The sequence below is a fragment of the Dipodomys spectabilis genome, unplaced genomic scaffold (assembly GCF_019054845.1).
Source record: "Dipodomys spectabilis isolate Male_0828 unplaced genomic scaffold, ASM1905484v1 ptg000094l, whole genome shotgun sequence".
Lineage (NCBI taxonomy): Eukaryota > Metazoa > Chordata > Mammalia > Rodentia > Heteromyidae > Dipodomys > Dipodomys spectabilis.
In genome coordinates this window covers 7,550,619-7,622,707 of record NW_024870771.1, presented here as the reverse complement: position 1 = coordinate 7,622,707, position 72,089 = coordinate 7,550,619, and the positions used below count along the sequence as shown (strand labels likewise).

The 72,089-nt window shown below is 42.6% G+C and overlaps 2 protein-coding genes across 2 annotated transcripts; both read right to left on the bottom strand.

The window, feature by feature from the left end:
- Positions 1 to 21,480: 21,480 nt before the first annotated feature.
- Positions 21,481 to 22,687, bottom strand: LOC122112388 (ubiquitin-conjugating enzyme E2 N-like). Its single transcript, XM_042685170.1, has one exon. The coding sequence runs from the start codon at positions 22,635 to 22,637 to the stop codon at positions 22,179 to 22,181; it is 459 nt and encodes a 152-aa protein (XP_042541104.1). The 5' UTR covers positions 22,638 to 22,687; the 3' UTR covers positions 21,481 to 22,178.
- A 5,381-nt stretch (positions 22,688 to 28,068) lies between these two features.
- On the bottom strand, positions 28,069 to 31,384 carry LOC122112389 (small integral membrane protein 39-like). Its single transcript, XM_042685171.1, has 2 exons — positions 31,187 to 31,384; positions 28,069 to 28,135 (listed from the first exon to the last, which is right to left on the bottom strand). The coding sequence occupies exon 1, from the start codon at positions 31,382 to 31,384 to the stop codon at positions 31,214 to 31,216; it is 171 nt and encodes a 56-aa protein (XP_042541105.1). The 3' UTR covers positions 28,069 to 28,135; positions 31,187 to 31,213.
- Between the last annotated feature and the right edge of the window lie 40,705 nt (positions 31,385 to 72,089).

The following is a 72,089-nucleotide window of genomic DNA, read 5'->3' as shown; positions in this document are numbered from 1 at the left end:
AACAAAGGAGGAGGCAGCAATGCTTGATAAGACATGTACTCATTACCTTGCTCATGCAACTGTAAACCCTCTGTACAATATTTTCACAATAAAAACTTATTAAAAAATAAAAAAGGAGGAGGCATCAATGCTTGATAAGACATGTACTCCTTACCTTGCTCATGCAACTATAACCCCTCTGTACAATATTTTCACAATAAAAACTCATTAAAAAATAAAAAAGGAGGAGGCAGCAATGCTCCATAGGACATGTAATCATTACCTGGCTCATGTAACTGTAACCCATCTGTACACTATTTTTATAAAAAAAAATGTAAAAAAAATTTTTAAACAACTAGCATAAAAATATATATGATGGTCTTTTTTTAGCTCAACAATAAGAAAAAGAACAACTGTACTAGAAACTGAATGAAAGACTTGAACACACACTTCACCGAAGAGGATATAGAGATGTAGGGTAGACTAGCAGAATTGCCCATATCTACCAGATGGAAATGCTAGCACGAAAAATGCTAGCAGGAACACAGAGGAGCAGAACTCTTATTTATTACTGGTATAAGTGCAAAATAAGAGCCTTTAGGAGACGTTTATATAGTGTCTGTGTGAATATACTCTTCACATACACTTTAGCAGCCAGGTGTTTACATTTTTAAATCTTCCAGTAATTGTACATAGAGCTTTCAACTCAGCAGCTCACTTTGTGAGCACAGTCCATCTTGACCAATGTTACCCCTTTCATTGTGCTCACCCATCTCTTCTAAATCCACCCATCCCTTCAATTAACCTCAGTACATTATCATTGCCTTGAATGTTACCACTACCTTTCCCTCATCATTCTCCTCTCCATTTTTCTGTAACCCCACCTGAATCTCTCCTCTCCCACTTGACATAATATGCTCCTGCTTCCTAATATTAATTTCATTAAACTGTAATTCACCTGTCCACAGGGATCACACCATGGAATCTTCCCTTGCCTATACCATACCTTAACTAATATGCCTGTGCATAGATACGTATTACCCTGTAAACACGTAAGTATATGTTTACCATAGAATGTTTCTATGAGCCTTTCAGTTATGATTTAAAACTTTCTTTGGTAGAATAATCTGTGTTGGTAGTTTTTAACTTTTTGTATTTGAAATACAACATAAAAGCAACCCCTGCTTGCTGTTACAGTTTCTGTTGATAAATCTGTTTTTATTTTGATAGATGTAAGAGACCAGTCTTCTCTCACACACAACATTAATTTACACTTTATTATCTTTGCTTAATATTATACGTATAATATATTGTGGAGAGTTCTTTTCTGTTCTGTTCTGGTGTTCTTGTAGTCACTGGTACCAGAATAGGCTATTATTTTTCAAGAGTATTGAATTTTTCTCTTTTCTATTCAATATAATTCCTATGTCTTTAACTATCCATTCTTCAATGGCCTCAACACTCAACACATGTAACTTTTTTTCTTTTGAGTCTTGAAGTTGTTGCCAACTCATTTCATAATTCTTAGATTTATTTTATATGTTTACTTAGCCTCTTTTTAAATTATTCAGTCCTTCATACCATCCACTCTTAGAGTTAAGCTATCAGCAGAATTGTTTAATCTCTCAGCTTTCAGCTTGATCATTTTTTCAGGTATTCTATGTCTATATTAAGGTCCTTTTTTCAACGTTGCATGGAAGTCCTTTCTTCATTAATTTATCTGTGCCTTCTTAGATCTCTCTCTTTTAGGGATCTAGCAGTATTTTCTTTAAATTCACTGGAATTCACTGGAATTCATGGCATTTTTTGAGCTGTGTCCTCTTTGACATTTTTCATTTCTCTGTTAGTATCCTCACTGTCCTCAAGAAATTTCTCCTATGTCCTTTTCCATTTCATTGAATGTTTTGTTGATAATATTTTTGAGCCCAGTATGAAAGGTTTGTACTGCCTTATCATTGTTCTACTCCTTTGTTGTATGATTGTGTCCTCTGAGGAGTGTTTATTTTCCCTATTTGTTATATTCCTTTCACTTCTATGTTGAGCTTTACTCATGTGAACACCTTTTGTTGTTGGTGTTTACATTCATAAAGTCTTCCTAATGGGCTGCTCGCTGTAGTCTCTGTGAACTAGATATTAGATGATTTGATGAGCTACTTCCCCCACTGGTGTGGGGAGATATCTCAACTATGTTTCTACAAATAAGGATGCAGTTAAGTCTTTTCATACACTGTGTTATCACTGATATATTTATGTATACATGCAGTCTTTCATACATACTGGTGCTAGATTTCTGTATATTTACAAAACCATTGATACCAAGCTATTCCAGGCAGGCAAGGTGAGGGCTTAGGTGTGGAATAAAGATGATAAGATGAGAATGGAATATTCTCATTGTAGCTAAAAGTACACTTGTGAAGGAAGTAGTGGTTATAAGATGTTGGGTATTTTGTAGAGAAAGTGGGAGTACTAGAGTTAGGGAAATGGGAGGAGAAATTTACTAAAAAGAGCAATGGGGGAAAAAATGAATGAAAGGAAAAGATTAAAAAATAGTGAAAAAGAAAAAAATCAAGCAATTTACTGAAACAAGAAGTAGCCTTTAGGGTCAAGAAAATGTGGTATATATACACAATGGAATTCTATGCCTCCATCAGAAAGAATGACATTGCCCCATTTGTTAGGAAATGGAAAAACTTGGAAAAAATTATATTAAGTGAGGCAAGCCAGGCCCAAAGAAACGTAGGTCCCATGGTTTCCCTTATTTGTAATATCTAGTATATGTATGAGTCAAGCGGAAAAGGTCAGATAATGTGATGTCAGGAAAATGAACCCTTAGATGTGTATTTTAATGTTTTTTTCTTTCATGCATGTGTTTCTAACACATTTATAAGATTATCTCTTTGTTGCTTTGTATGTCCCTCCCCCACAGTATAACCCCTGCTTTCACTATATTTGATGTCAGTATAACTTGTGGAGGAGATTGGGAAAAACCAGTTGTTTAAGGATACAGGTGGACCTGTTGCAACAATGAGAAGTACAAGTTGTCATGTCCAAAACGAGCTTTACAACGTTAGTGCAGGGGGGGGGGTAGGGGGGGAAGAGGGGGAAGGAGAAGGATTGGGATTATGGGGGGGAAGGGGTAGGCTGGGAAGGGATGTGAAGGGTAAACAAAGGAGGAGGCTGCAATGCTTGGTAAGAAATGTACGCATTTTCCTGCCCATGTAACTGTAACTCCTCTGTACAGTATGTTCACAAATAAAATTAAATTAAATTTAAAAAAAAAAAAAAAGACGTAGCCTTTAACCTCAGAACAAAATGAAAACAAATCCTAACAGACCAAAGTCATCGCACGCGAGCACACACACACACACACACACACACACACACACGCACGCACGCACGCACATGCACACACATTTCAGTCAGTATTGTATCTTTGTAGCATTATAAATTGTTGCCCGCTGACTTCTCTCTGCAAGATGATTTGTACTTTGAGTGGCAGTTCCCATTCTGGTGGGAGAGTGAGCTGTCTCTCTTCAGAGATCGTCCCCTGGATGTGCAGGATGTCCTGGCAAAGACCCAGGGTAAAGTTTAGTACAGAAGTTCTCTAAAGCTGCTGATTGTGTTCAGGCATACCAGTGCTTCTGTTTTGTTGTCTGTTTCCAATGAGCGCCAGCATATTAAGGCCTGCCCAAGTATCAGTTGACCCTTCTCTCAGGGTGAGTGGCTTATACCACTGTCTGTAATTGCCCAATGTACTTGTCCACTAGAACCTTTTGGGACGTGTGGGCAGAATTCATGGGCATGTGATACAACTAGCTTGGGAAGTGATTTCCACCCAGACCCACTTGTTCAGTATGCACTGGTTCCCTAGGAGATGGGTTATAACCACACCTGGCACTGATGGGCACTGGGACCCACTGAGTCTGTCATGTCCTGAGACCTGGCATGGAATATTCAGGTGCTTTTCTCCTTGTTCATGAGGAGCTTGGCCACCATGGATGGCAGCAGGGTGTCTTTTCTAGATTTCTCTGGTGTGATGGCTACTGCATGGTATGGAATAACTCGTGTGGCCAGTGTGAGGCTCCTGTATACTGTTTCTCTGGTGCACTAGCAAAATGATTGTCACTGTTGTACCACTGAGTAAGCACTGGTTTTGTCTTGTTTTGAAGGGGATTGATTGTTTTGTTATTCTTATTCCCCATCCTATAAACCTTCAATTCCATCATTTATTTCAGTAGGTTTGATGGTAAGGTCTTATCAGTGAGTTAAGAAGAAAGAATAAAGGATTGCCGAGGTTCCTCAACTGATAAAGCACAAATCTAACTTTGGCAGCACCATTTTGGGGTTTTTAAGTTCAACTTTTCTCTTACTCTTAGTCACCCTCCTCCCTGTATTCCTTCCTCCCTATCTCTTTTCTTTCTCCCTCCCTCCTTCCCTCCCCTCCCTCTCTCTCTGTCCCTTTTCCTCTTGCTCTGTCTCTCTCTTGCTCTCTGTCTCAAACACACAAATTTACTTGTTTCTTGCAACTATTGTACAGATACTTTAAATGTGATAAATACTTTCTTCCTTGTTTGTTTTACTATTTCTGTCGTGTTTGGGATTGAATTCAGCACCCTTTAGATGCTAGGTAAGGTTTTGTTCAGTTGACACACAATCTTGATGATATTGTTAAGCTTCTCAGATAGGCCCAGGGAAAAACCCATGTAGCTGGGATTCTACAAACGAAACATTGTGGCTGACTTGTTGCCACAGTCTTCTGGATAACTTCATTTTGCCTAGTTAGTATTACCATTAGCTCTGTGCATGGCTACTTAGCCTTAAAAGACTCGAATTGAAAAGGGCAAACCTCTAAAGTTCTTCACATAGTAAATTAAAAACTTGGAATAAAAATGACACAATTTAGCATCAACTGGCTTGATTTAGACTGGATGATAAGCGGTTTGTTCTCTGGAAATGTAGTATGCTGTTAGCAGCAATGCTTCTGTGCTGAAGTGCCTAGCTTTTAGCCTAGAATAGATTCCTCTGATATTTGCATGCTAAAGAACCTACATTTTTCAACTTCTTTTTCCAAATTGAATGTGGGGGTCAAAACTAGACCCCAAAGTATTGTGACTATATTAAGGTGTTTATTGTCTTATTAAATCATTATTCTAAGATACTGCTGTATTAAGGTGACATTTTCATTTTCCAGTCCTTGCTGAATATGACAGAGAATAAAAGGATACCTGTTCCTTAGCCATGTGAATTCTGCAGTGCATTTTGAACACACAGCCTCATTCACACAGAGCCTTTCAGACCCCACCCTACTCCATTAAGTCTCAGCTCCAATAGTCACACAGGATTGTGGTGCCCAGGAAACAGCACAACTGAGCAAATGTGTCTTTCATGCTTAGAATCAAGGTTATCTAATACTTTATAATTTTCCACCCCCTCTTTGGACTTTAGATTTTCTTCTTCAACTATGTTAGATGAAAGGTTTATGTTACCTATTTAAAGACTTGTGCTTTACTTAAAAATATAAAATTGCCAAATAGCCATCAAATTGTGGAGGCTAATTCAAATATTGAAAGCAGGAAATGTTCTTAGAGACACATTCACATCACACCAACCTTCATTAGAATTTACGCAACATGTAGTGTGGTACATTGGCTACCTTAGGGTTTGATCTTCTTTTTTTTTGTGAGTCTTGGTGCTTGAAATCTTGGATTGGGCACTGTCTCTGTGCTCTTCAGCTCAAGGCTAATGCTCTACCACTTGATCCACAGTGGTTTTTTGGAGATAAGAGTCTCATGGACTTTCCTGCCTGGGCTGGCTTTGAACCTCGATCCTTAGATCTCAGCCTCCACAGTAACTAGGATTACAGGCGTGAGCCACCAATGCCCACCTGGGGGTGTACTTCTTTTGTTTCTTTTTCCTCAATGTTTTTAGGATTTTGTAACCGGACTAGGGGTTTTCATGTGAAAATCCACAGATGAGTAGACTCAATTCACATACTGATCCACTCCACACTATGGCCTGCCCTTCCCTCTTAGTACCCTCTTCTTAAAACAATACTTGATGCCTTTATTTTGTAATTGATCACTGAAAGATTGGCTGAGAAAGAAAAAAGAGTGAGTTGACTTGTCCCATTTTTGGCTTTATAAAGAACATATGATTTTTTGTTACACTTATTGTTTTCTCACCTCAGCAGCCAAACTGTGGTCCTTTATGTTACAAGCACTAAAAGCTGCCACTGCTGGATAAAATCCTGTGCAGCTTCAAAAATGCTGACTACTGACACTATCATCATGCAATGCAGTATAACTCTCTAAGAATGTAACACAATGTATAATAAAAACATATATTATGGTATAAAAAATTAAAACTGTCATAAAGCCCAAGGTAATGTGTAAGCATTGGCTCCTCTAACAGCCCTTCCCTCAGTCCCCCTATGCCAAGTCATTTCTCCCATGTTCTAATTGCATATCACATCCACCTCTTCTCTGTAGGTCCTTCATTTGCATCTCCATTTTTCACTGGACCTGAATGAATGCTGCCTGCTGTGGTCCTCTGAGATGCCTGGAATAGAATGAGAGGATGGCCTGCTCTGCCAACTGATCCTGGAGCACAAAGAAGATAGGAGCTCATCTGGGCAAGTTCCCACCTTCAGTGTCATCCCCATCAAAAATTCAGTCCCCAAAATATATGCACACTATTGAGCGCAGGACTGCCCTGCCCAACAAAACTCCTACCTAGCAAGTGAGCCCATCTGTCTGTGCAAAGGCCATGACAAAATGTTGCCAAATGGCCTAGCCAGATTTCAGAGCTGAGGAAGGATCCCCTGTGACTCAGGAGAGGCAGTGTACTCACTGTTCAATAACTGTGAGATCCTAGCTCTTCCCATTGAGCAGGAGTGCATCAAGTCTGTTTTGCCAACATGGCACAGGACCTGTAGGTGTCATAACACCTACAGGGGTCAGACCTTACTAGGGTACTGCTTAATGGGAGAGGGGGAAGGAATAATAGGAATAGGGGGCATCCATAGAGTGAAGGGTAAGGGGTGTAGAGTGCTGGGGTGACAGAATCTGGCGAACAGGTTGTTAGCCCCATTTCTGTAGGCTTGAGAAATGATGCATTTAGGAGACAAAGATGTCTAGCAGGTCAGTTTTAGCAGGCTGGTAGTGAAAAGGGATGAACTGGCTGCCCAGGCCTGCTGCTGCTTCCTCCTCCTTCCACAGTTGCTCAAAGTCAGGCAGCAGTGGCACTATGCGCTGCACACTGGGCTTCTCCAGGAGAGAAACTTCCCATGTCCCTCCTCTTGCAGTCTCCTCATCCTTATTGAGGTCTACTTCTTCATTGTGGGCACAGGCTGATTCAGCTTCTTGGGGGCCTCTGGGGGCTGAGGTGGGCTTCCCAGGTGGGTTCTGAGAGGCTCCTGGGACTTGCCCTGCTCAATCTACAAAAGTATAACCTGCAACCCCAGTGCCGTTCTTTGTGTGTCCCAGTCCAGCTAAGCGATGTATTGCTCCTTCTCCCTCTGTTGCTTCTCCAGCACCACCATATGTTTTCCATAGAAATCGGCAGCATCTGCCATGTTGTCCACCTTTACCTTGAGCTGCATGAGGAGGAGTGCAAGGTCTTTCACTCGCTCTTTCACAAAAATTTTGAACTAAATGTCTTCCTTGAAGGACCATGTCAGCTTTTCTTCATAATGCTTTTTATTTCATGAGAAATACAGTCCCCAAGCGATCTTGCATTGGGGCCAGCTGTTTCCTGAAGTGCTGGTTCTCCCCCAGAGCACCTTCTATGGCTCTTTGATTATGGGTCAGGGTCTCTAATATTTGATCCAGGTGAGCTTCTGCCTGCTCATTGCACATCTTGGAGGCCAGCTCTAGGGCCAGCAGCTGCTCTTCCTGCTGGAGGTTTTCAAGGTCTGATTGACTTCCAGCTGTGCTTGCAGCTGTCCCGCCATGTTCTCCAGCTCCTCCTTCAGTGACCCTACTTGGGTCTCCAGTTGTGCTTTCTCTTTAGTAGCCTGTTAAAAATCCTGAAGACTGACTTTGTGTGCCAACAGGCCCGAACACTGCAACGGGAGTATGGTTGATTTTGCAGGCTCTTTTTGGAACTCCTCTATTCCGACCTCTCTGGGTATATTCTCAAGCGGTAAAATTCAAAGGTGTTCTTCCCATGTGCAGTTGTAGTTCTTCCATGCTCTTGTTTGTTTTTCCCAACTCCACTCTGAGGCTGCCTCTCTGTCTCCTGAGCACGCTAGAGTGCTCCTTTTCCTACTCCTGCTGGGTACACATAGCAGAAAGGACAGCCTCTAGCTCTGCCACTCAGACTTGGGAAGACTGCAGGCTAATGGCAAGACCCTGCATTTCCCCTGCTCAGGTATGAGCAGCCACCTGCTGCATCTGGGCCAGGTGTGTGTGGCAGTTATTGTTTTCTGATTCTAGAATTTCATTGGTTTGCTTATGGATCTGCAGGTGTTTTCTTTGCTCTTTGTTTTCTTCCAATAACTTCTGCTGGTTTGCTTTCTCTTTCTGTAATTGATTAAGAATATCTCTGTTTTATTTGTCCAATAGCCTCACCTTGTTGGTAAGTTCCAAGTTGGTTTTACAGCAGGTGTTCAGGGCTTTTGCCAGCCCTTCATATATATCCTCAAAATCCTCCATCATTTCAGACCATGGGAGATTCTCTCTGTCTTCCTCAAGTGTGCTGTCAGACACAAAGTTAGTGAGCTTTTCAGAAAGGCGATTGAGATTCTCAAGCCTGGCCATAGTGTTCAGGCCGAGGTCAGCATCATGGTCTTGAACTCTTCGGGGGCCTCTTCAGGTGACTTACCTCCAGGGTTGGACTCAGATGCACTGTGGTTTTGAGGCTGTTTCTTCTTGGCTCCCGCAGGACCCGCGAGGCTGCTTCTCTCAAGGTATTGCCTGAGTTTGTCCTGGCAACACCCAATTGTTTTTGTCTCTGTTTCACTGACATGGCAAGGGTGGGACAGGAAGGTGTGGGGAGCACTTGACAAGGATTCTAGCAAATAGAGTTTCTGATCATCAATCAGTAACACTACCACCTCCAACAACTCCTAGCTGTGGTGTGAGCAAGAGGGAGAATTCCAGGGCAGTGCTAAGTAGCATAGAATGTATGTTTGGCCAAGGTCTCTCACCTCATTTGTGAGTGTTTACAGTGGCTTGGCCTGCTTCCCTCTGCTAGAGACAGGAGGAACTGCTGCAGTCCCAGTGAGGGCTGTGGGCAAGACTTGCCCCAACCTTGCTCCTCTGTGGGGGATGGGGACATATATTGGTGCTGTGGCAGCAGCTTTGTATTCAATGTGTCATTCTTCAGCACAGAAGTGTGATTACCTGGTGGGCCTAAGAGCCTTCTCTCCAGAAGGTGCCTTTGACCCTTCTGTTCTACTGATGCCCTCCCATTGTCCTAGAGGTCCTTAAGCTCATGGTTTAGGAGTGGTGGGGGAATGGGCAGTAGTGGACAGCTCTGCCTTGTATTTTCAAGTATTAGAAATCACTTGTATATCATAACTATGGTTAATAATACCACAATACACATAGTTAAAATTGAAATCATTTCAGAAAATTGAATAACCTGTGTTAGTTGACTTAGTTCTCTTTGATCCAAGAAAAAAAAAATGTCAAAGATAAATAATCTTATAAGAAACATTTCTTCTGGCTCAAAGTTCTGGAAGTTGAAAACCATGGTTATATGCCTTAAAGTCTGTGGTAAGACAGTGCACCATGGCAGAGACCCTGTGGAAACCAATATCGCTCACCTCTTGGCATTAGTAAAGCAAAAGTAGAGGAAAGATTAAGGTTTTAATAGCTCTTTAGGTCATGCCCCTATGACCTAAGTTCCTTCACTTGGCCCAACCTCTTAAAGGTTGCATGACCTCCCATTAGTGCCATAGGCTGGTGACCATTGTAGGAACAAACAATAGTATTGTCCACATTAAGTTTTATTTCCTGTCTAGGACTAAGAATTAACCTTTGTCAATGAGTCAGGATTTTCCTATTTTATTTTACAAAGCATCTGTTTGATTAAAACTTTGGAGGGAGGATGAAGAAGCCCATAGTTGTAATCAGCCCAGTACTTTTGGCTTAATGAGTGTAATTCTCACCCATGTATCAATCTTGGAATCTTCAGAGCTTCAATCAGGAAACAGAAAAAAGCTTTACACCCACTTGAACTGAGCTTTGTCAAGATCTTGTGCAGCCATATTCTGTCCCCAATGCTTTCTGTTGTTCAGCTTCTGCATGTCAAATTGAGCTGAATCCTGTGGTAAACAGAACAGCTATGGTGTGTTGACCATGAAAAGGAAGACAGAGGAATAGGTTGTTACTTTGTTTCAATTCTTTTTTAACAAAATGCTCCACTAAGCCATTTAGTTGGAGGAACAAATAACCCCTCAGTAAACAAAAGGTCAGAGCAAATAAATTAAATTTTTTGTGAGTTTCCTTGAATGTCTCTTTCTTTTTAAAATATATATTTTGTATTGCAAAGATACTGTAGAGAAGAATTCCAGTTATATGAGTAAGATAATGAGTACATTTCCTATGGAGTATTGTTTCCCCCTCCTTTGTTTTTTCCTTACCATCCCTTCCCTCCCCACCTCTCCAACTCCTCCCTCCCTGCCCCAAAGTTGGAAAGTTCATTTGCAACATAGTGTTGTACATCTCATTGTTACAATGTGTCCACCTGTGTCCTTATTTCAGCTGTTTTTTTTTTAATTGTGAAAATACTGTACAGAGGGGTTACAATTACAGGGGAAAGATAATGAGTACATTTCTTATCATGCATTCTAGCCTCCTCCTTTGTTTCCCCTTCCCATCCCTTTCCATCCTCCTCCCCGCCCCCCCCCCCCCACCAATGTTGTAAAGTTGGTTTTTCCACATAAGGACTTCTACATCTCATTGTTGCAATGAATCCATCTGTATCCTTATTTAAACTATTTGTTTTTTCCCTTCCCCTCCACAAATTATACCAACCTCCAATACAGTGAAAGCAGGGGTTATACCATGGGGGAGGGACATACAAAGCAACAAAGAAATAATCTTATAGAGATGCCCCTCAGTAGATGAATGGATCAAGAAAATGTGGTATATATACACAATGCAAGTCTTATTTCAGCTTTTTGTTCTTTCCTTTCCCCATCTCAAATTAGAAAAAGGTGTTTACAAGATGCAGGGCATGGAATCAAATGCAATGAAACTGGGGGTTGTACCTTGGGGGAAGAACAAACAAGAGAAACAAAACAATCACATAGTACATTATTAGTACATGAAAAGTAACAGAAACAAGGTAAAACCTCTTGTGTCTCTATCTAGGTGTTCATTTCACTTAGCATCATCTTATATGGTCAGATGTACATAGCTTTTGACCTTTTCTGCTTGTCCTAGACATACACAAGTTATTGCAGATAAGGGAAAACCTTGGGACCTATATTTCTTTGGGCCTGGCTTAATATATATATATATATTTTTTTTTCCAAACCTTTCCCTTACCTAACACATGGGGCATTGACATTCTTTCCGATGGAGGAATAGAATTCCTATCAATAACCCAACCTCATTCTTCAAAGAAGTATAAGAAGCAACCCCAACATTTGTATGGAACAATAAAAGACCCAGTAGCAAAAACAATCCTCAGTAGAAAGAACAGTGTGGGAAGAATATCAATATCAAACTTCAAGCTCTACTACAAAGCCATAGTAATCAAAACAGCTCAGTACTGACACACAAACAGACCTGAGGACCAACAGAATAGAATGGAGACCCAGGAATGAACCCACAGACCTATAGCCACCTAATCTTCAATAAGGGAGCTAAAAAATAGACTGGAAGAAAGACAGCCTCTTCAGTAAATAGTGCTGGCAAATTTGGTTAAACACCTTTAGAACATTAAAATTAGATTCTTATCTATCACCCTTCAGCAGAATCAACTCCAAATGGATGAAAGACCTCGATGTCAAAGCAGACACCCTGAATACATTACAGAAAGGAATAGGAGAAACACTAGGGCTCCTTGGCACAGGCTGAAATTTTCTTAATAAAGACCCAGAATTACAACAAATCAAGGAAAGGTTGGACAAATGAGATTAGATGAAATAAACTAAATTTAATGTACAAGAAAAATCATATCTTTTGAAAAGTCCAGAAAGATGACATGAAGTCCAGACACTGAATCGAACAAAAGTTAGATAAGAGCGGCAAAAACCAAAGTCAAGAAAAGAGGAAGAGCGCCTTCCCACCCCCACAAAAAAAAAAAGTTCCGAGTGGAAGGAACTCATATTCAATGATAATCAGGCTGGCACCTAATCGTGAAGACTTTGTGTTACTAAAATATTTTATCTCCTATGAAATAAGGCCAAGAACTAGAACAGAATACGATGTTTGGTGGTAGATAGAACATACCATAGAGATTTTAATAGGTTTTAGTGCTCTGGTGAGGAAGCCAAGGAGACTGATAGATGTGAAGACATTCACAGCCTAAAACCATTAAGTATTTTAGCATCTTTGACTGATAACCTACCAAATTATTTCTCAAAATGTGTTTGAATAATGACACCTTCTTGAGAATCTCCTTGCTGGCCGCCGACACTTCCAAAGTCTAGTGACTTAAGAATATAACTCATTTTCTTATTAGATGCTATGATTGTGGAAGTTCATAGAGCTCAGCTGAGAAGGTTCCTTGTTGTTATCACAGATATGGCTAGGGATGGAGTTATTTGAAGGCTTCTTCACCCATATTATCTGGTCTCTGAGTTGAGATGGCTAGATTGGCTGGGTCTGGATGAGCATCATTCCCACACAACTGCTCCATGATGGCAGGTCTTAGCTTCCTTACAGGCTGTTGGTTTCAGGGTCATTAGACTTTGGTGATAGGTAAACTTCATCTGGAATAAGAATGCCAAAGAAATCAGAATGCCAAAACCATAGTGTATAGAATCAGGCCAGCCTGATTCACAGATATGTGAACATGAGCCTGCCTCTTGACAGGAGACTAGATTGCCCATGTCATGAGGGAAGGAAGTGATGGAAGATACCTTGGAGATGAACTAGCACACATCTGAGTAAGAATTCACTTGCTGTCAGCATTTCCTGGGTCAGGGCAGACTACCTTTTAAATAAACGTCCCTAGAAATTTTCAAGTGTGCTAAATTGTTAGTGATTGAAGCTCTCATTAAAGATTTTTGGTCATGCACTTAAACAAGGAAGAGATAATTTCACTCCTGGGTTTGGAGTCAAAAGGCTGGTGCAACAGGTGGTGGAGATAGGCATTGCTGAAAGAGAAGTCTAACCAGTCACTACTAAAATCATTAGCTTCTCAGGCTATTTACAATAACTTTGGGTGATGAGTATAGTGACATATACCTCTACTTCCCTGTCAGCAAAGTTTATAAAGCATAAGGAACAAAGAAGGCATATTTTTAGGAAATGACACAAAAGAGCAGACTTCCAATCTCCTAGTTCTCCTTTTTCAAGTTTGGAGATGGGGGAAGATGGGATATGAAGAGTCCAACACTCATGGAATGAGGAAATTTGTTCTCCCACTGGAAGTCAGATTGCTCCCAGAAGGCGCCCTGAGTTCTGACCAGATGTTCATATTTGTCCATCTCCGACAGATTAATGACAGAAGACTAACCAAACATCTCTTCTAGGACATAATAAATCAGAAACTCATCCAATGGACCATCAAGCATCTGGGATTAATCCATTCCACACCTATGTGTAATAACAGGCTCAGTGTACACTGTCTGTATGCATGGTTGTCTAATGACTGAGAGGGTGCTGTGTCAACTCAATTCACCATTTTCTCCTCTTGCTATGGATTCAAAGTTTTTGAAAGAGAAAGGAAATTATAATCTAATTGCATATACTTGCAAATAAAAAAATTAACCTCAGGAGTGTAATGCAGTGCTCAGTGAGGGCACAGAAAAAAAGCAGCTGTGAACAAATTCTTCATAAAAGCACATAACAAAAGAACATGGCTTATATCTTCTACTACCTGAGCAGGATCTTTATGGCCCAATCATATATGCTTGAAAGTAAAGAATTTTAAGCCATATAAATTAAGATGTGACATTCTCCCTCAAATGATGCAATTTCCAAAGGATTCAAACATAGGAGATAACTTGGCTATTTTAAAAATAGAGTCTGTGCCTTTAGGTGATATAATATATTATGATTTAGGGCCACGATAAATCCTGGAATTTCTTTCTGTAAGCAACAATACATGAAATAAATGTGAATATGCAATGCACTGCACAAAACCAGAAGATTCTTTTATCCTGCTATTATCATTAATATATGGACTGAAATGTGCATAATTTGAAGTCAACAAAAAGATATATCCATTTTTACCTTGCAAGGTAAGATTCTTTCCCTCTGAATTTAATAACAAATCTGTTTGTTGCAAAAAGAGTCCTTTGAGAATGGTATATACCTAGATAGCAGTGTGAATTCATCAAGACCCAGACTTCTGTCTCTGGTCAAGAAGAGTCATTCCTTTCTCACCTTTACATTTATCTTTATAGTTCCTCTGTATTTTCAACTTAATATTACTTATTATTCAGGAAATCTTGGTAAAGCAAGTCAGTATTATTCAACTGAAGGTTCATGTCATTTTTGAGCAGTGAACATACTGCCTCTCCAGAGGTACAGGGCATCTTTCTCCAACTCATATTCTTTGGATAAGGACCACTTGGCCACATTTTGTCGTGGCCTTTTCACAGATGGACAGGCTCTCTTGCAGGTCAGGAGTTTGGTCGAGCAGGGCAGTCTTGCCTTCAATAGGGCACATCTATTTTGTGCCTGAAATTTTGATGGGGATGACACTGAAGGGAGGAACTTGCCTAGATCAGCTCCTACCTTCTTTTTGCCCCAGGATCAATTGGCAGAGCAAGCCAGCCTATTGGGGCTCCATCTTGTTTCAGGCATCTCAGGGCATGCACCTGGCAGCATTCTTTCAAGGCCAATGAGAAATGCAGAAGCAAATGAAGGACTTACAGGGAAGAGGTTCATGTGGTATGCAGTATAGAACATGGGAGAAATGACTTAGCATAGAAGGGACAGACGGAATGGTTATTGGAGGAGCAAATGCTCACTAATTAAGTTGGGCATCTTGAAAGTTTTTTATGTCAGGACCTTTTGTAAATTGTAGAAGGTCTTACATTCTTATAGGGTTACACTACGTTGCATAATAAGAAAGTCATGGATCAGCATTTTTCAAACCCCACTGGATTTTATCTAGCAGTGGGAGGTTTTAGTGCTTGAGTCATAAATGCCCACAGTTTGGCTGCTGTGGTGAGAAAATATTTAAGCGTAATAAGAAATCAAGCTTTCTTGGAAAAAATTATATTAAGTGAAGTAAGCCAGGCCCAAAGAAACAGGTCCCATGGTTTCCTTTATTTGCAATATCTAGTATATGTCTGAGTCAAGGAGAAAAGGTCAGATAAGGTGATGTTAGGGAAATGAACCGTAAAATATGTATTCAAATGTTTTTTTCTTTCATGAGATGGTTTCTAACATATTTATAAGATGATTTCTTTGTTGCTTTGAATGTCCCTCCCCCACAGTTTAACCCCTGCTTTCACTGTATTTGATGTCGGTATAATTTGTGGAGGGGAAGGGGAAAACAAATCGTTTAAATAGGGATACAGGTGGGCCCATTGCAACAATGAGATGTACAAGTCGTTATGTCAAAAACGAACTTTACAACTTTGTGCAGGGTGGGGGGGGGGCGCAGGATGAGGATGGGAAGGGGAAACAAAGGAGGAGGCTACAATGCTGGGTAAGAAATGTACTCATTATCTTGCCAATGTACTTGTAACCCCTCTGTACAGTATTTTCACAATAAAAAAAAATCAAAGAAAGTTTAACCAGAAGAGTAGACGGTATGAATGACTAAATAATTGAAATGAAAAGTAAGAAAACATGTAAAATAAATCCAAGTATCATGAAACAAGGTTGCCAGAACTTAAAGACTCAATAGAAAAAGGTTATATGACAAGTATTGAAGATATAGATGAATGGATAACAAAGACACAGGAAATACATTGAATAATAGAAAAATGTGCTGGGTGCCAGCAGCTCATTCCTGTAATCCTACTGCTCAGGAGGCTGAGATCTGAGAATTGTGGTTCAAAGCCAGCCCAGGCAGGAAATGCCATGAAACTCTTTTTTTTTTAATAAGGTTTTTTTTTTATTGGAAAATACCATACAGAGGGGTTACAATTACATGAGCAAGGTAATGAGTACATTTTTTATCAAGCATTGTTGCCTCCTCCTTTGTTTTTCCCCTACCATCCCTGCCCTCCCATCTCCACGACTACACCATGAAAATCTTATCTCCAATAACCCACCAGAAAACCAGAAGTGGTGCTGTGGCTCCAAGGTAGAGTACTAACCTTGACCTGAATTGCTGAGAGACAGGACTCAGGTCCAGGATTCAAGCCAAGAGAGAGACAGAGAGTGAGAGAGACAGAGAGAGAGAGAGAAAGAGAGAGAAGGAGAGAGGAATAGAAAAATACAAAACTCTTGAAAAATAATAGCCTACCCAGGTACAAGTGACTTGTAGAACACCAACAGAACATATCAGAAAAGAACATATCACAATAGATTATAGTTATAGTATTAAGCACAGACAATAAAGCATAATTAATGCTGTATGTGAGAGAAGATTGGTCAATTACATCTATCAAAATAACAGATTTCTCAACAGAAACTATAACAAGAAGGAGGGCTTCCATTTATGAGATATTTCAAACAGAAAGATAACAATTTCCAACAGAATATTCTATTTATTTCAATCATAACTAAAAGGCCAATAATAATGGTAAACATATATGTACATGTTTACAGGGTCATACATATCTATACACAGGCATATTAATTAAGGTATGGTATATCCAAGGGAAGATTCCATGGTATGATCTCTGTGGACAGGTGAATTACAGTTTAATAAAATTAATATTAGGAAGTGGGAGCATATTATGTCAGGTGGGAGAGGAGAGATTCAGGTGGGGTTAAAGAAAAATGGAGAGGAGAATGATGAGGGAAAGGTAGTGGTAACACTCAATGTACATACATGATAATGTAACAAGGTAAATTGAAGGGATGGGTGGATTTAGAAGAGATGGGTGAGAACAATGAAAGGGGTAACATTGGTCAAGATGGACTGTGCTCACAAACTGAGCTGCTGAGTTGAAACCTCTATGTACAATTACTGGAAGGTATAAAAATGTAAACATCTGGCTGCTAAACTATATTTAAGGGTATATTCACACAAAAACTATATAAACATCTTCTAATGGCTGTGTCATATTGCACTCACACCAGTAATAAAGGCAAGTTCCTGTTCCTCTCTGTTGTTGCTAGCATTTCCATCTTTTACATATGGACTATTTTGACATGGTACTCTCTACCTCTGAATCCTCTTTGGTGAAGTGTGTGTTCAAGTCTTTCATTCAGTTTGTAGTCCAGTTGTTCTTTTCCTCATTGTTGAGCTAAAAGAACTTTTTGTATATGTTTTTGTTTTAGTCCTTTATCAGATTTGTCTTTTGTAAATATTTATGATCAAGTCTATACCCAGACATACTTACCATGTTAGAAACCAGATCTGAGCTAAGAAATGCTAAATTTACGTACTGTTTAGGAACCAGAGCTTATGAGGTTGGAGCACAGTTGGAGTATTAGCAACCTTGCTAATTTCAAATAATTATCTAGTACTGGCCATTAGCTCTAGATTTGTGTTGGTAATTTTTTGTAAAGTTGATTACATTCTACTCTATAACTTGCTCAAAGTTTTTTTTTGTCATTTATGATTGTTGCTTCTTGACATGTTATTTTTCTGTTTCTGCATTTATTGATGTTATCATTTGATGTTTCCTATGTACTGATATAATTCATGAGCTGCTCTTTTGAAATCTGAGATGAACAAAACTTGGTTGTTATGTGTATTTCTTTTAATTTTTTTTTTGATAATATTTATTATTAACTAGCTCCACAAAGCAGTTTCAACTTCATAAGTCAAATTATAAGTACAATGTTTGGTCAATGTTGCTGCTTCCATTATTCGTCCCTTCATTTTTCCCTCTCCAATTCCTAACCTCAATTCTCATGATTCAATTTTTACATAATGTATATGGAATATAATGAGTGTATTTTTTGCTTTTCGTCTCTCCATCCTATTTGCTGATATTTTTTGAGAATATTTTCACTTTGAGAGATACTCATCTATAGTTTGCATTTTGTATGATATATTTGCCTGATTTTAAATTTAGCATTTGGGTTTTTGGCATTGAGTATTGTGTCTTTTGGGGTAATGATGCAAACATTTTACCAGGTATGGTTCACACATTATTTTAACTGTTTATAATAAGTCTACTGGACATTCAGCATTATTGTCATTTCCTTTGTACAGTGAAGGAAATGGTAAGTTACATTACTTTTCCAGAAAGCAAATCCCAACTCCAATTTGACCCATCATTACGTATTTTTACATATGTTTAATTGTGAAAATACCGTACAGACCATCTCCTCCTCCCTTCCCCCACTCCCTGCCAAAGTTTTAAAGTTACAGAAACTCTAAGGAATACAGATTTTATGCCTAAGAGTTGTTTCTGAACATTCAGGACATGTGATCCAATGTTCTGATCAGAAGCATCAGTAAAGGTATTTGATAGCCACAGGGGTTGTAAGGTTTGCATTTTCAGAGATAAGCTGCATCTTTTCAGAGATGCATACATTAATCCTAAGTAATAATCTAGAAAGACACATGGAAAAAGGAAAACTAATTTAAAATGAAAGAAATGAAAAGAAATACAGGTTTGTTCAATGTTTTAAAAAAAATCTCCATGCTTACTAAACATAGCATAAAATTGCCTTGTAATACATGCATATATATTACTGAAAATCAAACTTAAGTGAAATTATCTTGCCAGTTGTAGTTAGAATAATCCAATAATCTCAACAAGTTGAGAATTTTTTCCCTAGGAATTGCTTGAGAAAGTCAATATGGACAGTCACTGTCTTTGAAGCTGACTGTGCCAAATTCTTTCATCAACTATGCCAAGAGATGAGATACTGTGTTCCCCACACAGTCCCTGCCATGATGCACTGCCCTGCCACAGGCCCAAAGCTTAACCATGAATTTCAGCTCCAAAACTTGAGCCAAATCACTCCTGGGTTCATAACAGAAGGAATGTAAGTCAGCATACAATCAAGACACCTGTACATTTAATTATATAGCATCACTATTCACAATGGCCAAACCTGGGGATCATCCAAGTGCCCATTATCCAATGAACAAATAAAGAACATGCCACGTGAACATGTAATAGGGTGATATTAAGAAATAAAGAGGAGTGGAATTATGTGCAGGAAAATGAATGAACTAGACATTATCATGTTAAGCAAAATAAGCCACAGTGAGGGTAGATGTGACATGTTCCCTCTTAGGTACAGGACCTAGAGCTTAAAAAATAAAAGCCAGGGACCAATGGGAAGGGGGAAGGCAAAATGAGAGGATAAAACTGGGATGAGGGGGGAAGATGGGATGGGAAGGGGAAACAAAGGAGGAGACTACAATGCTTGATAAGAAATGTACTCATTATTTTGCCCATGTAATTGTAACCCCTCTGTACAGTATTTTCACAATAAAAAAGTGGGATGAATATGATTAAAGTACTTTATATATTTGTGAAAATAGAACAATGAAAACTGTGAAATTGTCCAAAAAGGAAGAGTAGTGTGGGGGTGAATTCAATCAAAAGTAGGCACATATGGAAATAATCACAATGAAATTCCTTTGAACAGTTGATATATGATTATCAAAACATATATGTACCCATTTTATTTACAAAGGCATTAGTTTTAACGTTTTCAATTTTTTGATTCAATATGTTATGATACTAAAAATTTTCTCAAAGTCAAAGAACATTGGAATGATATGTGAAACTAAGCTGTGTGTGTGTGTGTGTGTGTTAGAGCAAAGATAATTTTTGCTTTTAAAATTTTAAGCCATATTGTTTTTTGGTTAAAAGCCAAAACCCAATGGCAACATTGCCTTTGCTCAACAGCAAAATAAATTAATCATTTACTAACTGGTTCCATGGGGATTAGAAAAGCATCTGAAATGAAAGACCTGGAATTTTAATCCACATGATTTTTTAAATATATTTTTATTTTTTGGTCAATCGTGGAGCTTGAACTCTAGGCCTGTGTGCTGTCCCTCAGCTCTTCAGCTCAAGGCGAGTGTTCTACCTCTTGAGCCACAGTGCCACTTTCAGTTTTGTAACGGTTTATTGAAGATAAGAGTCTCATGGACTTTCCTGCCTGGGCTGGCAGGATCCTCAGATCTCAACCTCCTGAGTAGCTAGGATTACAGGCGTGAGCCACTGGGGCCAGGCATGATCTTTTTTTTAAGACTTGGCTATGAACTCATGGCAACACATACTCATTAAGCAGGCACTCTACCACTTAAATCACTCCTCCAGGCATTTTTTGGTGTGTTACTCATTTTTCAGAGAGGGCCTTACTTTATGCCTGGTCTGGCCTGGACATTTTCCTATTTGTGTTTCCCTTTGTTCCTGGGATGACAGACTTGTGCCACTGTGTCCAGTCATTTGCATGCCATCCTGCTCAGATACTGAGATAAAGCTTCTTGAACTTTTATGGGTAGGCTTTGAACCATGTTTCCCCAATCTTTGCCCTCAATTAGCTAACATTACAGATCTGAGACATTATGCCTAGTTCACATGATGTTTTTAACTCATTATTTCCTGTCTCTACTATTTACAAAGCTGTTTTTAAAAACTGAACAAGAATTTAATTTTCCTGATATCTCTTACAATGTGAAGTTGAGAGGGACTGAAGTCTTAGAAAGTGCTGAATGTTGACTTCAGAGGATCTTGTGTGCTACTACTATGGGCCCATTTGGGGTTTCTGCTGCTCCTCGTAATCCAAACAAATTATGGGTAGAGATTTTGCTTTCCTAATGTGTCTAGCAGTGAAAGCATTGTGCAATTTCCCCTTTCTGAAAATTCCTTTTGGAACACTGTCATATTTAATTATTTAGAATATAAACCTCCATCAGTATCAAAACTTAAATAAGGATGAAGTAGGGGAGAGGAGACTGTCAGTGGGCTCTGTTAGGCTTTGGGCAAGACTGAAAGTTCTAAAGGCTGCTCCTGTCCCCAAAAGCACTTGCAGGAATAAGAATTGCAATGTCATAAACAATGTTTATGACAAAGATGTATAAATAAGACTGGAAGAGTGTTCCAACTAAAAGAGTCATATATATATATATATATATATATATATATATATAACTGTTCTGGTGGTTATCATGAGTGATGTTCAAAATACAAGGAGAAACAAGTATATTATGTGTAAACAGGCATTTGGAAAATATTTTTAAAAATTTTTTTCTCGTGAAAATACCGTACAGAGGGGTTACAATTACATGGGCAAGGTAATGAGTACATTTCCTATAAAATTTTTTTTATTTTTTTTTAGAATAACAAAAAATATTTTACTAAAACATAAGATTTACAGAAGTTTCCAGACAAGCCATACAAAATGGTCACAAGCTTTTTCTGAAGGGAGAAAATCTACACTTGACAGCAAAGTCACAATGACATTAGTGAGGGCTGTGATGTTTGTTTAATATTCCCATGTTGGGTTCAAATAATCGAGCTTGTCCATCTATGGTGTCTAAAGTTAGACTTGGCTAGAGAGTGTACTCTAAAGAACTGGTTAGCTGCTTTTAACCAATACAATTAGATTCCCATAAAGGGGGGGAAAGGATTCCATAAAATTAAAACTACTTTCCCCCTAAAAAAAAAAGAAAGAAAGAAAGAAAAACACCCAAACCCCTGCAGCTAACCCTGAAAACTACCTTCATTCACAGTGCTTTATACTTAAACCATGATGAGGGAAATGAATAAAAGCAGAGAACCACTGCTTTTATACGTTTCACAACAATCCAGATGATACTTCTAGCCTCTGCTCATGCTTTACAACAGTGAATCAGGACAAGACATAAATTTGCTAATGTGCATGTGCATTTAATCACCAAAGTACTGAAGATGTCTGGCTTTTATTCTGTAATGGTTCTAAGACTGTGTCCATTAAATGCAAACAAAAAAGGAAGAAGTCTTGGCAGAACAGGAGAAGTGATGCACATTTGATGATCGGATCGACTTAAATATTATTCATGGCATATAGCCTAGTCCATGCTCTAGCTGTGTCTATGGCTTGGGTTTCGTTGGTCTTCCACTGCTCCACTACATCATTTGCTAATGGATCATCTGGATTAGGAGCACTTAACCAAGCCTGGATGGATAGCAGAACTGTGCGGATCTGCAGTGCTGGGGACCACTTACCTTTCAAAATATCTAAACATATTCTTCCCAACTTGTCTACATTAGGATGATAAATTTTGGTCATGAAATGTACTTTACGTGCTGCCATTGGGTATTCTTCTGGAAGGAATAGTTCAAGTTTAAAAGTCCCTCCCTCAAAGGGGGAATCCTGAGGGCCAGCAATAACCACATGAAAATAACGGGCGTTGCTCTCATCTGGTTCTGCTTTAATGCCAGGAACTGGTTCTGCCAGCAAGCGCTGGGTTTCCTTAATGATCCTGCGAGGCAGCCCAGCCATCTTGTCAAATCCCAAATTGGGCCTCAGCTCTGTCTCCAGCTCTGCTGGCCTCATGCACCCCTATCAAATTTCTTACCAAGCATTGTTGCCTCCTCCTTTGTTTCCCCTTCCCATCCCTTCCCATTCCCACCCCACCCCCAAGGTTGTAAAGTTCATTTTTCTTTTGAAAATACCCTATAGAGGAGTTATTATTACATGGGCAAGGTAATGCACCCAGTGCCCACCCTTTGGGTGGCCCCGGGTCTGGGCAGTGTCACCCCTCACACCACAGCCTGCACAGCACCCTCCCGGCAGATGTGACTGGAACTGGAGGAGTGAGACACTGTTCTTCAAGTCTTTTGGAAATATTATATTTAGTGAAGTAAGCCAGACTCAAAGAAACCTAGACTGCATGTTTTCCCTCATTTGTAATAACTAGGATGTGCCTATAAATCTACAAGTAAACCCAATGGACAGTAAAAGACAAATAATTACACTTGGACATGATTAATTAAATAGCACTCTAAAGATTCACACAGTGAGAACAAAGGAGGATATTCTTAGGATAGGATCACAAGGGCTCAATGGCTATGTGCATAAGATCATATAATATGATGCTTATTGCAAAGGAACTCCAAGAAATGAAAACAAGAGGTTTTTTTTAAATTGTACTGTTTGCTGTTCTTTTTTTTTCTTTCCTTTTTCTTTGGTTTATTCCCTTTTATTGCTGTTTTTAATTTCTGTACCCTTTGTTTGTATATAAGTTTATGTGATTTGGGGAGGAGAAGGGGAATCCCAGAAACTGTGGTACAAAGGTAAACCAATTCAGCACTGATACTCACTGTGTTGGAAATGAACTTTACAACTTGGTGGGGAGGGAAGTCACAAGGGGAAAACCTGGGAGAGAATAAGGGAGGGGTGACACTGTTCAAAAATAACTGTGTTCATTACCTGACTCATGTAACTGTAACCCTTCTGTACATTACTTTTACAATAATTTTTAAGTAAAATAAAAAAATAAAAATGAAGACACTAAGAAAATTTAGATTGTCTAGAACTAATAGAAGTATTTCTTAATTCTCACAAATAAAAGGATGATACAAAAAGAACGTCTTTATCTGACAGTGAATCTAGTGATAGCAAAGCAAAGAAGGAAAGAGATAAGGCTGGTAACCAATGGGCTTTGCCAAGTGTCTTCCAGATGAATAACTGGTGCCACAGACAGCAGTGCAGAATCTTTTTCCTGAAATGGCAAGACTCAGATGACAGTGACAGCACTGGCCAAAGAGGTGAATCGGAAGTGTCCTCAGATGATAACAAAAGATTATATATGAAGAAAGATTAACATGGCATTCTTGTCCGGAAGATGAAACTCAATTCTTGTTTACATTGCTTTCATAAGTATTTATATATTGTATATAAATATTATATGCTATTATAAAGGTGATATATATAGAAGGGTTATAATTGCGTAAGTCAGATAAAGATTACAGTTCTTTGTAAACAATGTCACCTCTTCCCTCATTGTCTCCGAGTCAGTCTTGGTTTTTTGGTTTTGTTTATTTTTCTAAACAGTCTGGATGTTTTTCGTTGGAGAAGGGCATAAGAAAATCAAAAGCAAGTAGGAGCATGGCTCAAGTGATAAAGTGACAGTCCTTAGTAGAAAAGCCAACCAAGAGCCTAAAACACCAAATCTAAGTCTTGGTACTGGCAAAAAATAAATAAATACATAGATAGACAAATATTGGAAGGCTGGGTATACTCATTGCTACAAGGCAATGGTCTCAAGGTTTGCAATAGACAGAGCCAGGAATGTATATGTGCACTAACTCCTTTAAACTCTTATTTGTAGCATCATCAAGCTGTGTCCATTAATTATTTGTGTGAAACATGAGTTCAAGAGGGGCTTTCTGAATATTCCACCACTAGGTTTTATTTTAGCTTTCCCTTCTTGCTTTTCTGTAACTTCCACCTCTCACCATGATAAACCAGGCTCCTACCATACGCTTTTCACCACCCTTTCAATCCCACTATTCATGTAAAATGAGAGTGCGCCTTGTATTGTATTCTATTTGTTAAGATGCATCTCACTGTCCAGATGTCTATTCTTTGGTGACTGTTCCATGTGTGGTTGTGCATTCTGCTGCTGTTGGGTGTTCCATAAATGTCAATTTTGTTGATCGTGCTCAATAGCACTCTCTCAGAGCTCACCTCATCACTATCCTTAATGATGTTCTGCTTATAGACCTCATTCATCACTCACAGAGGACTGCTGAAGCCTTTATTTGTAGTAGTAGGCATGTCTAATTATTCTTTATAATCTATCAATTCTTGCCTGACATATTTTGAGGTCTATGACAGATGATTTCCTTATAAGGATTGTTGCATCTTATTGGAGCTTTAACTCCTCTATGCTCATGCAACAGTGATTTTTATACCTTAGGAATAAAAGCAGCTTTGTCTGAAATCAATATGTGATTTTACTGTTGTTGTGTCTAGTGTTAGCAAGTGTATTTCTTTCTCTGCATTTTACTTTCAATCTGTGTTATTGTGTTAAATATTTTCTTATAGACTGCAAGTAAATGACTCTTCACATTTTTAATCCAGTTCTATGATCTCTTTTTATTTGACATTCACATTTAAAGTCATTGTTGATATAGCTGGAGTAAAATCTACTATTTGGTTAAACATATATATGTGTGTGTATATATATATATATTCATATATACATGTATATGTAGATAGATATACTTGTCTTGTGTTTTTATAGCTTTTTCCCTTTTCTTCTGCTTTCTTTGGTCTTAAGTACCTTATTTCCATCTTAACACATCTTTTTACTTCTTATTTGAAGAAGGCAGAGACCAGAAGTATCACAGTTTGAAGCTAGCTTGGGCAAAAAGTTAACAAGATCCCATATCAGCAAGCCTGATATGGTGGTACATGCCTGTAATACCAGCTATGTGGAAGACTGAGGTAGAAGGATTGTAATTTTGAGGCCAGCCTCAGGAAACACACACACACACACACACACACACACACACACACACACACACACACCTCGGGAAACACACACACACACACACACCTCGGGAAACACACACATACACACACACCTCGGGAAACACACACACACACACACACCTCGGGAAACACACACACACACACACACACACACACACACACACACACACACACCCCTAAAGCCTGTGTGGTTCTGGTTTAACAAGTACATGACCCTGAGTTAAAACCCAAGTATCTTCCCCTAAATTTTCTTTTTTGGGTCATTGCCCTAGATGTTTGCAGCTACTTCATGTGTTAACTTTTCATTGCTATTACAAATGTCTGGGAGAACTTTCAAGAGGAAGGATTCTATTGACCCCATCGTTTCAGAATGTTTTATCCACAGTAGCATGGCTCCATGGTTCTGGCCACAGTGGCGTGGCTCAGTAGTTCTGTCCACAGCCATGTGGCTCCATGACTCTGAGCCTGTGGTGAGGAAGAATATCATGGTAATGAGAGAGCATGGCAGAGACTGCTTACCTCCTGGTAGATAGGAAGCAAAGAAAGATAGAAAGGGGTCAGCGTAAGACATGTCCTTCAAAGGCACACACCCAGTGCACCATTTGTTCTAGCGAAACTCACCTTCCAGAGCTTATACTATCTTCTGGGGCTCCTGTCAACCTCCCAGAGCTCCCAACACCTCCCAAAGCTTCTACCACTTCCCAGAGCCTGTGCAGTCCCCCAGAGCTCCCACCATCACCCAGAGTTCCCATCATCCCTCAGACAACTCACACCACCTCCCACAGCTCCCAACACCTCTCAGAGCCTCCTAGGTATTTAACAAAGGATTCTGTGGGGGGCACTTCACATCCAAATCAAACGACTAGATTTTTTTCCACTCTCCCCACCATCCACAGCTACAGGCACCACAGAATTGCCACCATGACTGCTGGAAATGATCATTATCTGTAGACCAATTAATAGCAATAAGAATAATATAATTCATGTTACCTTATTTTTCTTCTTTTCAGATGTTCTCCTTTTGTTTACATAATCGAGGATTTAATCTTGGACTTCCTTTTTGTTTAAAAAAGTTATTTATTTTTTATAATGTTACGAGTTCGCTATAATTCTAGCTTTTCTGTAGTCTATGTGTTCACCCTCAATAACTTCTGTATTTTTAAATTTTGTCTCTGATTTCTATGAAATATATATATATATATTAATTGGATCGATGGTTGATAGAGACAGGCAGATAGATGTAGTAGGGAGGGGATTGTCTGGTCTGGTATTCCCTGAGCTTCCAAGATGGGTGGCTTGTCGTCTTATTTTTTCATTTTGATAGGTTCCGTCATTATTTTCTCTGTACTTTTTATGCTATCCTCCCTTGTAGCTCCTTTTGGCATCTGGTTTTATTCATGAATGTTCCACCTTCTTATCTGTCTCAGTTCTTGGATATTTTGTTCTTCCCTGTTCTAGTCCCTTCCCTCTGTCCAGATAATTTTCTCCTTGAATTTCAGTTTTGTCAGTTTCAATTACCTCTCTTTAGACTCACTGAATTTTTTTGTTTTGTTATTATTATAAAATAAACATAACATAAACCTTACCATTGTAACTAATTTTAAATGTACACCTCATGGCTTTGAGTGCAATGTCCTCAAACCATTACCAAAATATGCTAGAATTCTTCTCTTTTTGTGGGCTTGAATGTGGGACTGCACTCTTGTTTAGCTTTTTTTACTCAAGACTGATGCTATTCGGCTTGAACAGCATCTCTGCCTCTGGCTTTTTGCTGGTTAATTGAAAATAGTCTCTTGGATTTGTCTGCCTGGACTGTCTTCAAACCTTGACCCTCAGATCTTAGCCTCCTGAGCAGCTATTTTTGCAGTGCATCAGTATCTGGCTTTCAGAATTTTTCATCTCCTCAAATGAGCCCATTAAAAATAACCTATCAGCCCTAATAATCTCCGTCCTACATTTTGTCTCCACATACTTGTCTATTCTAGATACATAAGTGTTTTATGTGTTTGGACCATTTCACTTAATATTATATTTTCAAGGTTCATCTATGCTGTAGCTTAGGCCAGAACCTCATCCCACTTTAAGGCTGAATAGTATTCCATTGTGTGTTTGCTGTTGTTTGTTCACTTTTTGTTATGAGACTGAGTCTCATGGAGCCCAAATTGACACCAACCTGTCCAGCCCAAGGCAGCTGGACCTCATAGAGCAGGGGAGGGGAGGTCCATGCTTAGGGTTCTACAGCTGTTTGGGTCTTAGATTTTGAAGCAGAGCAGGGAGGCTCTTCTTGAGCCTGGGAGAAGCAGGAGCTGGAACCATACCCGTACAAAACTGGCAGGGAACCAGCCCTTGCCTTCCGCCACACGGCCCCACTACCATTCTCTGTTGGTGGCATCCATCACTTCGATGATGTCCCCGGCTTTGAAGCCCAGCTCCTGGTCATCCATGGTGACATGGTCCCAGAGTGCCTCGGCGCACACCACACTGCCATCACTGATGAGCTGCGGATAGAAGCACAGCAGGCCAGTCAGTGGGACCACGGCTGCACGGGGCCCTAGGCAGAGGCTGTCCCTACACTCTGTGCCCACTCACAGCAGCCCTGGGAAGAGGGGAGCCTGACTTGCTTTTCAGAGGGGCTGACTGGGGTTTCCTCCAGGCCAGCAGCTCTTCTGGGGCAGCGCGGTGCAGATAGATAGGGCAGAGTCCTGGCTGTCAGGGGTCAAGGACAGGCCAAAAGAGAACTTGAGAACACATGGTTCCCTCTCTTCCCAGTGACATCTTCACCCCACTGAGCCTTTTACTTTCCTTCTAACATGCCAGGCATGTGCTGCTGGCAGACCCTTCTAAGCACTGTTTAAGGGGGAAAGTAGGCTGCAGGAGGGAGAGGGCCTTATTCCTTCCATGGGCTTCCCTGTGGATATGCTGTGCCTATGAGAACAATCCACAGCCTCTGGTGTCATTCTGCCTGGGTACAGTGTGCTCTGCCCATGCTGTGGCTGGGTCAGGTTGTTGTACTCTTGAATCGCTGTAGAACAGGCCTCATGATTCCTCTGGCTCCGAGAGCAGACCCCCATGAGAGCTGAGGAGCCCCCTCCTCAGATGCCTAAGTTCCAAGACACAGAAATGAGTTTAAATTTACTCAGCTTCTTCGCTTTATTTCCTGTCTGGAGAAGCGTACTAACTCAGCAATAGGCACCTCTGCATTGTCCTTGTGCACTGTTGCTGAGCCAGGCACATTCCACCTAGCTGACGATTCTCTGTAGTGTTCCCTCTGCTGAGCTTCCTTTCTCCTGAGTGGTATGGACCGACGCACTGTAAGAATTGCTCCCTGCCCCTTGGAGTTGTTTTCCATTGGCTGCCACCTGCTTCCCTGTACCAGGGCTCTGTTTCTGCTCTATGAACCAAGGGTGGCTCCAAGGCCTTAAAGCAGGAGAGGAGGGTGGGCTGGGGGTGGAACATACTATCCTGATAGGACTAAGTGCTAGAGCTGCTCATCACAGCTGCAGGCCTGGCTAAAGTATCATGGAAGAACACACATCTTCAAATAGGCCCTCTGCACCCACTTCTGCTCTGAGCTGTCCCCCTCCCTTGTGCACCTCCCTTGGTCCCTGTGGACACTGCCAGCACAGTGTGCATGCTGATCCTCACACCTACATGGCTACCAGGCACACCTAGCAGCCAGGCCTGCCCTGTGGCCCCAACTCAGTTCCAGTCACTGTCTAAGAGGTCTGTCTGTGCCACATGATCAGAGACGGATGGGCAGTACAGGAGCACAGAAGCCTGCTCAGGATGGGAGCTTACCTTTCTTTTGGGAGAGCAATGAGCAGGCAAGACCTTGATCACTGCCCAACCACTGGGTTTTTACTATTTCCTGAGGCTGAGACACCCGCTCCAAACCTGATGACCCTGGGGGCATCCACACCCCAGATGCCCTCTCATGGTGCAGTGGCTGTCACCCAGCACACAGCAGAGGGTTATTCTTGGGGACAGCAGGCCTCCCACCTGGCACACATTCCTGCTACAGTTATGAGCTTGCAGGTGAGCCGGATGACACAGAGACGGGAGGAGGCAAGAGAATCCATGAAGGCCTTGTGAAAAATCAGCCTGCTTTGGGTGCAGAGCTGACCCACCTCCCACAGACATGCTTGAAGGAGATGGCTCAGGAACAGAAGTAGTGGTACCCCCTAGTAGTGGGTGAGCGGGAGCTCGTGTAAACCCGGGGTCTGTCATCACAGTCCACAGCTCTGGGGGACTGTACCTCACTCAGCAAAGCCCAGCTTCCCAATGTGCTAGTCCCTGAAGGTTCTTGTGTTGTATTAGCTGGCGAAGTGTCTCCCCATGTCCCTAGGTTCACTCAGTTGAACCAGGTACAACAACAACAACAACAACAAAAAACAAACAGCTGGGTGCCAGTAGCTCACACCTATAATCCTACTCAGGAGCTGAGATCTGAGGATCATGGTTTGTAGCCAGCCTGGGCAGGAAAGTCTGTGAGACTCTTATCTCTAATAAACTACTTCGTAAAGGCCAGGAGTGGTGTTGTGGCTCAAGTGGTAAAGCACTAGCCTTGTACATAACTAGGTTCTCTGACAGCGCCCAGGCCTTGAGTGTAAGTCCCAGGACCAGCAACAAACAAACAACAACCCTCCTACCCATGGCTTGGTGCCCACCCCTTTTCTTCCATTCTTCAGTCCTGCAGGGAGAAATGGATCCTACATGGGTGCTTTCCCCAGCAGCTGTGGGGAAGCTGTGGAAGGTACGGGAACAAAAAGGCAAGACTTCACGAAGACCAGGGTTCTGGGCACTATTAGAAACGAGTCTCTGGCCTATCCTACCAGGTATCCGGAAGCCTGAGATGGCGGAGGAGGGGTTAGTCAGTCATCTTGGTTGTTTCCAGAAAGGTGCACAACACAGGAGCTCCAGGATAACACATAGCCTTGAAGGAGTTTCCGGATCCACCCGTTCCCCGAGTAGCTACTGTCTTCTCTGTATGGGCAGACCCACGCAGGAGGCCCTCTGCGGAGTGGGCGCCTGACATCAACCCTGCCTGTGATGTTGTCGCCAAGACAATGCGTCTGGGAGACAGCAGGGAGGGATACATTTCCCCTGAGCGCAGGGGAGGCGATCCATCCGCATGGGAGCCCCGCTCGCTCGCTTGCTCGCACCTGTCAGGCGCAGCTGGCTCTGGAGTGCTGATGGCTACTACTCGTTTTAGGGCCAAAAATGGGAAACGCAACTGCAGCTGCTGTGTGTGGACCCAGGCGTCTCACACAGCCCTGTACGAGCTCCTTTCCCCTCATCCTGCGGTCACATGCGCGCCGTCCCCGGATCGCCCCGGTGCCTGCGTCCCCAGTGACACGGAGAAGCGCCATGTTGCCCTTCCCTCTCCAGCACGGACCACAGATGGAAAGACCCGCACGTGGGCTACCACGCCCCTCAGGCCCCGGCAGGATGGCGCCCCTGGGTGCGGCGCGCAGACCAGGAGCTGGCGGCCGGGGGCCCAGCGGGAGCCGCTCAGCCCTGCGCGGCGCGGCGCGGCGCTGACCACTCACCCTGACGCGGCGCGGCCTCCGGTTCGCTCAGCGGAAGGCCAGCAGGAAGATCAGCACGACGTTGACGAGGACCAGGAGCACCAGCACCGCGGAGACCACCACTCGCTGCGCGCCCGGGGGCAGGTTACAGCGCAGCAGGGCGCGCAGGGCGCTTCCAGGCATGGCGGGGCCACGTCGGGGCTGGGGGCCCTTGGCCATGACGCCCGGCTCCCCGGGGCTCCGAGAGGCCCGGAATCCCGCGGCGCTGCAGGGCCGGCGCCGGCAGCCCGCAGCGCCCGGGAAGGGGCGGAGCCGTCCGCGCTCCGCTCGCAGACCGGGCTCCTCCCGCGCAGCCCGCCCGCGCGCGCGTGGCATCTCCAGGCCCGGATCCCGGGGACGTGCGGAGAGGAGAGCGCGGGGAGGGAATGATGGGGCCGGAGGAGGGCAGAGCGCACGTCGGGCCGGGGCCGGGTAAGGAGGAGCCCAGGGGTCTCAGCGGTCCTTGTACTGCTCTCTGCCCCCTCCTGGGGAGGGCTGCCGGACTAGCAGATGGGCCTTGTGGGGGCAGAACGCCCAGCATCTTTGCATCATCGCTCTGGGGCGGGGTGGGCTAGGAATTCTGATCCCTAAAAGCTGCCCACAGGCCCCCCGCCCCGCCTCCAAGGTCAGTGTGACTCTGAAACAGGCAATTTGCGCAGTCACATGGTCACTCAGAAATGCAGGTAGAGCAGAGCCAGGATTTGAACCCTGGAGGGACTTGATTCCTGCGGAAGGGCTCCACATCACTACTGCCGGAGGAACATTTTGTTTACTTGGACAAGTAGTTAGTGTCTTCAGCTAGTGTCTGTAAAACGAACCAGCTACACTAAGTACTCAAGTTCCTCTAACTCCCTGGAGTCCCTGACTTTAACTGTCCAAAATCACAGCTCACAAGCAGAAGGCCTCATCCTGTCCACAGCAGAGTGCTCGTTTGTAACTTCACATCTGAGACCAGGAAGGTAGCTGGTGGGGCTGAGGGCTGGATGGTCACGGCTCACCCTTGGTGGCTGAACTGCACGCACAGGCATCCCTGTGAGTATGTGCATGAGTGTGTGCCGGGGCCACATCTACCTTACAGATGGGATCATCTATGGAAGACCTTAGGGCAGTGTTTGCCAGGTGTGTGTGTACATGCAGAGGCATGTGTGCCCATGTGTGAAGGGGCTAGGTTTATGTGCATGTGTGTATATATGGGTGCCTGTGGATATGTGTGTGATTTAATCATATAAGCGCTTTGTGTGCCGTGTTTGTGCCTGTGTGTGTGTTATCCATGTGTGTACTTCATAACCAAAAAAGCTTGAAGGCACAGGTCAGGCCCCTAAGGAGCTCCAGTTTGACTGCCCCAGAGAAAAGGGTGTCTGCACGTTTGCCAAGGTGGCGAAACTTAGGTAGAAGTGAAGGAGGCAGGTGTCTGGGGCAGGTGAGGGCTGAAGTTCTGGTGGTGTGGCTTCGGGTAACAGGAGGAGGAAGACTGCTTTGGACACGCTGGTCACCAGGCAGTCTTGCAACTCTGTGCTAATTGTTGTGGCCCAGAGAATCTGGAGTTGCACTGGTCTGTTCTCAGGAAGCCTGTGAGCCTGGTGGTTGTAGAGCCCAGCAAAGCTGAGCACAGGTGTCTGAGATCCTGACAGCACCAGGCTCCTGACAAGGCAGGACCTATGTGTCCATTGCCTCAGGGATTGGGGGAGAAGAAGGCAGCCAGAAGTTGGCTGCAGGGCCTGTAGCATCCTCTCCATGCGCTGTGGAGTGCTGACGGGCAGGTCTGTCTTTGGGTGACCTTGTGTTTGTATGGGCTCAGACAGCTCTGCTTCCTACCTCATAATTGATGGTGCTCCCTTGTAGGTATAAAGTGCAACTCAGACAACACTGTCTATGGCTTTCCGTTCATGTCTATCTGTCTTCTGCTTTAGGCTTCATCTCCTCTCAGCAGAAGGGTCCAGAGCAAGTTTAGGTCTCCCCTTACCATTCCCTATTTGGAGGTGCACAGATGAAGGACTAGTCCCCTACCACTCAGAGCCGCATGGGGAGTAGATGGAGACAAGAGGGAGCTCCAGCTATGGACTGATGTGTACAGGCCAGGCTGCCATCCACTCATCCATAGCCCGGCTACCTCGGTTGATCACGGCACTAACAGCAGGGGCAAGGGTGGGTCTGGTGGAGAAGGCATATCTGTCCAGGACTCCGGGACAGGGAACTTCCTCCTTTCAGCCTCAACTTTTCAGAAGCCAAGGATGGCTTCAGGCCTGCTGGCAGAGCTGACGAGGCCCATTCCAGGTGGGCTAAGCAGAGAGGGCAGACAGGCAGGCCAAGGCCCCAGTCATGAGCATTTGGGGAGGGGTCTGGGGCAGAAGATGGTGGAGGAGAGGGACCCTCTGGTACAGGAAGGGTAACCATCACTGTGCTCTGCAGGTCTGAAGAGTCACTAGACTCATGGCACAAGTAAGAAATACAGATATAACAAGACCCTGTGCCTTCTCAGACCACAAAAAGCAGGAAAGCCCCCCATGAACTTACATTCCCTACCCTTCCCCCCCACAGCCACACACATATACACACACACACACACAGCCACACATACACACAGCCACACTCCTTGCTGGCAACTCCCTGCAGGCAGAATTGTGTCTTCCACACATCTGCATCTAAAGCTAGGACTTGGTACATGGGCACGGAATTTAAAAAATTTTTGTGTGAGTGCTGGTACTGGGGCTTAAACTCAGAGGCTGAGCATGCTCCTGAGCTTTTTTGTCCAAACTACCACTCTACCACTTGAGTCACAGCTCTACTTCCAGACATTTGGTGGTTAATGGGAGATAAGGGTCTCACAGACTTTTCTGCCTGGGCTGGCTTTGAACTGAGATAGTCAGATCTCAACCTCCTGAGTAGCTAGGATTTTAAGAGTGACCCTCCAGCACCTGGCTCAGTACATGAATTTTATATGCTTGTGGCACACATATACATACAACATACCCACAACCTTCATGTATGCCATGTTCTTGTTCTCTCTTTGTTTCTGTGTCTGTCTATCTCTGCCTCTGTTTCTCTCTCTGTGTGCTCTATCTTTGTATGACCCTTGCCCCTGAGGAGACTAAGAAGTGGTCTCCTTTGTCCTATGGCTAACATGAACAAGAAAGTATCACAACATAGAACAAGACATCCCACTATGTTGAAAATGAACAACTTGCAGAAGGGATGGAAGGGAAAAACTGGGAAAGAGTGAAAGAAGGAATGACAGTGCCCCAAAAGAAATGTACTCATTACCTGACTTAGGAAATAGTAACCCCCTGTTCATCACTTTTATAATAACAATTAAAAAAACACAAGACATCCATATAGTCTTAGAAAATACAAGTGAATTTTAGGGTAAGCCAAATATTACTGAGTATGGATGCTTTTCTGGCACCTGTTGCTTCAATGATCTCCAAGTGTGAAATTCATGGTAACTCCCAGCAAAGCTTCTTGCTGAGTTTACGTGGTTACATTGAGTTCACAAGGGAGGTGGGTGGAAGGCCAGGGAGCTGGCCCAGTATTGGACAGTCACAGAGTCTTACATAACTTAGAGTTTCTGGTAAGGAGGGCCTATTTAATGTCTCTACTAGCAGATCATCACTGACACTTAAATCCCCAGTACAAGCTGGGCCCAGTGAGTCCTCTGTAAACCTGTGCCCCACAATGAGAGGGGTCTGACTGGTGGCTGGCCCTCCTTAGATCCAGAGAGGCGGCTCTCACACCTGGCTTGCCCTCCCACCTGCTTCTTTCACAGACTGATTTCTTGGCCTTTCTATATCAGGACCTACCTGTGCCTGTGTCTGGCATGAAGGTGACTTGCATGGTGGTCCACCTGTGAGAGGAGCCAGCCTCTTCCCTTGAAGCCCACTGGCTCACTGGAGAGGAACACCTAGTTGCTCACTGTCTCCCCTGGGATGCAGTGCCCTCTGGTGGTAAAGGGTACAGGAAGGCCATGTGCCCTACTTGTAAGGTAGACCCAACAACTTCCAATCCCAGGCCATTCCCTGAGTCCATTTTAGAGCAGTTCTTGCTTTTGGCTTCCCTTGGCCAAAGAGTCTTTGAATGAATCACTCTGGTCTAGCACCTAAAGCCCCCCCTCCCCAACTCCAGCACCTCTGATCTCTGCACAGGAGCAACACATGACAGTCCAAAATTGCACTGCTGAGAAAGAGATACACCACTATGAAGATAGACACTACACCAATGCAGTATATAAGGCCAGTCAAGCAATACCCAAAACCCTGGGGGGCCCAGAGGGCTTTTTATGATTATTTCTTCATTATCTTTCTAATTATTGGAGGCCTCTTGAGAACCTGCCCCATACCAGGCAGTGCTCCTCATTTCAGATGTCTTCAGCAGTGCTGTGGCCACCAACATGACAGCTAAGCTACATGGCTACGTGCTGAGGGCTCCATACCCTGCACACATACCAGGCTCTGATAGGTGAACTCCCACTCCTAAAGCTGAGCCCAAGGCAAAGTGCAACCGTTGTATGTGATTTCAGAAACGGACCCCTCGCCCACATCTGCATTGGAGGAAAGATCTAGTCTCCACTAGCAGTCTACTGTCTCCACGAGTGCAGTAGCCCTGTTTCTAACAAAGCAGAGGCTTTCCAGTGTCCCATGGCCAGGGGATTGAGAGGTTGATATGGCACCTGCTTGTGCTGAACATTTGGCTAGCAACCGTTGTGTTCTACCACCCCCTCCAAACTCAAAGAGCTGAGAAAACAAGAGAGGATGGTTAGTGGGTACAGAGCTGCTGCTGGACAGCAGGAGTCACTTCTAATGCTTTATACCACAGCAGGGTAACCACCATGGATGTCAATTAAGAACAGTTCAAAGTAGCTAGCAGGGAGGTCTTTGAATGTTCTCAACACAAAGAAATGGTAAATGTCTGAAGTGATGGGCATGCCAAGTACCTGCCATCTGATCTCTACATAGCATACACATTTTCTGAAATGTCACACACTGTAAATGTGCCCTATAAATACACACAATCATGCGTCAACTGAAAAGTATAAAAATACGTTAAAAAATTCTCTCTCAAAAATTCTTGCAAAAGGAGAATTTGGGATTGGAACCAGTTCTGCCCAGCTGAGATTTATCACTCATTTCTTTTGCTTAGATAGGAAATAGCAGAAAACAGTCACTGACACACAGTTGTCATAGCAACAGTAGTGCTTTGGGCTGTGGTTTCTGCAGGAGGGCCGTCCACAGTGCCTCACTTGCCCTTCCTCTGTCCCAGCGGGTTGTTGGAAGGCCTGGGTTGAAGCCTTGCCCTGCCTCTCTACCAGGATAGCTGTGCGGTGGTAGCGGGGTGAGGGGTGGAGGGTGGGTGGCTTTGCCCTGTCAGATGGCCCAGCACCCTGTATGACCCCAATGACCCCAGGGAGCTCAGGGTCATCTTCTATCAGACACAATCTGCTTTCAACATCTTGTTGTAGAATGGTGCCTCCTGCTGAAACTCTATCTGATCCTGCCACACAAGGGCCTGGACCACCTCTGTACCGCAGGGCTGTGTGAGACTACTGAGTCACCCTGAGCCTCAGTTCCCCTGTGCCCCTCCCTCCCTCTGCTGCCTGGCCTCGACTTACCTCGTTGATGGCCAGCTGCTCACCACCTCCACCAGGGTGACTGTAGTGGTGTCCAGAGCCACGCAGGTCCTCATACAGCTCTTCCTCACTGCCTGCCTCCTCAGTTCGAATGGCTGTGTCCAGGGCTCCATCGGGCATCCCTGAAAAAAGACACAACAGCTAGAAAGGGGGTTGGGTGTGAAATGGTAGAAGGGAAACACAGTTGATTTTAGGGCAAATGCTCCTTGTGTGGGAGAACAGAGAGGGTTCTGGAGATGGTTTCTCAAACCATCCTTGCTAACTCAGCCACCTGTCGCAGCAATGAGTCTTCTAGCACTCAGCTGCTGCTGCAGCCCAGCAGACGTGGCGTCAGGATGCAGGGCCCCAAACCCTCCAACTGGATTCATTTAAAAACCATTTACCAGTGTGCAATTACAGAAAGCCTTTAAAAAGGTTAACATTTTAAAAATGTTTTTATTGTGAAAATACTGTACAAAGGGGTTACAGTTACATGAGCAAGGTAGAGTACATTTCTTATCCAGCAGTGTTGGCTCCTCCTTTGTTTCCCCCCTACCATCCCTTCCCTCGCATCTCCTCAGCTAGCCCGCCCCCTCGCCCTCCCCCAAATTGTGAAGTTCGTTTTTCGACATAGTGTCTTGTAAAAATGTCCCCCTGTATCATGGGTTCTACATCCACATCCACTGATCTTGGATTGAAAATACTGAAAGCAAACTGTTGGTATTGGCCACATATAGACCCTTCCTTGAAATCTCCCAAAGGATTCACTATAACAACTTTACCTCATATCTGTGTTGTATTAGGCATGATACATAGCATTCTAGAGGTGATTTAAAATTTATTGGAGGATGGAGGGTGTGTCATGGGTAAGCACAGGGTCTTGAGTTTCACCAAAAACAGATTAATAAAGAAGTATATAGCAGACTGTATAGGTGAAATGCACAATGATAGCACTTTCTATGAGACTTGAATGAACATTTAATGGTTCTGGAAACAATCATGTACACCAAGGAACAACTATGTATGTGTTTATGTATATATTCAAACAAAATATACAACACACACATGCAAGTATAGCTTGACATTTAAAAGGATGAGCCCTGCTGGGACACATTAAGAAAAACAGCCCAAGCTTAGAGTTTTGCTTCCTGTCTACATACCTCCAGCTCCACCCATTCTTCTCTACTTTAACAATACACAGCAAGGTAACCTCTCTGTCACTCATCCCTGTGTGTGTCTTTGTTTTAGCATGTGTCTTCTGAGTCTTGCCTGGTTTGGATCTTATGAAAACGGAGCCATCCCAGAACTATTCCTTTGTGAAAGGCCCTTCTTCCTGAGCTGCCTGTGCGGCTGTGGAAGGCTCACTTTCATGGACTTGTGGTTATTCCACTAGGGGCCTCTGGGTGGCGCAGCTACAAGGCAGCCATTCCCTGCTGTTGATGACACTTGTTTCCTCAGTGTCCAGCCAGGAGTTCCTTCAGGACAGTGTTGCTCTATTTTCTCATTGCTGCCTGAAGGAGTCTTCGCATATGGTTCTCCTAACCTCTCTTTTTCACCCATGAACATATGCTGTGTGTTGCTCATGGAATGTGGATCTTTGGTGCGTCAAAACCCATCATATCAGCTTAGAATTTTGCCCAATTTGGGAGAAAACATTCCCCCTGGTGTAAATTCACCCTCCAGCCTGCAGACTTGCAAGGGTGGCATCATTAGGTTTGGAATGGACCAAGTGGCTTCCCAAAGCTATTCTTCTCATGAAGCCTCCCAGAGGTGATAGGAGTGTCCCCATGGCTCCACATCATAGACAACACATGGAATCAGCATGATCAGGCATAGATTGTGAGGATGATGGGTATAAAAATGGTATCTTTCTGTGGGTATAATTTTTATTGATAATTCTTAATGAGTTGAACATCTCATCTATGTTTATGAGTCATGTACATTTTCTTTAATGTGAAGTATCTATGAGTTAACCACTTTTCTATTGAGTTACTTATCTGTAGCATATTATTGATGTAAAATTGACTTTGAAGGTGCCTATGTGTACACACACACACACACACATACACACACACACACACACACTTTCTCCTGTTCTGATTGGTCTGTCATTGATACATATCACCACTGTCTTCTGCCAGTTTGTGGATTATCTTGTCATGATCTTTAAGGTGACATTTGATAAATGAGAGTTCTTCATTTTAATACAAATTTGTCCTATATGGTTTACATATTGTCTGTGTGTTTAGGAATTTCTGTCCTACCTCAAAGACAAATATATTCCTTACATTATATCTTAATAAATTTTGATTTGACATATAAGTATTTAATTCACCTGCAAATGATGTGTGTAGTGTAAGGTAGGAATCCAACTTTATCTTTTCCACACATGGATAACAAGATCTCACACATATTGTTTATAGAATTCATGGTGCTAAAAAAAAAAAAAAAGAATTCATGGTGCTTTTCCATGGATCTGTCATGTCTTCTCTAACCTTAAATCAAGTTTGCAATAGATTAATTTGTGTCTAGTTCTTGTGGAGGCAGAATACTGTACTTGCAAGACAAAGTCATCTTTTTTTGTTTTTTTTTTCCCTGTTGCGGGGCTTGAACTCTGGGCCTGGGCGCTGTCCCTGAGCTCTTCAGCTCAAGGCAAGTGCTCTACCACTTGAGGCACGGCACCACTTCTGGTTTTCTGGTGGTTTATTGGAGATAAGGGTCTCATGGCTGCGCAGGCTGGCTTTGAACCATTATCTCATATCTCAGCTTCCTGAGTAGCTAGGTTTAAAGGTGTGCGCCACTGGTGCCTGGCAAGGAGAAGTCATCTTATCCTCAGAGCCTGGGACTATGTTCCCTGACAAGGGAACTTGTTGCAGATGAAACTAAGGCTGGAAACAGTTGGCCTTGAAACAGGCAGAATGTCCAAGATTACCTGGCATATTTGGACCTGACATAGGAGACAAAGATCAGGTATTCGTTCCTATGGATACCAGGCTCCTGGCACGGAAGCTGCCTCCATCTTGCCCTGAGAGTGGCTTGAACAAACATCTCTCATGCATCTACACCCTTGGTGCATTGTATTTCTGACTGTCTCCAGCCAGACTGTGAACTCTTGGAGGCAGTAGTCATGTTTTATTTATTGATGCCCATATTCAGTGTTAAGTGATGGAAGGCGACCATGGTCAAAACATGAATGTGTGTGAGGATGGAAAATTAAAGCTTGTTGGCACTGCTTTAGGAATGGGGAGGGTAGAGAGGAGAGGTGTATCAAGGTACATCGTGTGCATATACAGGTATCTCACAATGAAATCATGTTTTACAACTAACTGATATTAATAAAATGTAACAAACTGCAAAATAAAAATAAAAACAAAGTAAATGAACAAATAGATGGAAGAATGGTGTCTAGACATGAATGACCACACAAAATGGAGAGATATTTCCATGAACAGATGGGAAGTTTATCCACACAGCAGCTTCATACACACAACTGCACACAGACAGAAAGCCCAGGCAAAAGGGGGTGTGTGTCTGGGAGTCCTCTGTCTCTGGCCCAGAAGTTGTAATGAAGGCCGGCTTTCTAGTAGGAGCCAGAGACCCTGATCCCAAGATTGTACTTAGCCAACACTCCCCAGGGACACTCATATTTTCAATTGTATTTATGTTATCAACTTGTTTTTATTATGGAATGCTTCAAATGAGTACACAATGAGAAAGATATATAAAAACACACATCGTATCATCTAGCCTCAACAATGCTGGACATTTGGCCAGTTTTGTTTAATCATCTAATTCCTCTCCCTACTAGAATTTTGGGGGATGGGAGTTATGGGTCCTGGGGCTTGAATTCAGGGCCCGAGCACAGTCCTTAAGCCTTTTTTGTCCAAGGCTAGCTCTCTACCATGTGAGCCACAGCTCCACTTTTACCTTTTGATGTTACTTATTTATTTATTTTTGGCAGTGGTTAATTGGAGCTAAGAGTCTCCTGGACTTTCCTGCCTGTGCTGGCTGTGAGCCTTGATCCTCTAATTTCAGCCTCACGAGTAGCTAGGATTACAGGCATGAGTCATGGCATCTGGCCCACTAGATGATTTTTAAGGTAAATTCAAGAGATGTTATAATCTCACATATAGACACCATATGGGATTAGTCATAAGGACTATCTCTTTCTTTTTTTAAAAATACAACCTCAAGGAACATCTAAAATAAAATATGATCCATCAAAGACTGTCAAAGTGTCATTCCTTCTCCTTTAGGGCATTAGAAACCTCTTTTACTTGAGGTGTTAGGGGAGATGAGGTCAAGGGGAAGGAGACAAATGGAGAGAGGAAGGGTGAGAAAATGCAGTCAATTCAGTTTATGTATGGAAAATGTAAGTAAAAATATAGAGGGCATTGGTGGGTTAGGAGACGTGCGGGAGAATGATGCAAGGGGCAGTATTGATCAAGATGCATCGTACTCATAAACGAACGTGCTGAACCCTCTGTAAACTACTTAAAGGTAATACAGACATCAATCAACAGAAATGAGAGCAAGAAACAAAACTGTAGTTGAGTTAAAAACCCCTCTGTACAACTCCATAAAGATAATAATGAAAAAGAAACAAAAAACAATTATTGGGCTTTAGGGTATTATATTTATAGTATTTTCCTCCAATAATATATTGTATGTGATTCTAGCCAGGGACCTATCATTGGTAGAATGTGTGTATATAGTTTTTTTTTTTGTTTAGTTTTTAAATCTTGCTATTTAGTTTAAGCTGGCCTCAAACCTGTAACCCCTAGCCTCACACCTCAGCCTCTCGAGTGTTGGCATTACAGGTATCACTACACCCAGCTCTCTCTATAGTTCTATGCCATTTTATTACCCGTTTAGGTAACCAATAGGGAGATCTTCATGTAAGCTTGTTTTTTTTGGTTGGCTTTTTCATTGCAGCTCTTGAGATACATGTAAGTTGTTGTGCACGTTATATTTTACTCCTTTTTTTTTTTTTACTGCTGAATAATATTCTGTGTTAAATGAATGAGCTTCATAGCTTGTTTAATCATTCACCTGTTTATGGCACTGTGGGTCAGTTACAGTCCCTGGGTGTTACAGCTGCCGCCCTAAACCTTCCTGAGTAGAGTTCTGCGTGAGACGAGTTTTCATTTCTATGGATAAATGCTCACATAATAGGTTACATAGTAGATGAATATTTAGTTTTTTTTAAAGTGCCAAACTGTTGCATTGGTTCACCTTTTGTCCTTTGTCTCACTCTTTCTGTGATTCTCCTTCCCTTCCCCAAATCAGATAAATTTATATAAGACAAGGGGTACTAAAATCAATAACAGTGACAACAGCTTCTCTGACTTCTCACTGGAGTTTGGCGTAGTCACTACCTTTATTAGACAATGAGTATGTGGTGAAGGCTCACCATGGCCTCAATCTGTGTTTTCTTAAAGGCTGTGGACGGTGACTAGCTGTTCATGTGTTTACTTCCACATCTACTCTGGTGAATAGCTCCTCCAGTCTTCTGCCTAATTTGTAATTGGACTTATATTAATGCTGAGATCTGAAAGCTCTTTTTATATATTCCAGACATGAGTTCTTCATCAGATAGGTGATTTACAAATATTTTTCTCTCAGGCTGTACTTTACGTGTTCACCCCTAACAAGGATTTTTTTTTTTCTACCTGAAGATTCTTATTGTAGGTCAAAGTTGTCTAGGAGATTCTCACAGGTTTTCACACTATACATACTCAGAAAAGTATTCTTTCCATGTAATAGTTAATCTAATCAGGTTTTTTTTGGGGGAGGGGTCCGGTTGTGGGGCCTGAACTCGGCCTGAACGCTGTCCCTCAGCTCTTCAGCTCAAGGCTAGTGCTTTACCACTTGAACCACAGCACCGCTTCCGGCTTTTTTCTTTTTGCTTATGTGGTGCTGAGGAATTGAACCCAGGGCCTCTGGCATGCAAGGCAAGCGCTCTACCACTGAGCCACCTTCCCAGCCCCGCCTAACAAGGATTTTTGTGAATATAATTTAATAATTTTTCATGAGGTTTGATTTAATTGTTTTAACTTTTATGACTCATGCTCTTGGTGCTTTGTCTAAGAATTCATCATCAAACTCAAGCTGGCAGAGTGGCTCAAGTGGTAGAACATCTGCCTAACAAGTGCAAGAATCTGAATTTAAACCATAATATCATCAACAATAAAAGGAAAATAAATGAGAAAAAACTTTAAGAAATCTTTACCAAATCCTATATCCCAAAGGTTTTCTTTTATATTTGCTTCTAGAAATTCTACCTTTTACATTAAAACTTATCATTCCAGCACAGTTTGTAAGAAGCTTCCCTTTGCAGAATTTTTGTACCTTTGTAACTAGTTGGCAAAGTAGGTCATTACTATCAATTTTTAGAGAAATAATAATTATAAAAGAATACTATGAATTAGATTGTACAACCACAAATTAGGTAAATTAAATGAAATTGAAAATTTTTACCAAACTTACTCAAGAAGTTTTACAAAGTTCAACTAGACCCACAGTTAATAAGAAGGTTGCATAAATAATCAGAACCTCCAAAGAAAGCAAAGCCCAGGACCAGAGAAATTCTGTCATCTGGTAGTAAATTCAACCAAGGAATAATAACAACTCTTTTCAAAGTCTTTTGTAAAATTTAAATGCAACATCACCCCAATAACAAAACTAGACAAAAATTGCAGAAGAACTAGACTAAAAATAGCCCTTATGCAGACAGATTCAGCAATTCTCAACAAAATGCTGGCAAATCAAGTTTAATAGCATGTTAGAAGGACTGTATATTGTGCCTTGGACAGTTTATTTCTGGAATGAATAGATGGTTCACCATACCAAAATGAATCCAAGTAACATATATTAATAGACTAAAGAAAAAATACATGACCATTTCAATCAATGCAGGAATGTACATATGAAACTCTACATCGTTCCATGATAAAAACACTGAGTAAATCAGGAAAAGAGGTACAGTTTCTCAATATGAAGAAGTCATGCAAAATATTTATACTCAATGATGAGCTACTGAAAGCTTTTGCTTAAGATTGGAAACAAGACAAAGATGCCCACTTTCTTACTCAATACCATGATGAAACTGGGCCTTCTGGCTTATGCATGTCATTTTGGCTAGTTGGTAAGTAGAGATAATAAAGATTATGGTTTGAAGTTAGCCTAAGCAAAAATTTAGTAAGGACCATCTTGGTTAATAAGTTGGGTATGGTAGTATGTCCCTGTGACTCAAGTTATGCAAAAGGTATACCTAGGAAGATTGTGGATGAAGCGTGAGACCACCTGAATGAATAACTAAGACAAAAGATAAAAAAAGGTAAGGAGGGCAGGCTGGAGTTATAGTTCAAGTGACAGAACATAAGATTAGCAAGCATGACAAATGTAGACCAAGCTTCAAAAATCACTTTAATTTCCGTAAACTTATAATGAACACTGTGAAAAAGGAGAAAAAATTAAAAACCATCCTAATCTTATTCATATGGAATTGCAAGGGACCCTAAATACCCCAAATAATCTAGGAAAAAAAGAATAAAGAAGATGGTCCATATTTTCTGCCTCAAAATTTACTAAGGAACCAAAAGAATCAAAGCAGTGTGGCACTAGCATAGACATACAGAGTGGACATATAGAATCAGGGAATAGAACAGAGAAACCAGAAATAAACCCTCACATTCTCAAACCACATAGTATTGATAAAGGTACCACAATATTGGTGATCAAAACTACCCTGGATTTGATCAGCACACATTGTATGCATGCATTGAATTATCACAGTGTACCTCATAAACAATAAAATCTTAAATTAAAAAATAAGTCAAGCTAGCCTTGGCAAACAAATCTGAGAGATACTTATTTTCAATGATAAAAGACAGTATAAAAGGCCTGGATCAACAGCCCGAGCAGGAAAGTCCGTGAGACTCTTATCTCCAATAAAACACTCAGAAAACCACAAGTGGTTCTGTGGCTCAAGTGGCCCTGGGCCTGGGCGCTGTCCCTCCGTTCTTCAGCTCAAGCTAGCGCTCTACCACTTGAGCCACAGCGCCCAGGCCCAGAGTTCAAGCCCCATGACCGACAAAAAAAAAAAAGGCCTGGCTCAAGTGGTATGGCTTTAGCCAGGGTCCAGCACAACCAAACTTGGGGTCCCTCCGTGGCATGGCATAGGGATCTCCTGGCTGTTCCCCGTTGAGCCTCTGCCCTCTTCTGTAAGCACTCCTTGGTAAAGGGTAATCCGTCACGTGGTAAGTCTCTACCACAGAGCTCAAAGGCTGCATTCTGCTAAGTGAGGCTCAAAGGCCTTCCTGTGGCCCTGCAGATGGCACAGAAAATCAGCCTGCTTAGTGGCCTCATTTCCCTCCACTCCTGTCCACCACAGTCAGCCTCCAGTGGGCTCTTGATCAGTCTGAAGTAACCAGTTCTGATGGAAGCCACTGAAACCACTAATGTGGATACTAATCGAATGTGATATTCTCAAAAGTGATTGACATCTAGATGTGTGTGCTTAGAGCCCTCACTTCAGGGAGAACAAATGCTAAACACCAGGAAGACATGCAGTCTTCCCAGAAACTGCATGCTGCTTTTCTTCCTCTCCATTCCTTTTCTTATCAACTCTGACATTGTCTCTTCTAATACATGCATCCTTTATGGCAAATGAAGTAAATTTCCCCAAGGTAATTTTTTTCCCCCTGTCAAAGTATTTCCCATAAATTTCCTGTGTTCACAGGCTTGAACACTAGGAATACTTTGAATATCCTGGGGGTGTGGTAGAAAGGTTAAGGTTGGGATGAAGACAGTTAGGGCACTAAAATACTAGGATCTCTTTTGGTCATATCTGTTTGGGGTTCTTACAAGACTCTATGTGATTCACAAGAAAACTCTTAGATGTAAGAAAGGTTCTCATCAAAGAACCAGGACAGAAAATCCAACACAGAGCCAGGTTCTGGTGAGTCATTCCTATTTATCCTGATTAGCCAGAAGTATAGGAAAATTCCAGTTTGAAGCCAGCATTTGTAGAAAAGTCCAACGGTGAAAAAGGTGACACTGATACACTGATTAAGATGTAGTGAACTCATGAATAGACATATTGAATTTAAATCCCTTTGTACAACTACTTAAAGATAATTTAAAGAAGACTATCTCCAAGATAACCAGCAAAAAGCTGGGCTGGAGGCATGGCTCAAGTGGTAGAGCATCACTTAAGTAAGCAAGCCGAGCAAGTATAGGACTCTAAATTTAAACTCTAGTGCCAGAAAATTAAAAAAAGAAAGAAAGAAAATCAACATATATAAAGTAGTAGCTTCTCTCTATACCAACAATAAGCAAGCTGAGAATGAAATTAGGAAAACAATCCTGCTCACAGCAGTCTAAAATACCTAGGAGCTAGGCACTAGTGGCTCATGCCTATAATCCTAGCTACTCAGGAGGCTGAGATATGAGGCTCACAGTTCAAAGCCAGCCTGGGCAGAAAAGTCCCCAGGAGACTCGCATCTCCAATTAATCACTCAAAAACCAGAAGTGGTGCCGCATCTCAAGTGGTAGAGCACTAGTAGCCTTGAGCACCAAATGCTCAGGGACAGTACACAGGCTCTGAGTTCAAGGAAGCCCCATGACCAACAAAAACCAAAAACACAAAAACCAAACAAAACCCTAGGAATAAACCTAACTGAAAAGTTGAAAGACATCTGCAATGAAAACTATAAAACACTGAAAAAAGAAATTGAAGACAATAGTAGAAGATGGAATGATCTCTCGTGTACATGGATTGATAAAACTAATGTAAGAATGGCTGTGTTACTAAAAGTGAGCTATAGGTTCAATACAATCCCCATTAAATCCCAATGACATTTTTCACAGAAATTGGAAAAAAAAATCTCCTAAAATTCATATGGAATAAGAGACCCAGAATAACCAATGTAATCCTGAACAAAAAGAGTATCATAATATTTGGCTTCAAATTATACCTCCTAAGAGGATATTCACAAAATTATACCATGAAGCCTAGTCACAAAACAGTATGGTAACTTGAAGGAAAACAGGCATACAAACCAGTGGAATAGAATAGAGATCCCAGAAGTAAGCCCACACAGCTTTACCCATCTGATTTTTGGCAAAGGAACTGAAACACTGAAGAAAAGACAGCCTCTTTAATAAATGACTCTGGGAAAACAACACACATATGTAGAAGATCTCGCACTGCACAAAAGTAAATTCAAAATCATGAAAGACCTTAGTCTTAATCTAAGACTTGGAACTCTGAAACCAGTAGAGGAAAACACTTCAAATATAGGGAAAATACTTCAAAATATAGGACTCGGCAAAGACATTCTTTTTTTTTGGGTCCTGTCGTGGGGCCTGAACTCTGAGCCTGGGCACTGTTCCTCAGCTCTTCAGCTCAAGGCCAGTGCTCTACCACTTGAGCCACAGTGCCACTTCCAGCTTTTTTCTTTTTGCTTATGTGGTGCTGAGGAATCGAACACAGGGCCTCATGCATGCAAGGCAAGCGCTCTACCACTGAGCCACCTTCCCAGCCCCAAGACATTCTTTTTTAAAACAGCTGTTCTATTTGCTTATTTTTGTTTGTATGGTACCAAGGAATCAAACCCAGGGCCTCAGAGTGCACGGCAAGCACTCTACCCCTAAGCCACATTCTCAGCCCTGGTAAAGACTTTCTATGACTTCAATTGCTTAGCAAATATGAACAAGAGTTCACAAATAAGAGTGTATCAAATTAAATAGCTGCCCAGCAAAGAAACAATTTTCAGCAGGAAGAGACAACCAACAGAGCTATTTATCTGACAGAGGGTTAACATCCAGAATATGTAAAGAACTAAAGATACTGAATACTACAACAACACTACCCATTAAATAGGCAAATGAATACAGCAGCTCTCAAAAGACAAAGTATAAATGTATGATGAAATATTCAACATCTTTAGCCATACAGAAAACATATTACAACTTTGGTGGGGGGGGAGGAGGGAGTGTAGTTGTGGAGATTGAAGGGCAGGAGTGGTAGGGGAAAAACAAAGGAGGAGGCAACAATGCTTGATAAGAAATGTACTCATTACCTTGCTCATATAATTGTAACCCCTCTGTATGGTATTTTCACAATAAAAAAAACTTATTTAAAAAAACATATCAAACTGCACTGGGATTCTGTTTCTCCCTCTTGAAAATAGTATTCCCAAGGAAACTGACAACAATATAATACAGGGGAAATTAAACATTCACACGCTGTTGGTGGGAATAAATTCATGAAGGCAGTAAGGAAATCAGTGTGGAGACTCCTCAAAAAACTAAAAACAGAACCATCATAGTATCCTGCTATACCACTCCTGGACATAACTCAAGGAACATGAGTTGGCATAAAACACATACCCACACACACCTGTGTTCAGCACAGTGCTACTCAGAAAAGTGGAATCAGCCCCAGTGCCTATCAGTGGTTGATCATGGAAAGAAAGCATGTTCTGAATATGCAGTTAAGTATCGTTCATCCATAAAGAGGAATGAAAACATGTCATTTGCAGGAAGATGGAGGGAAGTGGGCATCATCATATTCAGCAAAATAAGCTAGGCACAGGAAGACAAATACTGCACATTTTCTCTCCTATGAGGAAGGCAGACTTCAAAATGGAGGACATGAGTATAAAAATGGAACTATTGGGGTATTGGGTCAAGTATCACAGTGAGGGGTTAGAAGGATAAGTGAGAGTAGTTGGGTAGTGAACATGATTTGAAGTACACTATATGTCCTGTGAAAATGATACAATAAAACTTATTAAAATTATAAAAAGAAAGAGGGTCAAAAGAGAGGTGGTAAGAGTAATAGAGGAAGTAAATAAAATTGAATTACATTATATGCATGTATGAAAAAGTCATAATAAAACTCTTGGACAATTAACACATGCTAATAAAAACATCTGTCTGAAGATAAAGAGATGTAAGAATGGGAAATTGCAGAGTAAGATACAGGAGAAAAGAGAAGCCTGGGGAGGTATATTGAGCACTGGGACCATTTTTCCTTTCTGGCATCTACTAATTTCATGCATAAGGACAAGAATATTTATCTGGGAACAATGAGAGTTAATAATGGTGCTTATTTTACTGCTTTATAATGACAACGTGCATATAGGATTGACACACTTGGTCCTAACCACTGCTCCATATGTGTGAGCTAGCACTGAAGTTGTTACAGCGCCCATGACAAGCACCTTCACTCTTTGCTGAATCCCTTTTGTCAGAATTCAATGCTACAATTTTACAGCATTTGTTACATTTTTCCTTTTTTTCTGTGCTTTGTTTGTATCATTGTCTCCCTTTCGAGAGTGCCTAAACAGATTTTCCTTGGTTCCTAACCACTAGAAGACCAACTTCACACTCCAAAGAAATTAAGAATGACTCTTAGGGTACAGAAAGTCCTTAGATGAAGTGGAGGTTGTACTTGGGGAAGATCTTCTCTTTAGGAAAATGAAAAGAACTGAACATTAAAAAGACAAACTAGCTCCTAATTTCAAATAGATGAATACTAGACAAACGGAATCTGGATGGTTTTCTCCTTAATGGCCATTAGACCTTAATGACAAGGCGGTCAACTCCAGCCACTGAGAATGCAGACGGGGAAGTGCTATGGGAAAGGATTTGTGTGAGGTTTTCTGTGGCTGCTTTAACAAATGACCACAAACTCACGGGCTTGAGGCAATGTCCATTGTCTCTGAAGGTCTGGGAACCAGGCAGGCACATTGTGGCTCAGCCTGTGTAAGGTGGCCACAGGGCTGTGTACCTCAGAAGAGACTCTGGGCGTGATCTCATTCAGATTTCGGGTGGGATTACTCGGTCCCATAGAGTGTAGGCAAGGGAACTCCTTTCTTCTGGCTGCTGGGCTCACGTTGTTGTCTTAGCTCCCTTCCTTCATTTATGAACTACAATGGCAGTTTCAGGCCCACAGCTTTCCGATCTCTTCTGTGTTTTTCTTCTGCTTTAAAGGGCTCATGAAGTTATGTTGGGTCCAGACAGCTCATACAGCATGGTCTTCTTCCTTTAAGAGCAGCTTAGGATTGCCCTCCATTTCAGCTACAAAATCTATTTCCAGTAGTCCCCAGACTCTTGTCTGACTAAACGAGGGGCTGAGGGTGGGGTGCAGGAACACCTTGAGAATTCCCTCTGCCACAACGTGCTGTCTGATCTTTCCCCAGGAAGCCGCCTGCATTGCTGTTCATGTCTCCATGAGCATGAGCAGCCAGCCTCATAAGCAGCCAGCCTTCTGGCTCTGATGATCCTTGGACAGCTTTCTTTCCTTCTCTCTCCTGTGTCTGACACAAAGTCAGCCTCTGTGACCCATCTTCACACTATCACGGCCCCCTGGACTGGAAAGACCAGAGTTTAGAGAAGCACCTCCAGGGCTCAGTGATTCTTCATATGGGAATCCAATTCACAGATATCAGACATGCTAATGACTCTAGGAGTGAACTTCATCACAGAATATAGCCAAAGCTCTGTTCTTGGGGGAGAACTTGGCTGGCTCAGTGTTAGAAGGACTTGTCTAGAGCTGGGCACCAGTGACTCATGCTTATACTCCTAGCTGCTTAGGAAGCTAACACCTGGAGGATAATGGTTTGAAGCTAGCCTAGGCAGATGTCTGAGAGATTCCAGGTCCAATTAACCAGCAAAATGCTAGACTGAAAGCACAACTCAAAGTAGTAGAGTACCAGTTATGAGAGAAAAAGCTTAGAGCACAAAGCCTTGAGGTCAAGATCCAGTACCAACTTCAAAGAGAGTGAGAGAGAGTGTGTGTGTGTGTGTGTGAGAGAGAGAGAGAGAGAGAGACAGAGAGACAGAAACAGAGAGAAAGACAGAGGAGTATGCCTAGCATGTGCAAGGCCATGAGCTCAATTCTTAGTACTGCAAACACACACACACACACACACACACACACACACACACTGTATGTGTGGGCCTGGGTGAAGGGCCACAGCACAGGGGAGGAGGTCAGGTTGCAACCTATTACAAATGCTTCCCTTGCCATCGACATCTCACATTCCACTGAGCAGCACATTTCCATAACTCCCACCTGGCCACGCACAGTGGCACGCACTTTCCAGGTCTGTGCAGACAGCAGACATGTGCAGCAGTGCCTTCCACAGGGGGCCACCAAGCAAGATGCAGGCCTTGTGCCAACACTGCACTAAATAAAAATGGGGATATTTGCTGCCAAAAAGTCTCAGCTAGAATGTGCTGTCTGTAGCACAGAGCTGCCTTCCCTCCTGCATGTGGAGTTGGAGCCTTGGGCTCTGTGAGGTTCTGGGGGGTGACAGAGGTGGTATTCCACACTCTGGGGAAGGTTGAGGTGGCAGCTGCACAGGCAAGGGAGGCAGGGCCTGAGGCGAGGCCTTGAACTATGGAGCTGGGACATGAAACCAACTCTGTTACTGGTGCGTTTGGCCATTGCACCTACTTCCTTGAACTTTCTTTTTCATGTGAGGAAAAAAAGACAGAGTGGAGGCAACACAGAAAGTCTTCGAAAAAAACGAACAGAGATTTTGTTTGTTCTTATTTCAGTTCTTGGCAATGGAAGGTTAGGTTATTGATTTGAGACTTTTTTAAACCATTCCTGGGGCTTGAACTCAGGGCCTGGATGCTATCTCTGAACTTTTTTGCTCAAGGCTGGTTTTTTTTTTGTTGTTGTTTGTTTTTAATTGGAGAAATGAGTCTCATGGACTTTCCTATCTGGGCTGGCTTCCAGCTATGATCCTCAGATGTCAGCCTCCTGAGTAGCTAGGATTACAGACATAAGCCACCAGCAAGCATCCTAGAGAGGGCTATTTATTTATTGCCAATCCTAACTCTGGGCCCAGATGCCATCCCTGGGCTCCTTTTGCTCAAGGCTAGCACTCTATTGCTTGAACCACAGCACCACATCTGGCTTTTTGGCTGTGATTAACTGGAGATAAGAGGCTCATGGACTTTCCTGTCAGGACGGGCTTTGAACTGTGATCCTCAGATCTCAGCTTCCTGAGTAGTTGGGATTATAGGTGTGAGCTACTGACACCCAGCTTACTTATTGACTGCTCTATGCTCCTTTGAGTACAGTTTTTGCTGCATTCCACAGGCTTTGGTATGTTGGGTAACCATTATCATTTGTCACAGTAAGTGTTTTAATTTCCTTATCAATTTCTTCAACAAGTCTGTGGTTATTCAGGAGCATGGTGTTTTAATTTCCATATGTTTGTATAATAGTCAAAATTCATGTTTTTATTGAGTAATAGGTTTAGCTCATTGTAGTAAGGAAAGATACTTTGTAGGTTTTCCACTAAAAAAAAATGAACATGCTGGGCACCGCTGGCTCATGCCTGTAATCCTAGCTACTCAGGAGGCTGAGATCTGAGGATCACAGTTCAAAGCCAGCCTGGGCAAGAAAAGCCGTGAAACTCTTATCTCCAATAAACCACTAGAAAACTGGAAGTGGCACTGTGGCTCAAGTGGTAGAGTGCTAGCCTTGAGCTGAAGAGCTGAGGGACAGCGCCCAGACCCAGAGTTCAAGCCCCATGACCAAAAAAAAAGAATGTGTTTTGTAGCCTGTCATATGGTCTCCAGTGAATAGCATTCTGTGTATGTCCTGCAGCTACAGGGTGAATGCTCTGTTAGGTCTGCTGATTGGCGAGCACAGAGTTGAAGTACGGAAGACAAGTTCTGGCCCTCCACTGCATGATAGCTGATCATAGTTCACAGGAACACGTGTCCTTTTCACAATATAGATTCAAGAGAGAATTCTGAATATTACAGTACAAAATGAATGTTTGAAATGATGGATATGTTAATTAGTCAGATTTGATCATGATAGTAATACATACATGTATCAAAATATTACATTGCACTCCATAAATTTACATACTTTGTAATCTCTCTCTCTCTGTCACTGTCTGTCTCTCTCTCTTTTACAAAAACAAAATGCTATCTAGATTCCAAAGGTGTACCAGCATTTGCACCATTATGGATTCCTGTCTCCTTCACAGGTGGAACTGCCTCGGGCTGTCTGGAGGCTCTTCCTTGAGAAGACTCCTCCCCTCCTATCATCCCTCTCACAAAGATGTTTCTGTGTCTCTTGAGTGATTAGGGATTTAAAAAGTCCTATTTCAGTAAATAGTCCCTCTGAGAAGTATCAATACCTTCTTATCAGTTGCCAACTCTCCTAGTTCTAATTAAGCCCATTGACTTGCCAAAGCCCACGTCCCAGAAGACACTCTGCTGACAGTACTCAGCCGGCAGACATGGGGTTTTGTCCAGGTTTGAATATCTAGGCCAGGCTGTCAAATGACATTTTCTCATCAGTGCTTCTGCATTTCAGCATTGTTCTATCAAACTCACCTGCTCTCCAAGGCAAGGAAGACTGCCAGCTCCATCAGAAGTCAGAAAAAATTACCCTAGCCTTAACATGGACATCTCTGGGCACTGAGCATTCCAGTCTCACAAGCTACTGGGCCATCTTCTTCTTTCTTCTTCTTCCCACCTCCTCTCCCCTTCCATCCCTCCCCCACTTTCCTCTTCCTCTTCCCTCCTCCTCCTTCTGGACTGGGCCTGGGCGCTGTCCCTGCTCTTTTGCTCAACTACCACTTGAGTCACTGCATCATTTCCCATTTTTTTCTGGCTGAGCAGCTTCTCATCCATCTGCTCTGTGTCAATTCAACCTGACATTTCTGTGGATCCACTGAGTACTGTCTCTACCCGGGCTCAGTGAGTGTCTGCCCAAAGGGCCTGGTGTCACAAAGTTTGCCCCTTAGCTTAGTGTCATTGGGAGGTGGTTTGTTTGAGGAGACGCCCAGGTGAGGGCTTTAGTTTTGGGAATTATGCCCTCCAAAGGACATTGAAACTCTGTGTCCATCTCCTGCTTTCTGTCATATGAGTTGTCTCCCCTCCATATGCGCTGGCCATGACACAGGGAACAGAGCAACAGGGCCAACCAAACATAGTGGAAATTTCTGAAACTGAATGCAAAATAATTTTTTTTTGCCTGTCGTAGGGCCTGAACTCTGGGCTTTTTTTACTTATGTGGTGCTGAGGAATCGAACCCAAGGACTCATGCATGCAAGGCAAGCACTCTACCACTGAGCCATCTTCCCAGCCCAAAATAACCTTTTCATTAGTTGATCACTTCAGGTATTGGTCATCATGACAGAAAACTGGCTAACATAAAATGAACAAGAATAAGGATGAAAATACAACCAGAAAAACTGTATTCAGATAGATTCAAATAAGATGATCACATGTCACTTCATATTCATTAGGCCTGAGGAAAATTAGAAAGCTAGAACATTCCAGGTCAACAAATATTCACAGAACTACAGGTCAGCTGTGCAGGAACAGGAGCACAGGAAGGTAAGGCTGTAGCCTGGGAATGCTGACTCCCTGTGAATCAGAGGCACAGCTAAGAGGCTGAACAGGCTCCCAAAAACTTGAAGACCAAAGAGAGAGGGAGGAAAACGAAGCAAGAGCCTCCTCCAGAAAGGATTAGACTGGAGGGTCGCACTTTGTGCTGGGACTCTTAAGCGGGGGAGTGTGGTTAATTATTAATGGATCGGCCCCGCAGAACTTGGCTCAGCACTAGTAATTTGAAACAGTACAGAAGTAATTCTACTTGCCAGTACTCAGAGTTATTTGGCAGAGCAAATATAAATCCTCTCTGGAGACAGAAATGTCATTCTAAGCCAAAAAATTACTTCCATAAGTACTCTGAAAACACTGTGCTCATCACTAAATACAACACAAGCAGGCAGATGCAAAGGAAGGACAACATGGACAAAATAAATAGCTACAGCATTTACAGGTTCATAGGAACTCTAGACAATGGAGTTTCTAGACACAGATTTTAACATAAATGTACTAGGTTCAAGAGGTTAAAGGCAAGATGGCTTATTCTAATAGAAAAGTGGAAAGTGTAAAAAGGAAAGAATGGGAGATTTACACTAAAATATTTAATAACTAGAATCAAGAATTCAATGAATGTTTTAAGCTACAGATTGGATCCAGCTGACTAGAAAAGTCAGCCATAAATATTCAAGTAAAACAGAGAAAAGAAAGATGCCACACATAGAAAGAGCAATACTGCAAACTCTCTGAGAAGGTCTATGAGTAGTTATAGTCTTCCAAAAAGGAATACACAGGAAGTAGCAATTTTCCAAAATAAGTGACTGAGATTGAAGGATAGACCCCTACCCTATTTTCCCAGGTACATCAGGACATCAGGAAAAACGCTGGTATGCACAGACATGATGCAGGCAGGGCAATCTGACCTAAGCCTGCCATAAATGTTCCATTGTGGGCCTAACTTGTAGGGAACTCTAAGGCCCAGCTGTGAGACTAGGAAAGAGTTAAGAGGTTGGAATGCCAGAAGGCTGAGAACTGGACCCTGAGAAGGTCAAACAGTCAAGGCAAAACAGAAGTATACTTCCCTAAGTGTGTGTAAGTTACAGCTGTTTGGACACTAAAAGCTTGAGACCTTGGAAATAAGTTTGTTCCCCTCAGCTCCCTAACAATAGGGAGTCAATTATCACTATGTATACAGTCTATACCTTGTGTTAATGGTTGTAATCACAAAATAGATTGGCACCCTATTTTCTGTCTGTACCTGTAGTCACCTCCCCTGAGCCAAACTAAACAGTCTCTTTCTCCTTGCTCAGACCCCATACAAGCCTAATTCCCACCCCATCTCCTTGTACAACCTCCATTCCTGTGGGAAGGCTGCTTGCCCCTTGATGTGCTTCAATAAACAGTTCTTGCCTGTTGAAATCCAGTCTAGCCTGTTCCTTTCTCCCCCATTTTCCTAACAGATATAAGCCATTAGTTCAAGCCCTATGAACCATCACAGATATGAATTAAAAACCCCAATATATACCTGTTTATCAGTTACCATGTGAAAACCAAACATGGAAATGTTTGGTTATCAGGAGGCTTAAAACCATGGAAATCAGCTGATTTTTCCACAGAGACTATGGAAACTAGAACTCGATGTAACAATATTGTTGCAATTTTGTCTTCTGAATGCCCCCTGCTGGGCTCCTGGCTTTGGTGATGTTGGGATGTGCAGCAGAGTTGAAGGAAGTGAGGTCACTGGAAGTGTGGCCCAGAAAAGAATACTGGGACTCTAGCCCCTTCTGCTCTTGCATGCATCCCTGCCACCAGCAGAGCCATTTCCTGTACCATATGCTCCCACCATGATGGACTGCGTCACCACAGGCTCCAAAGCAATGGACCAACCAACTACACTGAAAGCTCTAAAGCCACAGGACTAAATAAACATATTCTCCTTTAAGTTGTTTGCTTCAGGTATTTTACCTTTTTAGAGTAATTGATAGTTGATTACACAGATATTTTAAGGGTCTATCGGGCTCTGGTTGCTCATGCCTGTAATCCTAGTTATTCAGGAGGCTGATATTTGAGGATGTTGTTTGAAGCAAGATTAGGCAGAGAAATCTGTGAAACTCATCTCCAATTAACCAGCACAAAGTCAGAAGTGAACTGTGGCCTAAGTGGTAGAGCTCTAGCCTTGAGCAAAAAAGCCAAGCAATTGCACAGATCATGACTTCAAGCCCAGTTCTCACACAAAAAAAGAAAATAAAAAAGGAGTCAACCTCTATATTCAGAAAATAAAGCAGGGCTGGGAAGGTGGCTCAGTGGTAGAGTGCTTGTCTTGCATGCCTGAGGCCCTGGGTTCTATTCCTCAGCACCACATAAGCAAAAAGAAAAAAAGCCGGAAGTGGCACTGTGGCTCAAGTGGTAGAGCACTAGCCTTGAGCTGAAGAGCTGAGGGACAGTGCCCAGGCCCAGAGTTCAGGCCCCATGACCAGACCCAAAAACAAAAACAACAACAGAAAATAAAGAATTTTAGGTAAAGAAGAAACATTTTTATACAAAAAATGGAAGAAATCATTACCAGCACATATATCTTAAAGTACTAGCTATGTTTATCCTGGCTGGAAGACAAGGATACCAGATAGGAAGGTGGAGATTCAGGGGAAAAGGAGAGTAATTAAAATGCAAATATATCATTAAATACAAGTGAGAACAAACAAAACAATAATGTCTTATTGATTTAAAATATATAGAGAAGCATGCACAGATGATATGCATGGTATGAACCAATGATAAACACATAATATGAGCAGCTGACAGGTTAGGAACGGGTAATGTATTATTCAGAAAGATTGTGCATAAGTGTGTGTGTGTGTGTGTGTGTGTGTGTGTGTGTGTGTGTGTGTGTGTGTGTGTGTGTCTGTCTGTTTGTCTGTCTGTCTGTCTGTCCTGGGGCTTGAACTCTGGCCTGGGTTCTGTCCCTCAGTTTTTTTACACAAGGCCAGCACTCTACCACTTGAGCTACAGCCTCACTTCTGGCTTTATGGTGGGTTCTTGGAGATAAGAGTCTCACAGACTTTCCTGCCTGGGCTGGCTTTGAACCTTCCTTTTCAGATCTCAGGCTCCTTACTAGTTAGATTACAGGTGCTAGCCACCAGATATCCAGCCAGATCTTGATTTTAGTATATGAATCATGGAATCTAGCTCTGTTAAATATCAATTTAACAATTGCCTTTTTTTTTTGTTGGTCATGGGGCCTGAACTCTGGGCCTGGGCACTGTCCCTCAGCTCTTCAGCTCAAGGCTAGCGCTCAACCACTAGAGCCACAGGACCACTTCCGGCTTTTTCTGCTTATGTTGTGCTAAGGAATCGAACCCAGAGTCTCATGCATGAGAGGCAAGTACTTTACCACTGAGCCACCTTCCCAGCCCTGTCATTTCTTTTTTTGAGATAAGGTCTCAGTCAGCTCTGCCTCCTAAGTACAGGATTACAGGTATGTACCACCATGCTTGGCTTTTATTATTTTCACTAAAACCCAACACTCCTCCTCACAAATGTTTTACAAACATCTTTAAACAGTTTATAAGGCATATTTCCTATCCAGTCACAGAGAATTTTTTAAAAAAGAAACAATTGAGTTAAACATAAAGAAGTCTAAACTCTGGACACAGTCCATTACGGAAATAAAAGATAATAAGTCAACTTCTATCAAATCTTTGATAAAAATTTTACTTCAGTTACTTTCCTAGGATTTTTCTTTTGTGTGTGTGACAGTATTGGGGCTTGAACTTAGGGCTTGGGGGCTGTCCATTTACTTTTACTCAAGGCTGGTGTTCTGCCACTTGAGCCACAACTCCACTCCTGGCTTTTTGCTGGTTAACTGGACTTTGCTATACAGGCTGGCTTTGATCTGGCTTGAGATCTTCTGATCTCAGCCTCCTTACTAGACAGAATGATAAGCATGAGTTACCAGTGTTTGGTGGTGGATCATTCCCTTTTGGAGATACTGGGATTTGAACAGTTTCCCCATATAGGTGGGACTACAGGCAAACATGCTACCATGCCTGGCTTTTTTTTTGGCAAGATGGAATTCTCCAAACTTTTTTTTCTCTAGTTCCCCTATGTCTTCCTCCTGTGTAGCTGGAATTACAGGTGTAAGTTACTATACCTAGCCTAGATCATTACTTAGGCTGTCTAATTTCCTGCAGCTTTTCCACCCACAGTCGTTAAGCAGCAATAGATAGGGAATATTGAGTTCAATCAACAGTGCAGGAAAGTTTTACACCGATAAGTATCTACTAGGCATCAGATTTTATGTTAGAAACGTGGCATTCATGTCTCAGTGGAGTATCATGGGTCCTGATTTAGAGAAAATTCGAGCTCCAGATCAGGCAACCTGCACAAGGCCACAGTTGACTTGGACCTCAGTCCAATCTTGAAGCCCAAACTACATCTACTTTGTTGTAAAGTCTTGGTGTCTTCGGATATGTAATCATTGATAATAAATCAATGGCTAACTTCTAAAATTTTAGCTACACAGAAGCCTGAGCTCTGAAGATCATGGTTCAAAGCCAGCCCAGGCAGTAAAGTTTGTGAGACTTTAATGTCAAATTACCCAGAAAAAAAGCCAGAAGTGGAGCTATGGCTCAAGTGATAGATCTCTAGCTTTGAGTGAACAAGCTAAGGGACAGCACCCAGGCCCCAATACTGGCACTAAAATAAAAAAGGAGGGGGGAGTGAATCAAATGGTTCAGGAAAATGCAAAAACTATTAAAGCAGAGTTGATTGATCCTCAGCTCTTCAGGAGCAGGATGACTGTGTCCATAAGACATTGATTCATTATATGTATATTCCCCCTCCCCCCCCACATCTTCCAAACTGTCAAGGCTTGGCTGAAACTCAAACTCACAGCCCAGACAATGCTGGACTGATAGGGAGGCTGGGTCAGGTAGCATGTGAGCTCAGATTAGGACTGAGGTGCCAAACTGCAGGGCAGGTGGTTTGCTTGAACAGGGGACAGGACTCATAAGGCAAAAATCTCCCATCTTTCAGGGACTGGGGTGTGAGGTCCACTCTGAGAACACCAGGGTCCTTCCCTTTTACTGCAGAGCAATGGCCGCCACCCTGCTGGCCAGGACATCACTTTAGCTTTGATTTTCTTGACTCTGCAATCTTCTCAGAGATGGTCTATAAGGAATGTGAGATGGTGCTCATACAATGTAGCACTGGACACAGGAAAGATAAAATGTGCCCTATCATTACAGAGACAAGCCCTTGACGTAGCACCCCTACTCCCCATACAACAACTCTGGAAGGGAACGCGCCTTCCAGCTCTGCTTCAAGGTATAGAAAAACAATCCAGAAGGCATCACAGTTGGCCCTGTATCCAAGGGTTCCACATACCTGGACCCAACCAAACTCAACTCAACAATATTTGGGAAAAAAGTGAATCCCTACCGAAGATGAACAGATCTACTATTATCCCCTAAACAATAACAGTGTTTTAGCCACTATTTACACAGCACTTACACTGTGTCTGATATTACAAGGAAACGAAAGGTGATTTACAGCATGCAGGAGGATGTGTGCAGGCTGCATGCAAACACTAAACCATTTTACATAATGGATGTGGGCATCCAGGGATTTGCTATCCTCGGGGGTACTGGCCCAACCCCCAGTGCATACTGAGAATACTGTGCTAAAATGGCAGAAGTGGTCAGAATGGTTCTGCCCAGGAAAAGGATGATAGGTAATTGCTCTCCTATTCCTTAATACTTACACATGTTTGTCAGTTTTTAAATTATACTTGTATTTAGTACCAAAAATATGTGTTATTAAATATCTCAGAACAATATACTATATATTACATAGCATATTTCCCTAACATAAGCATACTACCTTTAACATAATATTAAAAGTGTAACAGATGATCATCTTTTTCTAGGCATTTGTAACACAATGTGAACAAAACTATAACTCAGATATCTCACAGGAACTAGGGTGCAGTGATAAAGCGTGTAGTAATACATGCTGGAGGCCTTGGACTCAATCCTTATCACCAAACAGAAATAAAATAAAGCCAGATGCCAGTGGCTGGTGACTGTAAATAATCCTAAATACTCAGGAGGCCAGAGTTGGCGGATCTCAGATTAACCAAAAGTAACCACCAAAAGACAGAAATAGAGCAGTGGTTCAAGTGGCAGAGTGCCAGCAGTGAGTGAAAAAGCTAAGTACCAGGGCTCAGGCCTTGAGTTCAAGCCCCAGTACTGGCGCAAAATAAACAGACAAATACATACCCAAACTACTACCTTTACATTTCCTATGCCCTTTGGCTCAGCAAACACATTTCTAAAAAGTTAGAACAAAATCACAAAATAAGAAGGATAGGAAGGTGTATTGTTTAATATACAAAAGATTGCACATAATCTGCTCCCCAGCTCCATCTCTGAGCATATACTCCTCCCAATTCCCTCTCTGAGCACATGCTCCTCCCAGCTCCTATCTGAGAACACACACCCCCAGCTCCCTCTCTGAGCACACACTCCTCCCAGCTCTCTCTGAGTATATACTCCTCCCAGCTCTCTCTCTGAGTACACACTCTTCTCAGCTCTTTCTTTTGTTTTTTTTTTGGGTCCGGTCGTGGGACCTGAACTCTGGGCCTGGGCCTGGGCGCTGTCCCTCAGCTCTTCAGCTCAAGGCTAGCGCTCTACCACTTGAGCCACAGCGCCACTTCCGGCTTTTTTCTTTTTGCTTATGTGGTGCTGAGGAATCGAACCCAGGGCCTTAAGCATGCAAGGCAAGCGCTCTACCACTGAGCCACCTTCCCAGCCCTTCTCAGCTCTTTCTGATCATATCCTCCTCCCAGCTCCTTCTCTGAGCAACACATTCCTCCCAGCTCCATCTTTGAGAATATACTCCTCCCAGCTCCATCTTTGAGAATATACTCCTTCCCTCTCTGAGCACAGAGCTGGGAAACTGAATGTCGTGAAGGAAACTGACCTGCCCTTCCAACAGCTCCATAGGCAACCATGAACGTGATGCCAAGGAGCATTCAGCATCAGCCAGAGACCCTACAACATAGTGTGTGTGTGGGGGGGGGGGCAGTCATGAGCTCCATTTTGTTGCTAAAGAAAATGTTATTCAAAGGGCTGCACAAAATAAACCAAATATATACCATGACATAATAGCAATTATGAAAGTTCGAGTGATCTTGAATTTGAGTGAGAGTTGTGAGAGTTTAAGTGCTGTTTTTCTTAGGAGTTTTAGAATGGGTATCAACTACTTTTGTGATAATAAAAAAGCTGCCAAAGTGAATTCTTCCCATCTCCCAAATTCAGCCCCAGTCTTCGTTCTCCATGTGAATGTTCTCACGTCACAGTGATCCTCATTTCTGGCCTGCTGTCCCAGGGCCTCAGATGCTCCAAGGTGGAAACCCTGACCACTGGACTTAGTTTTGCCAAGGCATGGGGCAGATTTCACTGAGCAGTGCCCTCAAGCACTTCCTCAGGGATGCCTGGATACAGCCAGCCACCCACAAGGGGCAGCTCTGCGGGGAACTCTGGTGCTTACTGGGCAGGCACAGCTCTGGTTTACAATAAATGTATCTTACTTTCTTCCTTCCAGAGACTCGTCCATTTATTTCACAAACGTGTTATCTCCTATCTCTGTAGCAGCACACCTGACTTCTCTAATCCTTATGAAACTCTAAAATGATGCTGTTGTTCTGATTTTGCAGAAGAGGTCCTCAAGCACAGAACATTAGCTTGCTTGTCAGTTTGTCACAGTAAGAGGCCTGGCTGTGATCCAAACCCAGAGTCTGCTTGCCTCTCAAGTCCATCACATTTGACATTATTTCACATGGTGGGATTCAAAGCATCACCCCCATATCTTTCTCTACAATCATAAGTTACTTTTGCACTAGAATCCACAGTGTAGGTAGCCAGGACCCCAGGGAGCACCAGGGTTGCAAAGAAGGGAGCAAACCCACCATCATCTCTGTTCCTTGAGGAGCTCCTCCAGAATCTGAAGTGCTGGGCAGTCTACCTCCTGAGGCCCACACAAGTGTGCAAGGCTCCCCATTCCCTGGTCAGGTACATGCAGTAGCACAAGGTGGGGCAGCACTAAAACAGGCCCCCAGCACCAGCTGTGCTTCTGGCCAGTGATCAGGAGGTGCTGGAGGCCACAAGGGATGGAGCAAAAGATGAACATGAGGAACAAAGAAGCCAGAGTTAACTCACTAGGGTCCTGGGTCCAGAGGAGTGACAACATCTGTAAGGATGCTCAATGCCCTGCTGCTTGTCAGGACTGAGAACACACTCCCTTAGCTCCCACTCTGAGGACTTCTGAGAACACACTCCTCCCAGTTCCCTCTCTGAGCATATACTTCTCTTAGTTCTCTCTCTGAGAACACATTTGTCCTAGTTCCCTCTCTGAATACATAACCCCTCCCCCCCAGCTCTGTCTCTGAGCATACATTCCTCCCAAATCTCTCTTCTGCCAGTGCAGACACCCTCCTTTCAAGTCTGTGAGCCATAGTATGTCTAATGATGGAGGGAGGGAAGAAGAAAAATGCTTCAAAGCCCACAGAAATGGAGGGTCTGGGAAAGTAGAGACTTGTAAACCCATCCATAAACAAGGCCATACTAAAGCCACCAGCACAACCATGTTCATTACAGTATTATTTTCCATAGCTAAGATATGGAATCAATCTAGATGCTCCTCAGCAGATGTATGAATCAAGGAAAATGTGGTATTTATACACAATGGAATTCTATGCTTCCATCAGAAAGAATGACATTGCCCCCATTCATAAGAAAATGGAAAGACTTGGAAAAAAATCGTATTAAGTGAAGTAAGCCAGACCCAAAGAAACACAGGTGCCATGGTTTCTTTCATTTGTAATAGTTTGTATATGTTTTGGATAGTCCTAGCAGAGGATCACAATAGCTGAATAGTTATGTACATATGACCAATAAGATGATGCTAATAGAAATGAACTCCAAGATATGGAAATGAGGTTTTCCTTTGTTGTTGTTGTTTTTAAAGTACTGTGTGAAGTGATTTATTTTTTCTTTCATTTCTTTTTCCTTTGGTTTATCCCCTGTTGTCACTGTATTTGATTTTGGTATCCTGTGTCATGTGTGTGTGTGTGTGTGTGTGTGTGTGTGTGTGTGTGTGTGTGTGTTTATCTGATTGGGGAAGGGAAGGGGAACAACAAAAGGACAAAGGACAAAGGGTGAACCAATGCAACAGTGATACTCACAAGACACTATGCTGGAAATGAACTTTACAACTTGTAGGGGGATTGGGGGAAAGGGAAAGTGGGAGAAAAACAAGGGAGGAGGTAACACTGTTGGACAAGAAATGTACTCATTACCTTACATATGTAACTGTAACTCCTCTGAAAATCCCCTTGACAATAAAATTAATTTTTTTAAAATGCTTCAAAACCCACACTCATGCATGGCACACACCTCCCAGACCACACACCCACACATGGCACACATGGCACACACACCCCTGCAACACCACATACCTTCCAGGCCACACACTCACCCACAGCACACATTGCACACATACCACACCGCCACAGATCATACACAAACACATGGGCACACACTTTACTATCTCCACAGACCATACACACATGAACATATATGTATATACACGCATAAACACACAGAGCATCCTGGAAGACACACTGTCTTTTTTTTTTTTTGGTCAGTCATGGGGTTTGAACTCTGGGCTTGGGCACTATCCCTGTGCTTTTCAGCTCAAGGCGAGCGCTCTACTGCTTGTGCTACAGTGCCACTTTTTGTTTTCTAGTGGTTTATTGGAGAGAAGAGTCTCTCGGACTTTCCTGCCTGGGCTGGCTTTGAACCATGATCCTCAGATCTCAGCCTCCTGAGTAGCTAGGATTACAGGTGTGAGCCACCGGTGCCCGGCTGACACACTATCTTTTGTTTCCTTGCTTCCTGTGTGTTCCTTGGGGTAAGCTAGGACCTCTATGACTCCTTATGTCCAGTGTGTGGGACTCTCCTTTTCTTTCTTCAGTATGTCTTAAACATGTCAGGCTCTTTTCAAGGTTTTATATTCACAGGGATCTGTCCATCTTCTGTCTTTCTGGATGAACTTTTCCACATCTGCCTCCATATTTCTCCTCCCCTCGCACTGGCTCTTTGCTGGTCTGCTTACTGGCTGTTCTAGAGCCTATCATTCCTGCCAGCCTGCCAGCATGACTGTTCCTTCCTTGAGATGGAAGCCCCAGACCTGCATCAGTCTGCCGCCTGAGGCAAGCAGAGAACTCATGCAGCACCTCTCCAGTCACTCCTCACAAACATTTCTATCATATACACACATCAACGATTCCATGCCTGGGTGGCGCTTGGAGTTCGGCAATAGCATGTGCTCTCAGAGGTTAGAACAACGTGGGTTCTCCAAGCTTGTTTGACCATGGATCATTTACTATTCACCATCCCTCCCTAGGCTTGGATTCCAGTTAATTCATGCAACCCCACAGGTCCGCGGAGGCTGAAGGCTTGGGCTGCAGGGTGTGCTCATGGAAGAAGCTGGTGGCTTCCTGTTTGGTGACGTTTTGGTCCCACAGGAGTATTCCTGCCATGATGTGCTGCCACTCAGAACTTTCACCAGAGGCCCATCCAATGGGATACCTGATCTTCAACTTTTCTGTGAGTTACACAAGACTTTTCTCCTTATAAAGTTAGGTGCCTCCACTGTCTTGCTGCAGCAGTGCAATGTTCTGGGCTACATGAGCTGAGATTCATTGGAGTGTGACTAATTTTACCTCTACACTCACATCTTGGGAAACCTCTCTGAACATCCACTTCCTCACTTGCTCTGTCACACAGGAATCTTAAATCAGGCAGACAGAATGGTACAGATACAGAAATCAGGCAGTCCTAAGGTCACCCCTGAGCTACTCAATCAGCTACTCAGCTGTGTGATGGGACCACGTGAGCCAGTCTCTTCACTCCTGTGAGCTCCCATTTTTTCTCGTCTATAAAACAACTGCAGGGGCTGGAAATGTGGCTTATTGGTAGAATGCTAGCCTAACATGCATGAAGTCCTGGGTTCGATTCCTTGGCTCTACATAAAAATAAGCAAAGCAACTACAGTGAGAATGAAACATAACTCTTCAGTCACAATATCCTTGTCCACTCCTCATCTGCATCTGCTCAGCAGAGTCCTTTTAGGGCTGATCGAGAGGGCACTGCTGGGAGGAGATGCCTCAGGATGGGAAGCCAGGACCCCCTGAGCAATAGCTCACACTATTGTGGCTGTCTTTAAAAGTTCGTAAGGTTTGTTTTAATCAGGGATGACAAGACAGACGTGAAATGACTGTTTTGAAGGAAGGCATTTACATTCACAAATCAGAGAAGACCACCCAGGGCCACAGGGAAGCAGCAGGGTCAGTCAGGAGACAGTAGATTGTGGATGGCATAGATAGGGGCCTTGAGAGTAGTTTCCATGAGAAGGGCAAGGCCGGGCAGGGGAGGCAGGCTGACGATGGGCTGAAGGTACCTTCTCTAGAGCTAGAGGATAGGGTAGGGGCTCAGCATACAGGGGCAGTGGCTGGGGCAGCTGGGTTCTGAGGTGGAAGGTATGTATGTGACGTGTCTGCTCTGGACAAGTGTTCGCCACCTGTGGAACTCAGCCAGCAGACAGAGGAGATGTCAGAGATGGGAAGGCATGAAGGCGTCAGGAAGTGTGGATGGATGCACACACAGCTCCCACTGCACTCGTCCTCACTGCTGATGGAGTTCCAGGCTGCCAGCATCTCCCCATCCAAGCCTAGTCATAGACTCCATAATTCACAGACCTCTTTACTCCCAAGGCTTCTGACTCAAACCCTGGGAACTACAGCTCCTGAGGCTAGAGCTACACTTAGTAGCAAGAGCTCTTTTCTTTCTTTTCTGTCTGCAAAGGCTTCACCTATGTCTCCTTTCATCCTGGATTTCATGTCTGTGCCATGATGCTGGTGACAGACAGAGTTCATTGATAGCCTGTCCCAGAGTGGCTGGCATCTGACTGTCAGGTACTGGGGGAGGAGAGAGATGGCTAACACTGGTCCCCATGGAGGCAATGTTGGAGGGCCACCACAGCTCCTGGCATTCTAGGAAGTAGGCTGAGGCTGGGTCCTAACCGCCCCTGCCCTGTGCCTCCGTCCACCCGTCACAGCCAGCCCCTTGTCACCATCCTAAAGTCGAGACTGTCACGACCACCACCTGGCAACACCACAACCTGGCAACACCTCCTCCTTGACATCTTTGGAGTCAGATCTATGTGTCTCTCTTGGCTTGCTGAGTTTCAGTTCACAGCCACAGTCTTATGCTTAGATAATGAGGGGAAGCAGAGGAGTGGAGCCCTGGACCCATCTGTGAGCTTTCAGACCCGCCCCTAGCAAGGACAAAGCCTTTACACGCCCTCCATACCCCAGCCTGCCCCTAACAACTACAAAGCCTTTAAGCACCCTCCGCACCCCTGACTTACCAGGGCCATTGCTCTGCAGCCCCAGAGGGAGCTGCACAGGGCTTGGCTCCTGGTTGTGTATTTCCCCACACACTGACACTCCTAGTGTGGAGTTTCTCTGCATGGGCCTTCCTAACTCTGGGCCTCTGTTGAGGTCATATCCTGGGGAAGGAGGAGCTGTGAGACATGACACCTCCAAATCTCAAGGACTTTTTCCCCTCCCCTGTTTCCACCTCTCATCCCAAGATCTATAAAATGGAGGAGCCTTTTGTTGAGTTCCCTTAGAAGTAACAAAGCAAACCCCTCTACACATCACCTTCACAATAACAAGAAAAAGAAAAAGAAATAACAGCATCCCCATCTGTACAGGTAAGTCTGAGCACTGCTGCCTCTTGCCTATATTGCTGCAGTAAGACTCGAGGTGGGACCAGTGATATACTGGTTGTCATAGCCATGGCATGGTGATGTCACAGCACAGGGCATTGCTCATACTTGTGATGATGCTGATGGAAATCTACTGCATGGCCAGTTTTATAAAAGCACAGCAATATAATTTTGTGAAGTACTTCATTATAAAGATAATTATGTTACTAGTTTCTATATTTCCACTTTTTTGGGGTGTGGGTTTATTTTGTCCAGGAACAGTATTGGTGTTTGACTCAGGCATTCTAACACTGATGCTTATGCTAGCTTTCAAATGGCTGCTGCACTTTCCTAGGTTGGCTTAGACTATCCTCCTCCTACATAGTACACTTCTGACATTTTTGACATGGCTGGGGTGACAGGCACATACCACCATGCCTCTCGTTCCCCACCCCCCATCCTCCTCTTCCTCCTCTTTCTTCTCCCTCTTCTTTGCTTTGTGCCAGTACTGGGGCTTTACCTCAGGACTTGGGTGTTGTCCCTCAGTTTTTTTCCCCTAAAGACAGGTGCTCAACTACTTAAACCACAGCGCTACTTCCAGATTTTGGTGGTTGATTGGAGTCTCATGGACTTTTCTGCCTAAACTTTCTTTGAAATGAGATTCTTAGATCTCAGCCTCCTGAGTAGCTAGGATTGCAGGCATGAGCCACCAGTACCTGGCTCATGTCTAGCTTCTTAGTGGTTGACATAAAATGCTGCTTAATTTTTGCCTCAGCTGGCCTTGAACTGTGATTCAGCTGATGTCAGCCTCCTGAGTAGGTTAAGATACTGGGGGGTTGACCTGGAGCCTTCACTTGTTAGGCAGGTACCTCACCACTTACACACACCTAATCCTATGCTATACTTTGTCTTAAATTTACAGCACATTCCTTCTTCTTATAATAATTGTCAGGTGTAAAAGAGCATGGGATGCTATATGGCAGCAGCCTCTCACACCTTGTGTGTGAGACACCTGTCTTAATTGCATCATTTTCTCTTGTGCTAGAAGCAATAGGTTACACTGTGTGTGCATGTGTATGTGTGTGTGTGTGATATCTGTGTATATAGATGCCATTATATAGTCTAAGTGTATAGCCTAGAAGTATGCAAAGGCATGATGATGTTTTCACAGTCATGAAGTTCTTTCACAATGTACTTCTCAAAACATAGCTCGGTTATAATGCTCTTTTATTTTGGTTTGTTTTCTTTCCAGATTATTTCAATACCTGGCAGCTCTGCTGTTTCTCAGGTTTTGAACTCCTAATTGTGTTTCTTTTATGAAATCGACAATTCCATTTAAAAATGGAATTCACATTTAATATCATAAATTAAGTCAGGCCATATCCTGGGCTGAATGTACAGTAGAGCTTAACAATCTTGAAAATACTAAGGTATATAAAATTCACTCTCTGGCCATAGGCAAGTAATACATAATAACCAAAAAAAAACACCTCAAGAAAAATATTTTTAAAACATTTTTGAATTAAAAAGAAACCTTTAAATGATCTATAGATAAAATAAATCACAAGGAGGATTAGAAAATATTTTAATCAAATAAAACTAAAAATTCAACATATCAAAATCTGTGATGCTGATTTACAAGTCCCGCCATGTCAGTGCTTAGAGGAAGATTCACAGCTTCAAATGCTCTCAAATTAATTGTCTTATGCCCTAAGAAATCATAAGAACAGCAAAATAAACCTAAGAGAAAAGACTAAAGAAAAATATAGATAAAAGAAATCTGTGAAATTAATAACAGATACACAGTGGAGAAAAATTAATGAAACTAAAATCTGATTCTTTGCAGTCAATAAAACTGATAAGCCTCTAGGCACATTTGCCTAAGCCCAAGAAAAGAGAGACATAAATCACCAATATTAGTAGTAAAAGAGAACAGAGCACCTCAGATACTAAAAACACAATTAGGGGATATTCTATCTCATGCCCATATATTTGACAGCTTGGCTGAAACTGACCAATTGCTTGAGACACTTAACTAGGAATGGCCCATAATCGGAACAATCACATATTAAAGTTTCAGTCAAAAACCTTCCAGCATCAATATCTGGGTCCAATTGGCTGAATGACTTCACTGGTGAACCCTGTTAAACCTTTGAGAAAAAAGGCCTCCCAGATTTACGCAACTGCTTTCAGAAAACAGAAGAGGAGGCAAGCACTTTGACAAAGGATGAATTTACCTGAGCTCTGGGCTGCCAGGAGCACAGAAATCCACTTTCTTGTAAAGCAGTGGGTTCTGAGGTAACTGGCCCCAAAGGACCAACTGCCTCCTGTGTCTTGGGCTAAGGCCCACATCTACTCATCTTTGATGACTTTGCCTAGAAAGAAAGAAAAGAAACTCCACATTCCTTCCCGAGTTACTCCTCAGTGATGCACATCCATTCTTCCTGCTGCAGCACCGGGAATAAAAGAGTCCCCAGGCGCCCAGTGCATACTGGGCGTGGCAGTCCTGGTTGAGAACTGCAACAGGTTGGCCTTGCTCTGGATTCCTGTTCCTCCCCTAAGCCAAGAGCCTCCTGACTGGGACTAGGGACTAAAGCTGTGTCCCATCCCTGGTCCTGTGTGCTGATTTCTGGTGCAATCTCAGCCCAGAAAGGAACAGATGCTGAAGCCTGAGTATACACTCCTGTTCAAGGCTGGCACTGAAAGCTGGCTTCTCTGGGTCCCTGACTGTATTTGGTGATCTTTGTGAGATTAATGGCTGACAGAGATCCTTTTCTGTCAAGTGAAAGATGACAGAGAATCCATTTGTTTGTCTGTCTTGAACTCAAGTAAACGGATTATTTCTTACCCAGTAGGAACTGGATATTCAGACTGGTGAGTTCTATTTCTGTTTATGTTTGACCTATAGCTAAAAATTTATAACTGAAGCCACAGCTTTCTCCCTGTGACTATGATGCAGAAATACCTGGTCCTCTCAATGTATCTAATAATTTTCAGGTAGCATTACCAAATTTGACAGAAAATGTTATAAAGGAGCTATAGTAAGTAAGAACTTGAACAAACTGAATAAAATTGAACCACAAATGCTTTCAGTGTGAAAACAAACAAGCATTCTTAGAGAAACAGACTTTTTAAACATTCAGGTTCACATAAGTAATTTTTTGACAAAATTAGTTTAATAGTTGGTTTAATAAGTAATGCTTTTTTAAAATTAGTTTTTTGTTTTTGGTCTGTTGATGCTGTCCCTGAGCTCTTCAGCTCAAGGCTAGTACTCTATCACTTGAGCCACAGCATCACTTCTGGTTCTCTGGAGGTTAATTGGAGATAAGAGTCTCGCAGACTTTGCTGCCTGGGCTGGTTTTGAACAGCAATCCTCAGATCTCAGCCTCCTGAGTAGCTAGGATTATAGGTATGAGCCACTAGTGCCCGGCTGTTTTTTTTATTAGTGATAAATGAATAAGCGAGTAATATTATTCAGTGTTTTATCTTATAAAATATATATCTTTATGTTTGATCAAATTGACCCATTATTCAGAAAAACTTCACCAATAAGTAAAAAAGATAATTTGGATAATGTCTAAGATTTTCAGGTAATTTGAACCCTGGGAGTTAATTAAAATATATTGAATAGTATCCAGATTATTTCAATGATAAAATGCACTGATTACTAAATATCATTTATTATATGTTCATTTTATTTCTATTTATTACAAAGTGACTATGTTATCTGTTCACGAATGTTTATTATTTGTAGTATGCTGTACTACAAAGCTATGTAAGTTTCATTACAAAGGAATTTTGGAGCTTAGTGAAGTTAAAGCAGGAGGACAAAGGCCAACCTGGGCTACATAGCAAGACTGACTCACAAAAACAAACTTTTTATTTTTCAAAGGAATTTTACTTGTCATGCTCAAAGCTATAAGCTTGATGAGGTTTTTTTTTTTTCACTTGAAGAATGGACTATTGGTCTATTTTAAAGATGAGATTGTGAAAGGTTATCTGCTACCTTCTGGGAAATCTGCTTAGGCTGCAGAAACTCGACTTATTAGAATCATATCCCATGCTTTATAATTACTTGTTATGTCATTGGTTTAACAATCATGTTAACTTATAGTAAATTTATGTTTACTTAGAATATTTTATTTTTTTATTGAATAAGTAACCAAATAGTCTTAGTAGCTTATGATCGTACGTAGATCAGTGTTCAGTCTCCTAGCATTTGACATTTTGTCTGTCCAAGATCAAACACTAAGTGGTAACTTTTTTTTTTTTGTCGGTCATGGGGCTTGAACTCTGGGCCTGGGTGCTGTCCCTCAGCTCTTCAGCTCTTCAGCTCAAGGCGAGCGCTCTACCACTTGAGCTACAGCGCCACTTCCGGTTTTCTAGTGGTTTATTGGAGATAGGAGTCTCCCCGTCTTTCCTGCCTGGGCTGGCTTTGAACCACGATCCTCAGATCTCATCCTCCTGAGTGCCTAGGATTATAGGCATGAGCCACTGGCGCCCGGCCTAAGTGGTAACTTTTGCAGCTAAAGCTGTCTTTGTGACTTCCCAAAAAGCCCCTGGTTCTCCTGTCTTATAAAAAAGACAACTGCTAGTGTACCCTGAGGTAATTTGCTATGTTACTAGTGATGAGTGGAGTGGGAAGAGCTGCTGCACCAGAAGAGGTACACATCTTTCTCTGGTTTGATGGGTAACATAGGTATTTCAGAAACTGCACATTTCCTGGTGAAATGCCAATACTGGTTGTCTGTGGTGTGTTTTTAGAGTCATGGTGATGTTTTGGCTGGCATCAGACAACAAACAACACAGTACTGTCAGTCATGACCTCATTTATTTGCAAAGTGGTATTGGACTGCAAGTTTATTTAACTCGCATATTATTACTTGTAAGCCAGCAGGTTTTAATGAGAAGCTCACATCACTTACCTGTGGACTTTTATACTGATATACAGATGCTCAGGTCTCACTCTGGACATACTGAGTCTCTTTATAGTTATTATTATTGTAATTATTGGCAGGATTGGGGCCTTGTGCTTGCTAGCATTCATTCAACTACTTAGCCATTTTCCCT

Coding starts and splice junctions, on each gene's coding strand:
- LOC122112388 (XM_042685170.1), bottom strand. CDS start 22,637: ATGGCTGGGCTGCCTCGCAGGATCATTAAGGAAACCCAGCGCTTGCTG.
- LOC122112389 (XM_042685171.1), bottom strand. CDS start 31,384: ATGGCCAAGGGCCCCCAGCCCCGACGTGGCCCCGCCATGCCTGGAAGC.